The 72,089-nt window shown below is 41.3% G+C and overlaps 3 protein-coding genes and 1 gene segment (V, D, J or C); 1 reads left to right on the top strand and 3 right to left on the bottom strand.

Moving 5' to 3' along the window:
* Positions 1-296: 296 nt before the first annotated feature.
* LOC146368674 (uncharacterized) lies at positions 297-8,077 on the bottom strand. Of its 2 annotated transcripts, XM_084912264.1 has the most exons (3): positions 7,790-8,077; positions 4,894-5,262; positions 297-3,133 (listed from the first exon to the last, which is right to left on the bottom strand). In XM_084912264.1, exons 1-3 carry the CDS (start codon positions 7,959-7,961, stop codon positions 3,009-3,011), a joined length of 666 nt encoding a protein of 221 aa, XP_084768390.1. In that variant the 5' UTR covers positions 7,962-8,077; the 3' UTR covers positions 297-3,008. The 2 variants fall into 2 exon arrangements, with proteins under 2 accessions (XP_084768390.1, XP_084768389.1); XM_084912263.1 differs by lacking the exon at positions 297-3,133 and having other exon boundaries at positions 3,706-5,262; positions 7,790-8,076.
* Positions 8,078-14,033: 5,956 nt separating this feature from the next.
* On the bottom strand, positions 14,034-44,318 carry LOC146368673 (uncharacterized). Of its 2 annotated transcripts, XM_084912266.1 has the most exons (4): positions 44,003-44,318; positions 31,231-31,599; positions 22,241-22,553; positions 14,034-14,332 (listed from the first exon to the last, which is right to left on the bottom strand). In XM_084912266.1, exons 1-3 carry the CDS (start codon positions 44,172-44,174, stop codon positions 22,303-22,305), a joined length of 792 nt encoding a protein of 263 aa, XP_084768392.1. In that variant the 5' UTR covers positions 44,175-44,318; the 3' UTR covers positions 14,034-14,332; positions 22,241-22,302. The 2 variants fall into 2 exon arrangements, with proteins under 2 accessions (XP_084768392.1, XP_084768391.1); XM_084912265.1 differs by lacking the exons at positions 14,034-14,332; positions 22,241-22,553 and having other exon boundaries at positions 30,035-31,599.
* Positions 44,319-47,961: 3,643 nt separating this feature from the next.
* Positions 47,962-70,279, bottom strand: LOC146368672 (uncharacterized). The gene is made up of 3 exons (XM_084912352.1): positions 69,796-70,279; positions 63,404-63,793; positions 47,962-51,069 (listed from the first exon to the last, which is right to left on the bottom strand). The coding sequence occupies exons 1-3, from the start codon at positions 69,965-69,967 to the stop codon at positions 50,207-50,209; spliced, it is 1,425 nt and encodes a 474-aa protein (XP_084768478.1). The 5' UTR covers positions 69,968-70,279; the 3' UTR covers positions 47,962-50,206.
* Positions 70,280-70,507: 228 nt separating this feature from the next.
* Positions 70,508-71,222, top strand: LOC146368671 (T cell receptor alpha variable 19-like). The segment is given in 2 exon segments: positions 70,508-70,731; positions 70,817-71,222. Coding segments are annotated over 2 exon segments (435 nt in total).
* The last annotated feature ends 867 nt before the right edge of the window (positions 71,223-72,089 follow it).

Raw genomic sequence — 72,089 nt, 5'->3', positions numbered from 1 at the left:
GATTCATTAAAATCCTGAATCGATTTTTTAATATAAATTTATTTTGCCCAAAATGCCAGAATCTCAGGTTAAACCTCACAAAATTTCAACAACCACCAAACAGCTAAAACAGTAAATGAGAGCAGGAACACGGATTCTGCACAAAGACGTAAACACGAAGCGCGGACCCGCCGACGGATCAGAATCAGTGAGATGTCGCGTTTCTCACCCGACGGCACGGACACGGTCGGGGTTGAAATCCGACAGCTCGCTGATTCCGATGTTTCAGCAGGTCCGCGCTTTGTGTTTACGTCCTTTTTGCGCTGATTCTAAAGCTGTTAGTTTGATCTCTCTCCAGACAATATTGACTGAACCAGCAGCAAAAGAAGATCCAAACTTCCCATAAACATCGTCATGAATTCACTCTGACTTTTGCTGTTTTTCTTCCACCACGATAAAATCACACTTCATGCACAGCTCTCTCTCTCTCTCTCTCTCTGTACTTCAAGAACAGTTTCCTGTCTAAAAATCTGTTTTCTGCATTATTTGCTTGCTTGTTACGCACAAGTCTACCGTTGTTTACAGCGCTGTCGGCCGCTGTTTTTTTTTTCTTTTACTTCCGAAAATGAAACCGAATTTCTGCTGTTCAGTAGGCTTCTGAACAAATGTAAACTTTTAAAAATTATGCAAAATGTGTCTGTGTTTTATCTTCAGCTACTTTGACACAAAGGCCTCTGCTGTGATGCTCACACCTTTGATAAAGTCTTGCAAGTGTCAGCTTCCTTTTTATAGATACAAAAATATATAAATGTACTGATCTGAATAATAACATTTCTGACTGTCTGAGGCAAAATTTCCCAGATTCAAATCTAACCGAATCGTGGATTGAATCGATTCGGAACCTTGTGAATCGGAATCGATTCTAGAAATCAGTGACGATACCCAGCCCTAGTGTTCATTGTTACCTGTGTGGACTCTGAGCTGTGTATTTATATTCAGGACTTATTCTTTCAGATTTATTCCCAAATATCCCATGTGTCAGAAACACATCGACTCCCTATCTACATTGTCACACTGAATATGTAGGCAGGGAGGGTGATGTCTTCTTTTTGGCTTGGACACGTACAGCTCTACATTTGGAGTTGATCCTGAGTCTAATATTCACTTCCTATCTGATCTTGACTTTCAGCTTCAGCAGAGTTTTAACTGTGTTTCTATTAAAAAGTTTTGTCTTTGAGACTCTCAAAGTGCTGAACACTACAAGCCACACTCGCCCTTCACACACTGATGTGTTTAAGGATCACTGACTTTTCACTTTGTAGACTTCCTGCTGCCAAGGAAAGCAGAGCAGCAGAAAGACGTGCTGAGTGTAAAGCTGTCAGCAGGGGGAATAACACAGGGCTGTGAATGAGTCCTGTCACTGTGATCAGGCTCCTCCTTCTAATCCACCAACTTAGTGTTGATGAAGACTAAACAGAGAGATCACAGCTTCTTTATACTTGCTGTAGCTCACAGTTACTCTACACTGCAGATATGACGCCTCTGTTCATCTCAGTGCTGCTGGCTGCTATGTGCCTCGGTATGAACACAACTCTGTTTCTTTGATATCAACATTGACATGATTCTTTAACAGCACACTGATACTGTTTGTTGGTGTTTTACAGAATGCAGAGCACAAAAAGACAACGTGCTGCAAGCAAAAGGAGAAGAGACTGCTGCTGAAGGAGGCACAGTAACACTTGGCTGTCTCTATAACACCAGCAGTTTAACAGGTACTTCTCTCTTCTGGTACAAACAGGATGGAAACAACAGCCCCAAATTCATCCTGAGTCGTGTTAGCAGGGATGATGGAAACACAGCAGACGAGTTCAAGGAGAGATTTTCATCCACACTGGATTCCAGCATCAGATCAGTTCCTCTGAAGATCCAGAAGCTTCAGCTGTCTGACTCTGCTGTGTACTACTGTGCTCTGCAGCCCACAGTGACAGGAAACAGCAAAACTTTGTACAAAAACCTTTGGAGCAAAGACAACAGAATACTCCACAACATCCACTAGAGGGAGCCACACACTGTTAAACCTCTGCCCAGTTGGGTTTGTTGTAGTGACAATTTGAGTGAATAATGTTTATTGTGTAAAATAACAGAAATTATTCAAGATAATCAGTCATGTGACACAAGCTACTCACTGAAATACAATAACAGCTAGCTAATGTCATACTTCTATTATTTTGTGATGAATCTACTTCCTGCTTCTTCAAAATGTTTGTTCATACAGCAGCAGAGGTAAGGATGAAACAGAAAGACAGAATTGTGTCACATGACCACAGATGTTTCTGCAAAAGCTGCTGCCCACATTCTGCAAGAATACAATGAATCTAACCCACTAACTGCATGGAGGAAGCCAGAGAAAACCCAACCCAATAAATAAGGATGTGAGTTATTGTCTCTTCACTGAGGATAGACTGACAAGAAACTTTTTTCTCAAATACAGTAAGTACAGGAGATTTTAACAGGTGAAATGTTTAATTTAACGCTTGCAGAGGAACAGAAATCATCAATGAAAATGCTAACTACCTCTATATATGAGCGTCCCACCACGTCTTGAGTCTAAAAATCTACAAAAAAGCTAAAAGTAACAGAAAACTAGTGTCAATGAATTAAATGACCAAAAGAAAATGAGACAAATGAATGATATAAACATCAACATTAAAAAAATTATATCTAAATGAGCTTTCAAGTTATTCTTATTAAAAGAATTGGAAAAGCAGCATGATGGTGCAGTGGTTAGCACATTTTAAAAAAATCTCAAATTTATCACAGTGTAGTCTGACAGCTGGAGGTTCGACTGATCTCACAGGATTACACGCAACAAACTAGAACACAGGGTAAAGCTATACTCTGCGGAAACACAAATCTAAAATAAATATTTTATTTCCATTTATTTTATCACTCACTGGCCTTTCCATGCTGCTGTTTATTTTTAAAATGATGGATGCACGTTTGAAATTTTTATAAGACACCTTTAAACATCAAAGGTTACTGTCCAGAACCAGAGCACAAACAAACAACCTGAAATGAAATAAAATCAAAAAGAAATTAATTTCATTGATGAAGCAGGTATTCTTGGTGTGTGTCCTGTTCTGTGATGTAGTAGCTGCAATGACAGCAGTGCAAAAGAGATATAAGAGCAGAAACCAAACATTTGCACTTCATTCAGTTAGGAAACAGTTTAACAACTTCTACATAGAAAATGTATTCCTCAGTACTGTTGGGCAAGTTACTTTGAAAAAGTAATTATCTATAGTTAGTTAATAACTTACTTCTTGAAAAAAGTAAGCTATTAACTAAGTTACAATATTATAAAAGTAACTAAATACAAAGAAAAGTAACTATGGTGTTACTTTAGAAAAAAAGTTTAACCCTCTGAGGTCCAGGGTTGATTTGACCTCTACATTTCACCTTTCAAGAACTTTTTATCATGCCTTGCTTGGTATCATTCTTTTCAGCACAACCTCACATCTGAGTTTACAGTTATGTTTTCAATAATACAATTGATTAAAAAAAAATATGTAAATAACCAAAACAAACAACCCCCCACCCCCATGAAATCATTTTTTTTTTTGACTGTAACAACAACAACAAACATTTAACGCAAATAGACATTGTACATTTTAAAAACCTATGCAGGAGTTTTGCAAATAAAAAAGTTATATGCAACTATTTACCTAAAAATGCAGCAAAGACTTTTTTAATAACCATTTTAAACTATTTACAGAACACTCTGCATCAAATAAGATGCCACACAAATTATTTGTGCCACCACGTTATCTTAAATTGGTCATGTAATTGGTTTACCATGACTACTTTATTCTTCCTCAGCCAACCAGTGGGACTTGTGTGACTGTTTCGACCCCCTAGCTCCCGGCAAGATGAACACAGCTTCAACCATCTGTGTGTTGAGAAACTGTAACGTGCCTGCACCGCATTTTCTTCATAGTAACAGTAACAGCAACAACATTATAACGATAGAAATAGTAATTAGTTAGATTACTAATTACTGAAAAAAGCAATGGTGTTATCCCCATCACTGTTGCTTGGGTACAGAATTGATAATGCCCTTAAAACATTTTGTAAATAGAATAATTTGTAAAACTGTGCCACTTCCACCTGCTTTTAAAATGAAACTCTAACCATAACCTCCTCACTACCATGCTGTGTTTACCATTAGTTCCCATGCTAACTTATGTTTAACTTTGCACTCAACACAGCTTGCTAAACTGTTAATTTTGTTAAGAGTACACCTCTATATGTGTATTTTCATGTGACGCAACAAGTGAGCACGATATCTAAATGAATTCCCACAAGTTTTACAATGATATGGTTTCTCACCCGTGTGTATTCTTATGTGCTCTTTTAAATGACTGTTACGCTTGAACATTTTCCCACATGTTTTACAATGATATGGTTTCTCACCTGTGTGACGTTTTGTGTGTATCAAAAACAAGTTTCTAAGTGGAAATGTTTTCCCACATGTTTTACAATAATAAGGTTTCTCACTTGTGTGAACTTTTTTGTGCCTCAATAAGCCATTACTACGTGCAAACATTTTCCCACATATTTCACAGTGATGTCGCTTCTCACCTGTGTGCGTGATCATATGGACAGTCAAACCATTTGTCTGTCTAAAACTTTTCCCACACACTTTGCAAGAATATGGTTTCTCACCTGTGTGGATTCTCATGTGCTTCACTACAGAACCACTACGTACAAACATTTTCCCACATGTTTTACAGGAAAACGGCTTCTCCCCTGTATGGATTCTATAATGTCTTTCCATTTCATAATTATATTTGTAGGCTTTTCCACAAACATCACATTTTAAAGACTTTTTACTTTTGTCAGACTTGCACTCACTGTCTGGCGTAGGTTGGTGTTCTACATTATTGTGACCTTTTTTTTTATTTCTTCGTGATTGTGAATCTTTCTTCCTTCCTCCCTGATATTGTCTCACTGCTACAGCAGAGCTGACACAGTTGAGTTGGTCTCTTGTTGGTTCTGGTTCACTGTGGTCTCTTTCCTCAGCAGCAGTCACCATAAAGGTATGAGTCTCCTCCTTCAGTACCAGCTGCTCTCCTTCCTGACTGCTACAGAGTTGCTCCTGTTCCTCTTTAATCTGTGGAGCTTCTGGTTCCTCTTGGTCCAGATTGGAGCTCCTCTCCTGGTTCCAGAGCTGCTGGTCAGCGATAACTTCCTCCTCCTTACAGACATGCTGCTGTGGGACATCTGGAGGGGAAAAAGGAGACAATTAAAAGAAAGGTGATGTGAAAATAGAAAAAAAAATCATACTGAGCAAATATACTGCACAAAAAATAAAGGAAGACTTTGAACATGTATCAGATCAAAATGGAAAATTAAATTAAGCTTGATATCTATAGTGCCATGGACTGGGTATGTGTTGGGAATGAAAGGATGCCATGTGGCTGAATTCAAGGACTCCCTAAAAATTTTACTGCAACAACTCAAAATGGTACTCAGTAGTTCAATTGGCCCTATTTGCTTGTAGGGCAGGGGTGTCCAACTCCAGTCCTTGAGAGCTACTGTCCTGCAGCTTTTAGATGCAGCCTTGTTCCAACACAACTGAATCTAATGAATGACTTGTTACCAGGCCTTTGCCAAACTTGATGGCATGCTGAAGAGGTATTCCAACCATTTGATTAAGCTGTGCTGGGGTAGGGATGCATCTAAAAGCTGCAGGATAGTAGTCCTCGAGGACTGGAGTTGGACACCCCTGTTGTAGGGCATGAAATGACAGATGCATCCTGGGGGATCCCCCCCCTAGGTCTTGATCTGCTCATCACTGAGCTCCTGGACAGAGTTGTAACCTCGTAGTACCAGATGGAATGAAACATAACATCCCAGATATGAATGGAAATTGAGAAGAATTTAGTGATTCCAACTGATTATTGATAACGCTTAATGTTCCAATTTTGTATCAATTCTGTCTTCGATCCTTATTGCCTCTGCTTTGAGAGTCACCGCTATCATTAAGCAGCACATCAAAGACATTACTTCATACAAATTAATTTGTGCATGTTAGACGCATTTCCCCTCTGTTGTGATCAGTGCTGACAAAAAACCCAAAAACAAAACAAACGTTGCTACACATATTACATGGAGCACATAAAATTAATTTGAATTAGTACAGTACTGCAGTATTTACTCCTAGAAGAAAGTAACTCATTGTACTAGTCATTACAAAACTTTAATGTTAATGGGGTCAGCTCTCAACTGCAGCGTCACTCTGGGATCTTGGCTAGCTTAGCATTAGCATGCTGACTGCACAGGTGCTTGCAGAGCCATAGTTGTGTTAGCAGCTGATTTGTCCTGGATGCAGTTTCTACTTTACCATCATGTTCTCATCCTTTTGTGCAATAAAAATAAATGTAATGTCCATATCCATGTTGCAGAGTGTGCCGCTATTTCACTCCTCTCACACGCAAACTAAAATCAGCTGATTGTATTGCAAGAACAGTGGGATCAATAACCAGACAGACTAAGAATTGAATTACTTGAATTGGATTACCAGGAACCGGTTCTTTAGGACAGCCAGTGCCCAGCAGTCCAGGTCCTTGGATTCCCGTCCCTAACCCACTCTGCTACTTAACTGACCAGATCAATATGCCAGTAGTTTGACTGACCTGATGCTATACTCTGGTTAAAAAGCATTCCTTTAATTTTTCGAGCAGTGCATACTGTTAAAACAAGGCTTAAAAGTATGAATGTCAGTCAGAAATACACAGAAAGTTTACACCTCTTGTCAGTGCTGATGATGACTGACATCAGCTGTTGAAAATACGAGAGAAATGCAGAAATGTTGGCTGAATCCTCACAGGTAACAGATAAATCAACTCTCATTAAAAATCAGCTACAAGGAAAAAGGCCACAAATGAATACAGAGAGAATACAGACCCTACTCCACAAGTTAGCCCATGAACAGAGAAAGTCCTGTAAATTCACAGTAACTGCCGTCTCCTTACAAATGTTTATTAGATTGACCACACTTATACAGACTGTATATAACCACCAACTCTCCAGCCATGTTGATGGATTGCCTATATTGGCTGGAAATATTCATTTCCAGAGGAAAGACACAGACAGACTCTGCTTACAGGATGTGATGTGACAACACTAATGAACTATTGATGTGTCATATTTGTCCAAGGTGTATTTCATTGTTATGGAAAAAGAGAATATTAAAATCATGATGGACAGGGGTGGTGATTTCTATGACTTTGTGTATATAATTTGGAATTTTGTACAAATGTAGGCCAATAATAAATATATGATATCATTTCATTCTTCAAAGGTTTCTTTGCATGACGCACAAACAGACACAATTGAAAGGTACAAATGTGTTGTGCATGAAACGAATTCAAAAGTGGTGCAGATGTGTGTCACAAGTTGATCTGGCTGTAGGCTGCGGCACTTGGCCAGAGGTGGCGCTGGTTGACTCGAGTCCATGTTAGTGCACAAAGTAAACTGCTCGCTTTAGTTGTGAAGCAAAAACGCTGAAACCGGAGAAATAAACCGATAACGACGACAAGAGTCTCCCGATCGTTTACTCTTGCTGTCCTGTGAACAACATCGGCGTGGTGTTAATTGTTTGCTGTTTTCGCGATCGCGTCGCACATGAGGACATCACCAAGTGGTACATAAGTACATTTTGCTTACTCACATCTCCAAAAAGTCCTCACAATCAGAAACAGGGGGACGCAGAGCTGTGATCAGGATCCCTCAGAGGGACACTCACCTGTCCTGTGCAGCTTGATTTCGGGTTTCCAGGTGATATCCAGCAGTCTGCGCTGACGGTCGATCTCTTCCTCGTACTGGACGATCGTTTTTTCAAACTCCAAGAATATTTGTTCAGCAGCAGCAGTTAGTCGCTCGTTGATAAACTCTCTCAGATACTGAACTGAAGGCATTGTTGCTGCCGCAGCTCACACACAACAACAACAGTCTCTGTGCTCAGGCACACACACGTAGGACGATAATGGCGCCTTTCCTTTGTTTACTTCCGCCTGTGTCACGCGGTGAGGTTCCGGCAGTACACGAGTGTTGCCTTTAGTTCCTCTTTAACGTCTCGGTTTGTTGCAGTAAATGAATAAATGATTGTGAGCAGCAAGGCTGCAGTGAGAAGAGAAAACAGATCCATGAATGAATTAAACTCCATGCAGGCTGTGGAATAAAAATAAAGGACATTATTTTGACTGTTTAGCTTTCAGTGCTGACTTTCATTTAATTTTTGATACACAACTAAATAAATCCATCATACTCATACAAAAATATCAAAGACAAAAGAGCAGAAACTGCAGCAGCTTATTTTTCAGCTGCTGTATCAAATAAAAGGAGTAAAACCTCCTTCATCTGTGTCACTGTGTTAGTTTTCAGGTCTTTCAAATCTGACTCCAACAGTTTTCTCAGAGTTACACTTATTATTACACAAGCTGTAAATGTTTACTGGTTACAGATTTACATAAATGTAATATTTTACTTTCAAAGTGGAGCCCAGATGTGAGTGTTTAGTGGATGTTCTTTGGCTCAGACACCACAGAGAGAAGAATCAGATGCTCTGTGTGAACAAAGTTGAAGCAGGAAAACTTTAAAGAGCAGCACAAAGCACAAACTGTGCAGGACCTCCTGAAGACACACAAGCTGTCATCAGGATTCAACAGGACACATCACATGACAACAAAAGCAGCTCCTCCTCCTCCTGATTGCAGAAAACTGTCTGACTCCAGCTGTGAACATCAAACCACTCACAGCTCATAACCCCAAAGACATGTTGCTGCACCTCTTTTTGCTTCTATCTCACATTATAGGTGAGTTTAAGAACAGGGATTAAAGTTTAGTTGAAGCTGCTGCATTAAGCAGATATACAGACTGCATTTCACTACTTTTCTTCTTTCTTTTTCCAGGACTAACAGCTGGAGACTCAATCACTCCTCAACAACCTGAAGTCACTGAAACAGAAGGAGAATCTGTCAAACTCACATGTAGCTATGAGACAAGTGATAGTGTTGCTGTGCTTCACTGGTACAGACATGATTCTGACCTTCAGGCTCCTCAGTTTATACTCTGGAAAGGAGCAAGATCATGGAGTGGTGATGAATATATTCCTGATAATCGATATGACTCAGGAACATCTTCTACATCAACTAATCTGACCATAGCAGCCCTAACCCTGGCAGACACAGCTCTCTACTACTGTGCTCTACAAACACAGTGATACAAAGTGTAGAAGAGGCTGTACAAAAACCTGAACACAGATATCTGACTACTCTTCAAAGAGGAGGGAAGTGGTATTCAAAGCACAGCTTCATATCACATGGATTCTGCTAATTCCTGTTTTATCAGAGTCACTGTGGTTACAGCTGCTAATGAAACACTGTGGGAGGATTCACATGAGCAGCAAATCCACATCAACCACAAACCAACTGCAGGAACGTTTAAATGTGATGTTTGAAGTTTAGAGTTTTATTGTCATATGCAGATAAACAGTGTAGCCACATTTACCTATAAGGAAATTCTTTGGCTCATGCTCGTCAGCTTTACATGAACATATAGAAGTGTGCAGTTATATTAAAGGAGAAATTAACAATAACAATAATAATGATTAGAAGAAGAATAACAAAATACTAAAATATTAAATATTTAGAGAATTTAAGACAATTTTTGGTATTTAGAGTTTGCACCAAAATCTTTGCAATGAGCATTTAAATGTGTAATGTTGTGTCCAGAATGTCAGCAGTTCAAAAGCCTGATCGCTTGTGGGTAGAAACTCTGTCTGCTAGTGCGGGTCTGGATGCTCCTGAACCACCTGTCGGAAGGCAGGAGTGTGAAAAGTCTGTGGCTGGGATCAGAGAGGATCCGCTGCGTCTTCCTCATGCAGCGCTGTTTGTACAGATCCTGCATGGCTGGTGATGCACTGTGCTGATCTCACCACCCTCTGCAGATCTTTGGGGTCAGGAGTGTTACAGCTGCCGTACCAGGTGGTGGTACAAACAGTCAGAATACTTTCAATGGGGCTTCTGTAGAAGTTTGTAAGTATTCTGGGGTTCATGCTGAATCTTCTCAGGCGCCGCAGAGAGAAGAGCTGCTGTCTTGCTGCTTTTGTGATCAAATCAACATGATTTGATCAGCTCAGATCCTCGCTGATGTTGATGCTTAGGATGATGCCTTTTCATATTACCTTATTGTTCTTTCAAAATAAAGTTCTTCCAAAGAGTGCTGCACATCTTCACACAGATTTAAATTCCACCTTCAGTCGAGCTCCATCCTGGTTTGACCTGCTTTGGTCGAACTGTGCTGTGAAGAACTGAAACTGAACCTTCAGCAAACATTTCTCTGAGGCAGGAATAATCGCACTGACTGGCCTGAAAATGTTTCTGACTCCACCCACTGATGCTGAACTCAAACAATGAGATGATTTCTGTCTGCAGAAGCACAGCCAGCCTGACGTTGAGAAGAAGGACTGCAGCAGAAAGGCTGCTTAGTTTCTTCATTCTGCTGTCTGACTAACCCAACAACTAAAGACATGCTGCTTTACCTCATTTTACTTTTCTCTCATATCAGAGGTGAGTGTTAGACAAGAGAAGAAATTTGTTAGAATGGTCAGAAGATCGTTTCTGCTGCCATTTGTTAGCTTGTAAAATACCTGATATGGTTCAAAGTGACAAATATTCTACATGTAATTCTACTCTTTAAAGCTGCTGATTGTTCTCCTTTAATCAATCATGTTTATTGATCCATCTCTTCCTCTGCATGTTCTGTTCTTCCTCAGAGTGTAAAGGAGAAGACAAAGTGATCCAGGAACAAGGAGATGTCATTGCTGCTGAAGGAGACACAGTTACACTTGGATGTACATTTGAAACATCTGCTTCATAATCATATTTGTTCTGGTACAAACAAGAACTAAATGACTTTCCAAAGTATGTTTTACAGCGTGGAACTACTGGAACAGCAGATAACGCTCAGGAGTTCCCAAAGGACAGATTTGATGCCGAAGTCGACAAGAAAGAAAAGTCAGTTTCTCTGAAGATCCAGAAGCTTCAGCTGTCTGACTCTGCTGTGTACTACTGTGCTCTGCAGCCCACAGTGACAGGAAACAGCAAAACTCTGTACAAAAACCTTTGGAGCAAAGACAACAGAATACTCCACAACATCCACTAGAGGGAGTCACACACTGTTAAACCGCTCTGTATGAGTTCAGTGCCATGTGACCTCATAAACACGACTGTTGCTAACCTACAATGTAAACACCCAGAGGCTTTCGTCACTGCTTGCTTTTAACCAAATCAGTCTGGACTCTATTCTGCCAGCCGTCCAGCAGTAAGTGGCAAAACACAATGACACTCTGGACCTTCTGTATGCTGTCGATCTGCAGGGCGCACAACCCCTACAGATGAAGACCCTGTGAGTCTTACTCAGTAGATATGTAAAGGTCAACTGATGATAGTATTCAGGAAAAAAACCAAACATTGCAGATTTTGTTTTTTATCATAACTCTGGTTTTACGTGGCCGATCAACACAATTTAAAAACTGGTATAAAGTCCACACTTTTCCCGTCAGTTGTTCCGTCTGTCCTGCTCACATCTCCAATGGTTGTACACGTTGTCATTAACGTGGCTTCACTCCACATCAGCCGCTTTGCTAAAACACCGGTGTCGGCACATAAGGACGCTGTCATAGCCTGTCAACCACGTTGATTAGCTGCGTATATACGAATGTGAATCGCGTGATTGGCTGGACTATGGGGTAAGGTGGCATCCTTGTAATCCCATGCGGGAGCAGCCAGTCACTTACTAACTAACACTGCAGAACAGAATTGTTAAAGTATTCATTTTAATTTCAATTCAGGTTAGATTTTTTTTTGTGCGCAACGCAGATTTTCTGTGCGCAGAGACCTGCCAGCAGTGCGCAATTGCACACGTGCGCAGCTTAGAGGGAACATTGGTTGTCAGCTCTCAATAGTGGCACTTGTTAATTTGGGTTCATGTTAGAGGCTCAGCTGGTTCTAGACAGGCATATATGAGGGGGCAGACAGAGATGTAAAGGGGGCACATGGTGGCAACAGAGGCAGGAAAGGGGTGGTGGTAGTGGGGTCCTCTGGATAACTGTTTTTGTCACGTAATTGGACTGCACTTTGTCAGGGCTCGTACCTAAGACCTGACCAACTGAAGGTTAAGCTTCTTCTGGTCTAGCTCTCAGGGACACTGAGCCTAGCAAACCGCCCTGACCATGTTAAGGGGGAAAACTGAAAAATAAAATAACAAAAAATAAAATATTCCTCATCAGATTATAACAACTAAAAACATGATATTTACCCTAATTGGATGGCCTATATCAAATATATTCAAACCTAACAATAACACTTCTCACTATTGCCAATACTAACAAAACTAAAAATGGTTGGCATGTCTTTTCCTACGATTCTCAAATTAATTTGTAGAACACAACAGGTCTAGAACAGAACATTTGAACTTTTTCTTCTTTTTTGTCTTGTTTTAAGCTTGTATGAAGCAGGTAAACAAGTGGATTCCTTTTTTCTTTTATGTAACATGGTGCGTAGGACAAAGCATTAACTTTGCTTTTGTGCTGGAAGTTGGGGTGGAAAGTGAATAAGCTTTACTAAAATCGCTGTGATTACCAGTGATGGGAATAACGGCGTTACTAACGGCGTTACTTTTTTCAGTTACGAGTAATCTAACTAATTACTATTCCTATCGTTACAACGCCGTTACAGTTACTAACAAGAAAATGCGGTCAGTTACTATTTTTTAACAAACAGATGGTTGAAGCTGTGTTCAGCTTACAGCATCTTATATCAGCTGCAGGAAGTAGCTGTAAGTAATCTGGACGCTACAGCTTTAAGCAGCTGTGCGCTCAACAGCACAACACCTGGAGCTAAGGGGGCAAAACAATCGCATGAGTGCTGCTGTTTGACTGAGGAAGAATAAAGGAGTGGTGGTCAATCACATGACCACTTAAAGACAAAGCAACAAGGTGATATATACCAGTTTATAAATTGTGTTGATAGGCCACGTAAAACCAGTCATGATAAACAATATATACGGCTGTTTTCCCTCAATAGTTTCGTCACGTTTACTGTCTAAGGACAGCGCAGCGAGCACTCTCTGCTTATGAGCTAAAAACAACAACAACAACAACAAAAAAAAAAAACAGGGGAAGTTTTAGGAGTGACGGAGAGAGAGAGCAGAAAAAGAGAGAGAGCGAGTTTTGAGATGTGTGAGATTTGTGACGTTTAGCATGTTTGGAGTGTGTAGTTAATGTGTTGTCTTGTGTAGTTACTGTGTAGTGTTGTGGACAGTTTTGTGTTGTGTGTCAGAACAATGAGGCGACTGCTGTCTCCAGGTAGAAACAGGAGTGACACCCCTGCTGCTGTCAGACCTGCAGGTATCAGGCTGTGATGTTCTCCTTTATAGTGGACAGAAATATTTGGAGTGGCACAAATAATTTGTGGCATCTTATTGAAGAACAGCTGATTGTTCTGTAAATAGTTTGAAATGGTTATTTAAAAAATCGAGGTAAATGGTAAATGGACGCAAATAACTTTGTTTGCAAAACTTGTGCATATGATTTAAAAATTGACAATTTATATTTGCATTTAAAGTTATGAAATATGATTCATTAAACATGTTTGTGGTTGTTACAGTAAAAATAACTTTTTCTACTCTGATTTTATGTTTTTTGGCTGATTTTAGATCAATTGTGTTAATACAGTTTGTCACAATGAAAACATAACTGTAAATTCAGACACGTGAGGCTGTGCTGATGAGACCAAACAAGGCAAATAAATAGTTTTTAAAGGTAAAATGTGGAGGGAAAATCAAAAGTAGTTAAAAATTCCCAATTATACCCTGGACCCTAGAGGGTTAAACGTTTTTTTAAAGTAACGCAATAGTTACTTTTCAAGTAATTAATTACTTTTAGAATATTGTAACTCAGTTAACGAATCGAACCACCAACCTTCAGATCAGTAGATGATCAGCTCTATCTGCTGAGCTACAGCCACCCATTGGATAAAAACAAACAAAGAAAGAAAACAAACAGCTGTTGTGCATTTTTGGTTTATATAATAATTGTAAAATTCTAACTTTAATTCAACAACACAGTAGATTTCAGTTTTTTGATACACATGGAAAAGACAAAACAACAAAAGTTCAAACTTGATCACATCGCAGTCTGAAAGCTGAAGACATCAGGCAGATCTGACTGTTCAGGAAAATAATGCAGAGGCTTCCTGCGCCGTAACAGTGGGTGTACAACAAGTTTCTGTAAAAAAAAAACCGGTTGTGGTGGTGAGCAAAATGACCGTTACAGCAGGTATACTACTGCGTTAAGGTGGTTTAACTCTGAACCTTTAGAAACTCTCTACCTAGACACTGTTTTCTCTAAAAAGACTTCTAACCTGAGGGGTAGATTATGAAGATGATATTAAGGGAACAACTGCACATTAGAGACCTGAAACTTACAGCAGTAAAAAGTAAGAAAAGATTTGCTTTAGCTTGTTGCAAATTTAAATTAATTGTATTACTTTCTTGTGTTGTGTGTTCTAATTGCTACAATTTAATCAGTGGTTAAAGAGATTTAGCAGCAGATTAGAATGAGGTATAACAGCACAGTCACTTTTAAAGTGAAACTCTGAACACATTACCTGCTCCTGACCAGGTTATATATTCAGTGTAAGTTACCACAGCGAATTAGATAAAAACAGCTACTTTTGTGACACCTCTGACTTTTAGCTCAACACAGCTCACTGAGCAATTAACCTAATGTCAAAAGTACACCTCTCAGTGTGAGCTCTCATATTGCGCCACAACTGTGTTCTGGTTTTGAACCTTTTTTCACATCTTTGACAACAAGGCCACTGGCCAAGTGGACGGTGGAATTTCTTCTGAAGAAACTTCTCGGATGAGAGGTGAAACGTCTTCAGGCAACTTAAAGAAGTCCAGACGCTTTTCTTTACAAGCTCCTTTGACTACATTTGTAAAGGCATGGCCCCTGTTTATGTAGCTGAGAAGAACAGCTTTCGTGACCTCGTCTAAGTCCTTGATCTGGGGTACATTATGCGTGGTCGTAAGCACTTCAGTAAAGTCGAGTTGCCTCGCTTATGTGACGCATGCCGGGCCAAAGTAGAGAAGGATGTTTGCAGTGTCGTGCACTATGCCTTGATGACCGACCTATGGACGAGCAGAGTTACGCAGCCCTACATGAGCGTAACCATCCATTTCATTAACAAAGACTCTGCGCTCACTATTTACAGACTGCGTACTTTCCAGATGACCACAGGTCAGGTCGTAAATCATGATATAAAATAATTCATATCGTGATGAATATTTTTTCCATATCGCCCAGCACTAACTACGGTGGCTGGGAAGTGCAAATCGCAACAAATTAAAGAACCACAACAAATTACAAAAACCCCACAACAAATTACAAAAACCCACAACAAATTACAAAAACCCACAACAAATCAATAAACCCCACAACAAATTACAAAAACCCACAACAAATCACAAAAACCCACTACAAATTACAAAAACCCACAACAAATTAAAAAACCCCACTACAAATTACAAAACCCCACAACAAATCAATAAACCCCGCAACAAATTACAAAAACCCGCAACAAATTACAAAAACCCGCAACAAATTACAAAAACCCACTACAAATTACAAAAACCCACAATAAATCAATAAACCCCACAACAAATTACAAAAACCCACAACAAATTACAAAAACCCGCAACAAATTACAAAAACCCGCAACAAATTACAAAAACCCACAACAAATTACAAAACCCCACAACAAATCAATAAACCCCACAACAAATTACAAAAACCCGCAACAAATTACAAAAACCCACAACAAATTACAAAACCCCACAACAAATCAATAAACCCCACAACAAATTACAAAAACCCACAACAAATTAAAAAAACCCACAACAAATTAATAAACCCCACAACAAATTACAAAAACCCACAACAAATCAATAAACCCCACAACAAATTACAAAAACCCACAACAAATTAAAAAAACCCACAACAAATTACAAAACCCCCACAACAAATTAATAAACCCCACAACAAATTACAAAAACCCGCAACAAATTACAAAAACCCACAACAAATTACAAAAACCCACAACAAATTAAAAAACCCACTACAAATTACAAAAACCCACAACAAATTACAAAACCCCACAACAAATTACAAATCCTTGACGGAAAGGGATTGTCTGAAATACCGGAAATGACGCAACGATTAGCCTAATAGGGCTTTTGGAGCGTGATGTCATGAGAGGGGGCATGGCCATGATTTTTGGTTGAGGCGCCATGTTTCTGGGCCAAACAAAGCGCTAGCGAAAGAGGAGCGAAAGTACACGGATAACACCAGCTATGGTTCGTACTTGCTGTGCGGTTGGTTGTAAACTTAGATCGCACGACCAGCAAGGGAATAAGGTTGAAAATGGTTTATCTTTTCATTCTTTCCCCACCTGGAAACAACATGAGGCAGCTCTTGTATCGAATGTTACCAAAAGAAGGCGTCTAGTCTGGATAGCAGCTGTGAGACGAGCTGATATCCAGTTCTCTTCCATCTCCAAATATCTGTTGGTGTGCTCCAGACATTTTCATTCCGGTAAGTTATAGATATGTTCATATCACTCTTTATCCGGTCTTTAAGTCTGACATCACTAGCATGGGCTCAAACGCTGCTGCAGGTCCATAAATCACTGAGAGTTGAAAAACTATCTAAAGTCTTTCATCTGTAATAAAATGATCAGCGTTCTGCTCTACCGTGTGTAACAATTGAGTTTATCATCCAGGCAACCATGAAAACGAAACGGAATGTATGACATTTAACAGAGTTGGAAATTAGCAGGAAGTTAGCTCGCTAGCTTCCATCTAAATGAGGGATTTTGGAAACAAATTCAAACGTACAGCTCTGCTATCACTTCCAACATAAATGAAGACAGAAAACTAAACAGCAGTGACGTTTGTAGGGTACTGTGAGTAAAATGCGTTTGATTTTCTCTTGAACATTCAAATTAGTGCAATCATAAATTCCTTCATGAGGGGCAAATTACAGTGAGAACATGTGGAGGCTCTGGCTAAGTTCACACTGCACGCGAAAGCGCATCAAATCCGACTTTTTTTTTTTACCCTATGCGACCCATATCCAATCATGGTATGACAGTGTAAAAACAGCACAAATCCGATATTTTCAAATCCGATCTGGGTCCCTTTCGTATGTGGTACTGAATCCGATACATATCTGATGTTTTAGAAAGCAATTGCTGTTTTAATGGTCATGTCGCATTAAATCCGTCTTTTATGTCACTGACACAAAACATATGCCAATTATCAGCGCTGGAGAAGCGCTGGAGAAGACATTGAGAACACATGAGCGCTTCGTGTCCATCCCGTGTAGATGTTAGTGAAACTGTTGGGAAGATAATGTGAACATTTATTTGTACTGTATAATCTGCAGATTCTGACAGAAATCTGCAACTATCCTTTGAAGAACCGCTCCTCTCTAAAACAGCAATAAGGATAATTATTAGGCCATATATAAATAACAAAATAACCTAAAGCAAAATTGGAGAACGCAAAGTCTGAAACAAGTCTTTATATTAAGGCCATCAGTCAAACAATACTGTTTGGTCTGGGTCTGAACAGAGCGTGTTGTGTGTGACGTCTTCTTTTGTGCATGCGGCCACTTTGAGGGTTCACAAAGGAGCGCTTTTGCTGTCACATTTTATTTGTAGTGTGAACAAGCAGACACAAAAAATCAGATTTAAATATAAAAATCGGAATTCAGCATTAAGACCTGCAGTGTGAACGTAGCCATAGTGAGTTCAGTGCACTGATGTGACATTGTCCTGAAGGATTTAGTTATTCTCAATGGTTAAAGAAATTGCAATTATTTATTCATATTTATTATAAATAATCCTAATTATATATCTTGCTTCCATGTTTGTGTCCTGTGTCACAAAAATACATTTTTTACTATAATACATTGATTAATGACCTGCAGAATCTCCTTATCATATTACGTGTCCATAATTGTCACCTAAAGTCAAACTTTATGCTTTCTCCATCTTGAAAGTGATGACATCCTTGCAATACATACTTTAGTTTCATTTTCTGAAGGCAGGTTTCTGAAAGAGAACAGGCAGATTTGGAATATAACATGCAGCGTTCTATAGATGGATACATAAAAAAATGAAAAATTACATGTATGTGCTAAGTTTCTAAATACTTTGTTACATTTATGATAAATGGATTTGAAAGTAGATAAAACACATTTATGTCGGCCTTGGCTCATTAGAGTCCTTGTCTTTAAATTAACTTTGTGTGTTTCAGGTCCTGCACTCTCAAAGACTGAATGAACCAGCATTGCAGCCATGGGTCATTGTGAGCATCACAGGGAAGGTTAAAGCCGCCCACTGCACCTGTAAGGCCGGAGTCGTGGAGACCTGCAGCCATGTCACTGCTCTTCTGTTTAAAGTAGAAGTAGCAGTGCGGATCCGTGGCACAAGGACTGTTACAGATGAACCTGCATACTGGGTTTTGCTGGGTAATGTGACCAAGATACAGCCAGAGGTTGGCCATAAGATAGACTTCTCCTCTTCAGCTGCCCAAAAACGGCTCTGGATCAAAACATAAACAGACAATCCATAATGAAAGGTAAAAGGAGCCGTCCCCAAAAACAAAGAATACCACCTGCTAATGTGGAGAAGTTGTCACTGCTATTGGATACTTTGCTGGAACACAGTAAAGCTGTGGGTTGTGGGAATGACCCATAATGTTTTATATATGGGTCTAGATTTATGCCTGAAGTGCACTGCCATGTAAAGAATTTGCATTTACTGAATATGTACTGACTGAGTACCACTGTTCAAAAGTTCAATAAAGAAACAAACTAATTTTTGCCTCTTTTTTAAAAATTTTTTTTTATTAAAACCACTTTATAGAACATCACATCAGTTACAATGTAGAATCCATGTCATTTATAGTTTATAAAAGACAAAATGTTTACACAAAATCATGACAGCATTTACACGATATCACCCACTACTAACATTACTTTATTTACTATCAATTACTTCAATTTATCTTTTGAAAAATTACCGCTATCTATACAGCACAAGACTTAATATTTAACAGGAGCAAGTTTCATTTTTCCCTGGTTTTACTACCACACTGTTCACCAAAACAGCAGCAAACCTTCACCGTCTTATCCAGAAGGGTCACCTCTTCACCCTCACATGGAAGAAGTAATCTGATTGGCATGGTGGTATGTTTGAAGCAGGTCCCTTGTGTAGCGCTGGAACCCAGTCACGATGTTTCATCCATTTCATAAGGTTGGTTTGCCTGCAATAATGCCACACAATTAGCAAGTCTATAAATAGAACGTTTTTTTTCTAATTTGATATGACCTCAGAGTGCATCGAAAATAAAACTAATAGGCTATCTGGTCTTTAAGTGATGGCGTGACGAATCCTGCTTCCGGGCCAACACAAAACCCATATTAAACGCAGACTACTTTAAAGTAGTCTGCGTTTAATATGGGTTTTGTGTTGTTAACATGTTTAATGTTTTGTATTGTCTTCTCTTTAATCTCAAAAAGCTCCTAAAAGCAGTCAGTGATCACTGTTGGCCTCCCTCTGCTTTTATCACCACTAATCATTTGAAAGCTCAGTTTTTAAAACCTTACGCTGTAGCTACAGCCCAGCCCATGCAGCAGTATATGAATGACTAATCCTATTCATCCTTGTGGATGAATTATCTCAGTTGTTCTCCTGGCTGAAGTTTGGTCCGTTTACAGCAACCTGCCATGAGATTATATTTGTTCCAGACCACCGAGAATCCTCACGATAACTTTTATCAAGTGGAAAAAGTTAGCCTGTTTATATTATGCTAACATAGCTGTGTCGCTAGCGGTCACGTAGCACATCGTTATATACCAGCTAGCCAACCTTCAGTAACTCTAGAAAACGTCACTGCTGTTTAGTTTTCTGTCTTCATTTATGTTGGAAGTGATAGCAGAGCTGTACGTTTGAATTTGTTTCCAAAATCCCTCATTTAGATGGAAGCTAGCGAGCTAACTTCCTGCTAATTTCCAACTCTGTTAAATGTCATACATTCCGTTTCGTTTTCATGGTTGCCTGGATGATAAACTCAATTGTTACACACGGTAGAGCAGAACGCTGATCATTTTATTACAGATGAAAGACTTTAGATAGTTTTTCAACTCTCAGTGATTTATGGACCTGCAGCAGCGTTTGAGCCCATGCTAGTGACGTCAGACTTAAAGACCGGATAAAGAGTGATATGAACATATCTATAACTTACCAGAATGAAAATGTCTGGAGCACACCAACAGATATTTGAGATGGAAGAGAACTGGATATCAGCTCGTCTCACAGCTGCTATCCAGACTAGACGCCTTCTTTTGGTAACATCCGATACATGAGCTGCCTCATGTTGCTTCCAGGTGGGGAAAGAATGAAAAGATAAACCATTTTCAACCTTATTCTCTTGCCGGTTGTGCGATCTAAGTTTACAACCAACCGCACAGCAAGTACGAACCATAGCTGGTGTTATCCGTGTACTTTCGCTCCTCTTTCGCTAGCACTTTGTTTGGCCCAGAAACATGGCGCCTCAACCAAAAATCATGGCCACGCCCCCTCTCGTGACATCACGCTCCAAAAGCCCTATTAGGCTAATCGTTGCGTCACTTCCGGTATTTCAGACAATCCCTTTCCGTCAAGGATTTGTAATTTGTTGTGGGTTTTTGTAATTTGTTGTGAGGTTTTTTAATTTGTTGTGGGTTTTTGTAATTTGTTGCGGGTTTTTTTAATTTGTTGCGGGTTTTTAATTTGTTGTGGTTTTTTAATTTGTTGCGATTTGCACTTCCCAGCAACCGTAACTAACCCCCACGCACCCTGCAACATCATCATCAAATTTGCAAACGACAGCACTCTGATGGAGCTCATCACTGACGATGACTACACCACCTACAGAGATGAGGTCCAACGTCTGACAGAATGTGACTTCAATAACTTAATTCTCAACTGACACATCAGCCCTGGTGAAGAAAGCCCAGCAGTGCCTCCATTTCCTGAGGGTTCTGACATGACCTCCTAGTCTCCTTCTCCCATGAGTGTGCTGCTGCACACCGTCCCTGAGTGGTACGCCGGTTCCACAAGAGCCAATAAGAAGAGACTCCAGAGGGTCATCAGAACTGCAGAGAAGGTGAATGACTGTGCTCTCTCCACCCTGGACTCTATTGCCAGCACTAGATGTCTCTCCAGAGCTAGGGCAATCATAAATGACCGCCTCCATCCTAACCACCATCTATTCAACATCCTGCCCTCTGGAAAAAGGTTCATATCCATCAGGTGCAAAACCAATAGACTAAAGAACAGCTTCTTCCCGTGGGCTGTCAGGAAAATAAATGCAAACTGAGAGTTTCCTACAATCATTCTGGTGCTGCTACTTCCTATTTATTGTTATTATTATTATTGCTTTTTTGTGTGTGCGAGTTTCTTTTTGTTTCCATACAATATTCTGCTCCTGCTGTGCAATAGTTCGGCTATATGTGCAATCTCCATCCCTTAATGACCATAGCCCTTCCACCCTTATTTATTATTTACAATGTTTTATTATGACGTCTACATCATGTTTATAGTGTACATAGTGTTCTTATATTGTCTGTTCTTCTTCTTTCTTGTATATTGTTTTCTTTATTTTCACACTATGTGGTATTGCTTCCAAATTTCAGTACGCAAGCAACTGTACACTGACAATAAAAGAGTTCTAAGTTCTAAGTTCCTCACCTGTGTGAGTTCTTATGTGTTCTGTTAAATGACAGTTACGTTTGAACGTCTTCCCACATGTTTTACAATTATATGGTTACACACCTGTGTGCATTCTCATATGCGTCAATAAAGAACTACTATATCCAAACACTTTCCCACATGTTGCACAATGATATGGTTTCTCCCCAGTGTGTGATCTTGTGTGTTTCAGTAAATCACTGTTATATGCAAACCTTTTTCCACAAGTTGTGCAACAAAATGGCTTAACACCTGAGTGAGTGTGTGCTTCAACAAAGAACTAGCAGATATAAACGTTTTCCCACACATTATACAAGAGAACGGCCTCTCACCTGTGTGGATTCTGTAATGCTTTCTCATTAAATAATTATACTTAAAGGCTTTTCCACAAACATCACTGAGAGAGAAGCTGGTTACTCTTTTGTTCTGGTTCACTGTGGTCACTTTCCTCATAATCAGCAGTCACCATGAAGGTATCAGTCTCCTCCTTCAGTATAACCTCTCTTCTCTCCTGACTGTTGCAAAGTTGCTCCTGTTCCTTGTTAATATGAGGAAGCTCTGATTCCTTTTGGTTGAGACTCTCCCGGTTACAGAGCTGCTGGTTAGTGAGAAGCTCCTCCTTACAGACATGCTGCTGTGGGATATCTGGAGGGACAAAAGGAGACAAGACAAAGAAATGATACAAGAAAAACACATGGGAGGAAATATACTGTGAAAACCAGCAAAAGTACAGCAGTAAGAATAGACACACATTAAACTACAAAACGCTGTTGAAGATAGTTTGTTGCTTTATAAGAAAGCCCTCCGCAAAGCCAGAACATCTTACTATTCGTCACTGATTGAAGAAAATAAGAACAACCCCAGGTTTCTCTTCAGCACTGTAGCCAGGCTGACAAACAGAGCTCTGTTGAGCCAACCATCCCTTTAACGTTAACTAGTAATGACTTCATGAACTTCTTCACAAATAAAATTTTAATCATTAGAGAAAAAATTACTCAACCATCTCACAGATGTAATATTATCTACAGCTACTTTTAGTACCATTGATATTCATTTAGACTCTTTTTCTCCAATTGATCTTTCTGAGTTAACTTCAATAATTACTTCCTCCAAACCATCAACGTGTCTTTTAGACCCCATTCCTAAAAAACTGCTCAAAAAAGTCCTGCCATTAATTAATGCTTCAATATTAAATATGATCAACCTATCTCTAATAATCAGCTATGTACCACAGGTTTCAAGCCTACAGTAGTTAAACCTTTACTCAAAAAGCATCTCTAGACCCAGCAGTCTTAGCTAATTATAGGCCAATCTCCAACCTTCCTTTCCTTTGTACCAGTTCATTACTTTGATTTTTGACTAACCTTTGCTTCTTTTACTTCTTACCTGCCATGATACATAAACATATTAATTTCACAGTACTCGATACAATTATAGATCCAAAGGGCAGATTCTTAATCATTAAACTATCTATACTTGATAAAAAGCTATGTATTGTAAGTGTATATGATCCAAATGTTGATGATCCCTCATTCTTTCACGTTTTTTTCAGTGCACTCTCTGAACACTTAGATGGCACACTTGTTCTTGGAGGCGACCTCAACCTTGGACTAAATGAAGAAAGGGATAGGCTCAACACAGCAGGAACTCAGCGTAATTGGCAGTCCACAAATATAATCAAACAGTATATGAGCGACTTTGGTCTTTGCGATGCATGGCGCTCCCTTCACCCCACCAGTAAGGAATATACTTTTTTCTCAGAATCAGAATCAGAATCAGAAAGGGTTTTATAGCCAAATGTTGAGCAGGTTTACAACATTATGCAACACTGCAGGATGAAGTGTAGAGCCATGTTGATAGCGTCGTCTACAGACCTGTTGGCTCTGTATGCAAACTGCAGGGGGTCCAGGAGGGGGGCCGTGAGGGTCTTGAGGTAGGAGAGAACCAGGCGCTCAAATTACTTCATGACCACAGATATCAGAGCCACAGGTCTGAGGTCAATTAGGCCAGTGATCCTTGATTTCTTGGGGACAGGGATTATGGTGGAGGACTTGAAGCAGGCAGGCACATGACATGCCTGCAGTGAGGAGTTGAAAATGCCAGAAAACACTGGGGCCAGCTCATTTGCACAGTGTCTGAGGGTGGCAGGAGACACACCGTCTGGGCCAGGAGCTTTCAGAGCATTCAGACTCTTAAACTGCTTCCTCACATCTGCTTCATGAATATGAAGAGTTGTAGTGGGAGAAGGTGGTGTGAAATCCTCCTTGGTGTGGGGTGTGGAGGGAGGGGTTGTAGGTGAAGTGTTTGATGGTGGTGATGGCTCTATGGAGGGGGGAGAGGTGGGGGAATGAGTGTCCAAAGTGTCTCTATTGTTGGGGCCGTTGGAGGTGTGAAGGCTGCTTGATGGCTCGTCAAAACGGCAGTAAAAGTCGTTAAGGGTGTTGGCCAAGAGCAAGTCATCAGTGGAGTGGGGGGTTTTAGGCTTGTAGTTGGTGATATTCCTAAAACCTTTCCACACAGAGGCCGAGTCATTCTCTGAGATCTGTTTCTGCATCTTCTCAGAGTGCTGATGTTTAGCAATGTCCACTTCTTTAGTGAACCTGTACTTGGCCTCTCTGTAGCAGTCCCTGTCTCCGCTTCTGAACGCCTTTCTCTTTTCCAGCCACAGCTTTTTGAGTTTATGAGTAAACCAGGGTTTGTCATTGTTATAACTCACCCTGGTGCGTGATGGCACAATGCTGTCCTCACAGAAGTGGATATAGGAGGTAACGGTGTCCGTAAACTCGTCCAAGCTGTTAGAAGCAGCCCTCATTGTGTCCCAGTCTGTAGACTCCAAGTCTGTAGACTTTCTCACAATGTTCATCACTCCTACTCTCGTCTGGATTATTTCCTTGTCAGTAGCTCATTGCTGAGTGATATTTCAGACACTGAGATTCACCCTGTAGCTGTCTGCGATCATGCTCCTGTATCTTTAACACAGATACATAAGAAGAATACTACACCAAGTAAAAACTGGAGATTTAATACATCACTGCTCAAAGATGAAGAGTTTATTAAATATTTTAAAAAAAGAGTGGACTCTATATTTAGACTTTAATGACACTCCCGGAACATCAGCTTCTGTTCTATAGGAAGCAGGGAAAGCTGTGATTAGAGGTAAAATAATTTCTTTCTCGTCACATAAAAAGAAAGAAGACGACAAAAATATTCAAGAATTAGAAAAAAAAACTATCAAATCCCTAGAAGAAGCCTACGTGTCCCACCAAGATCAGGAAACATTGAACAAAATACGCAAAACAAAACTAGAATTAAAAGAAATCATTAATTTATAAAAAAAAAACCCGACATTCTTAGTACAAAGATCAAACTGGTTTCATAAAAGGTAGGCACTCATCAACAAATACACGTAGATTACTTGATTTCATAGACTACTCATGCAGTAAAAACATTGAAACTACAAAATTTTCTTTAGATGTAGAAAAAGCATTTGACAGAGTTAACTGGAAATTTCTATTTGCAACTTTTCACAAATTTGGTTTTGGAACCTCTTTCATTAACTGGTTAAAAATATTATACAATTCCCCAACAGCTTGTGTCAAAACAAGAGATCAAACATCCTCCAGCTTCTGTCTCCTGAGGGGCACCAGGCAGGTATGCCCACTCTCCCCTTCACTGTTTGCAATTTTTATTGAACCACTAGCAGCAGCAATTAGACAGAATTCAGTAATTAAGGGCACAAAATGCAAGAACGTGGAACATAAAATCAGCCTTTATGCGGATGATGTGTTACTTTTTCTCCAAAACTCACAAACCAATATCTCTGGGGTGATTGAATTGATAAACTCTTTTGCAAGAGTCTCAGATTATTCAATTATAGTCCTTCCAATTAATTGCTCCTTCCATAACTCTTCTTCTTCTACCCCTCTGCAATCTGCAATGTTTCTCCTACGCTTGCAGATTTTGCCAAGTTAAACCATATCCCACTTTTAAAAAAAGTAGAAGGCGAGCTGGCTAGATGGAAATGTTTACCTATATCACTCATGGGAAGGGTTGCCGCTATAAAAATGATGATCTTACCAAAAATAAATTATTTATTCTCAGTGATCCCAACTAAACCACCACAAGATTGGTTCAGATCTCTAGATTCATGTATGTCCAAATTCCTTTGGAAAAATAAACCCCCATGTATAAGCTTAAAAACACCACAAAAGACCAAGGATAAAGGAGGATTAGAACTACCTAACTTTCAGCACTACTTCTTAGCCGACAGGCTTCAATTTATCTCAGGATGGCTAAAACATACCTTCTTAGACGAACCTTGGCTAGATGTAGAACAAGGACTTTGCAATAATCTAGAGATTTCAGATCTACCATTTATCAGCTCAAACATCCAACAACATGAATGCTTCAAAAGCGTCAACATCAGCTCTTCTCTGACAGCATGGTGGGAGTTTCTAAAATTGACGGAGTCTTCATTAATGCAAACGTACACCTATCTGGAACAACCCTGACATATTACAAAACAATACTATAATAAACTTTCCAGATTGGAGTGGTAAAGGAATGAAGTACTTAGCACATATATTAGAAGGAACATAATTTATTCCATTTGACAGACTAGTAACACAATATGGGATCAACAAGAAAAGATTTTTTAGAATATCAACAAATTAAATCCATAGTAAAAAAGAAATTTAAACCGGGTCAAGTTGAACTACAAACACCACCAAGTGTGGTACAATTTCTTACTCTTAAAACCCCAAAATTACTTTCCAAAATTTACAGAATGCTTTCTAAAACAGATGAATCAATATCACTTCCTATTGCAAAATGGGAAGCGGATTTATCAGTTAACTTAGACCAAAACTTCTGGTCTCAGATTTGCTTAAAAACCTTTTATCTAATTAGAAATCCCAGTCTTCAATTAATTCAATACAAAATACTACATAGAGTGCACTATACAGGTCACCGGATGTTCAAGATGGGCTTTACATCTACCAACAACTGCTCACACTGCCAAACCAATTCACCGGACAATTATATCCACGCTCTTTGGTTCTGTCCACCAGTTCAGAAGTTTTGGCGTGAGATATGTGAAGACTTATCGAAGTGTCTGAAACGCAACGTTCCAACTTCCCCTTTAGTGTGTTTGTTGGGCAGCTTACACAGAGTTTCTCTCTGATTTCTCAGACGTTTTGATCTGATTTAGTGCTCAGCTCAGATAAAATAATTATTGTGGGTGATTTTAACATCCGTGTAGATGCTAAAAATGACAGCCTCAACATGGCATTTAATCTGTTATTAGACTCAATTGGCTTCTCTCAAAATGTAAAAGAACCCACCCACCACTTTAATCACACTCTAGATCTTGTTTTAACATATGGCATAGAAACTGAACATTTAACAGTGTTTCCGGAAAACCCTCTCCTGTCTGATAATTTCCTGATAACATTTACAATAATTGATTACACAGCAGTGGAGAGTAGACTTTATCACAGTAGATGTCTTTCTGAAAGCGCTGTAACTAAGTTTAGGAACATAATCCACCCACTGTTATCATCTTCAATGCCCTGTACCATGTTATGGAAATTTTCACAATAACCTGCAACACACCCAGTGAGCTTGATTTGAAGTGGGTTTAATAAACACATTGCAATGTGGAGAGAGCATCCCAGTGAAACACCAGGACCATCTCTGAATTGTGGCCACCGCCCTCACGTCTTATATACAGACACACAGACAAAGAACATTCCTCAAACTCTTACATGTTGGCCCCTCTCACAGGGGGGCTATATCTCCTCCCGCACAGAGAGAATTATGACCTTGTTTTCTGCTTAGCCATCACCTAAGGATTTACATCCCTGATAAGCAGAAGGAGTCTCACTATCTGTTTAATGTCTCCCATTACAACAGCCTCACTGTGTTAACCTTCCACATGCATGTAAAGTAGTGGCAGGAGTGCTCTTACTATGGTAAAGTGAGAAAGTGATATTACTATGACTAATGTGATATAATTAAATATGTGATTAATATATGAGAAAAGAAATCTGTCACCACAACCAACATAGAGCAGAGCAGCTATCTGAACGCTACCCCAACAGAGGTCGATTATCTTGTTAATAATTTCACCTCCTCACTACGTACGACTCTGGATACTGTAGCTCCTGTGAAAACTAAGGTCTCAAATCAGAAGTACCTGACTCCGTGGTATAATTCTCAAACATGTAGCCTAAAGCAGATAACTCGCTTGAGTCGAAAGGGCATGTCACAAATTTAGAGGATCATCATTTAGCCTGGAGAAATAGTTTCTTCAATCGTCACTGATTGAAGAAAATAAGAACAACCCCAGGTTTCTCTTCAGCTCTGTAGCCAGGCTGACAGAAAGTCAGAGCTCTTTTGAGCCAACCATCCCTTTAGCGTTAACTAGTAATGACTTCATGAACTTCTTCACAAATACAATTTTTGTCATTAGAGAAAAAATTACCAATAATCATCCCACAGATGTAATATTATCTACAGCTACTCTTAGTACCATTGATGTTAAGTTAGACTCTTTTTCTCCAATTGATCTTTCTGAGTTAACTTCAATAATTACTTCCTCCAAACTATCGTGTCTTTTAGACCCCATTCCTACAAAACTGCTCAAAGAAGTCCTGCCATTAATTAATGCTTCAATCTTAAATATGATCAACCTATCTCTAATAATCGGCTATGTACCACAGGCCTTCAAGCTGGCTGTAGTTACACCTTTACTCAAAAAGCCATCTCTAGACCCAGCAGTCTTAGCTAATTATAGGCCAATCTCCAACCTTCCTTTCATATCAAAAATCCTTGAAAGAGTAGTTGTCAAACAGCTAACAGATCATCTGCAGAGGAATGGTTTATTTGAAGAGTTTCAGTCAGGTTTCAGAGCTCATCACAGCACAGAAACAGCTTTAGTGAAGGTTACAAATGATCTTCTTATGGCCTCTGACAGTGGACTCATCTCTGTGCTTGTCCTGCTAGACCTCAGTGCAGCGTTCGATACTGTTGACCATGATATCCTATTAGAGCGATTAGAACATGCTGTAGGTATTACAGGTACTGTGCTGCAGTGGTTTGTATCATATCTATCTAATAGACTCCATTTTGTACATGTAAACGGAGAGTCCTCTTCACACACTGAGGTTAATTATGGAGTTCCACAGGGTTCGGTGCTAGGACCAATTCTGTTTACATTATACATGCTTCCCTTAGGCAGCATCATTAGAAGACATAGCATACATGTTCACTGCTATGCAGATGACACGCAGCTCTATCTGTCCATGAAGCCAGATAACACACACCAATGAGTTAAACTGCAGGAATGTCTTAAAGACATAAAGACCTGGATGGCCGCTAACTTTCTGCTTCTTAATTCAGATCAAACTGAGGTTATTGTACTCGGCCCTGAAAATCTTAGAAATATGGTATCTAACCAGATTCTTACTCTGGATGGCATTACCTTGGCCTCCAGTAATGCTGTGAAGAACGTTGGACTCATTTTTGACCAGGACATGTCCTTCAACAAATATAATAATATATATAAATATAATAATATCACACACTGGTGAGGGCAAGCTACGTTGTAGCCACAGCTGCCCTGGGGCGCACTGACAGAGGCGAGGCTGCCGGACACTGGCGCCACCAGGCCCTCTGACCACCACCAGTAGGCAACGGGTTTAGCGTCTTCCCTAAGGACACAACCAAGACTGTCCAAGCTGGGGCTCGAACCGGCAACCTTCCGATTACAAGGCGAACTCCCAACTCTTGAGCCAGGATCGCACAGAGTTGCAACATTATAAAAGTAACTAAATACAAGGAAAAGTAACTATTGTGTTACTTTAGAAAAAAGTTTAACCCTCTCAGGTCCAGGGTTGGTTTGACCTCTACATTTCACCTTTAGAAACTATTCATCTTACCTTGTTTGGTATCAAAACCTCACATCTGAGGTTATAGTTATGTTTTAATTAATACAACTGATCTAAAAAAAATTAAAAAAAACAAACATGAAATCATATATATGTATTTTTACTGTAACAACAACAAAAACAAACATTTAACAAATCATTTTCATAACATGAAATGCAAATAGAAATTGTGCATTTTAAAAACCTACGCAGGAGTTTTGCAAATAAAAATGTTTCATGCAACTATTTACCTAAAAATGACAGACTTTATTTAAAAAAAACAAAAAAACAATTCAAAGTACTTAGAGAACACTCAGGTTCTGTATGAAATAAGATGCCACACAAATTATTTGTGACACCATGTTATCTTAAATGGGTCGTGTTATTGGGTATCATGACTACTTTATTCTTCCTCAGCCAAACAGCAGGACTTGAGCAACAGTTTAGCCCCACTAGCTCCCGGCAAGATGAACACAGCTTCAACCATCTGTGTGTTGAGAAACCGTAACATGTCTACACCGCATTTTCTTCATAGTAACAGTAACAGCGTTGTAACGATAGAAATAGTAATTACTTAGGTTACTAATTACTGATAACGTACTTAAACCATGTTATAAATAGAATAATTTGTAAAAACGTGCCACTTCCACCTGCTTTTAAACTGAAACTCTAACCATAATCTCCTCGCTATCATTCTGTGTTGACCATTAGTTACCATGCTGACTTACGTTTAACTTTGCGCTCTACACAGCTTGATAAACTGTTAATCTTGTTAAGAGTACGCTTCTACATGTGTATTTTCATGTGGCACAAAAAATGAGCACGATATCTGAATGCCTTCCCACAAGTTTTGCAATGATATGGTTTCTCACCTGTGTGTATTCTTTTGTGCTCTGTTAAATGACTTTTACGGGTGAACATTTTCCCACATGTTTTACAATGATATGGTTTCTCACCTGTGTGACGTTTTATGTGCATCAATAACAAACTTCTAAGTTGAAATGTTTTCCCACATGTTTTACAGTAAGGTTTCTCACTTGTGTGAACTTTTTTGTGCCTCAGTAAGCAACTACTATATGCAAACATTTTCCCACATACTTCACAGTGATACCGCTTCTCACCTGTGTGCGTGGTCATGTGGATATTCACACTGTTTCTCTGTCTAAAACTTTTCCCACACACTTTGCAAGAATATGGTTTCTCACCTGTGTGGATTCTCATGTGCTTCCCTACAGAACCACTACGTGCAAACATTTTCCCACATGTTTTACAGGAAAACGGCTTCTCCCCTGTATGGATTCTATAATGCCTTGTCATTTCATAATTCTGCTTAAAGGCTTTTCCACAAAAATCACATTTAAAAGACTTTTTACTTTTGTCAGACTTGCACTCACTGTCTGGCGTAGGTTGGTGTTCTACATTATTGTGACCCTTTTTTTTATTTCTTGGTGATTGTGAATCTTTCTTCCTTCCTCCCTGATATTGTCTCACAGCTACAGCAGAGGTGAAACAGTTGAGTTGGTCAATTTTTGGTTCTGGTTCACTGTGGTCTCTTTCCTCAGCAGCAGTCACCATAATGGTATGAATCTCCTCCTTCAGTACCAGCTGCTCTCCCTCCTGACTGCTACAGAGTTGCTCCTGTTCCTCTTTAATCTGTGGAGCTTCTGATTCCTCCTGGTCCAGATTGGAGCTCCTCTCCTGGTTCCAGAGCTGCTGGTCAACGATAACTTCCTCCTCCTTACAGAAATGCTGCTGTGGGACGTCTGGAGGGGAAAAAGGAGACAATTAAAAGAAAGGTGATGTGAAAATAGAAAAAAATGAAAAAATAAAAATCACACTGAGCAAATATACTGTACAAAAAAATAAAGGTAGACTTTGAACATGTATCAGATCACAATGGAAAATTAAATTAAGCTTGATATCTATAGTGCCATGGACTGGGTATGTGTTGGGAATGAAAGGATGCCATTAGGCTGAATTCAAGGACTCCCTAAAAATTTTAATGCAACTCAAAATGGTACTCAGTAGTTTGGCCCTAAGTACTAAGGGCCCTATGTACTAGTAGGGCAGGGGTGTACAACTCCAGTCCTTGAGAGCTACTGTCCTGCAGCTTTTAGATGCATCCTTGTTCAGACAACTGAATCTAATGAATGGCTTGTTACCAGGCCTTTGCCAAACTTGAAGGCGTACTGAAGAGGTATTCCAACCATTTGATTAAGCAGTGCTGGGGTAGGGATAGGAATGGGTACCGGTATGGCACCGGTTCTGACAAACAGTAACAAGACCGAAAAGCAGCGCACATTTCGGTGCTTTTTTTCCTGAAATGTCATACACTTTGAATTCTAGCCGATCATTTTACCTTTGCAAGCGTAGTAGGCGGGCCCAGGTACGTACGTTCTTTTTGAGCAGAGCAACAGATTAAAAATGCCTAAGGCGAAGCGATCAAAGTCTGGCTGTACTTCACAGCAAAAGATGCAAACTCAGCAGCCTGCAACAAGTGCTTTAAGGTGATACTGTGAAAAGGAGGTAACTCCTCGAACATGGCGACGTATATCATTTTGTTAAAAGCCGAGAAATGCGCCGTATTTGATAGCTTGCTGCGAGACCTCACACCGAGCACATCTACTTTGGGTGGGTTGCCTGTTATCAGACCCAGAGTTAGCAACATCCCCCAAGAACCCGAAGAGGAGAGTCGTGGGCCCTAGCCCTGCCAATGTAGCAGAAATGATGAGGATGATGATGGCAGGAGCAGCCGTTCTTCTCTGCGTGAGTAGCTTAATGTTGTTCGTGTGTAGTTTACGTTGAGTACGCTAACCACGTTATTACATTAACGCATGTAAGGTGAACTAGCAAACACCGTCGTAGTTACATGCAGCTGTCTTCTTGTTTGATGGCAGATACTCCCTTCACCCTGGCCAAAAAGGCTAAAATGACCAAAGAAAAAGTGTAGAACAGTTAAACAGAGGTTTTTGGACAAAGTTTGTTTTGTTTTTTTTCCATTGATTAAGCACTGCTTCCAGCCAAGAGTGATACCATATATCCCTTGTATCTGCAGAAAAGGCTAACATTGTTGTCTTTTCACAAAAAAACCCAAAACAAAACAAAAAAAACAACAACAGCTGAACATGAGGTTTTTGGACAATTTTGTGTTCTCCATTCTTTAAGCACCGGTTTCAGCACAGGCACCGTTTCAAAAGTACCGGTTTGGTACTGGTATCGGATAAAACCTAAACGCTACCCATCCCTAGGTACGGATGCATCTAAAAGCTGCAGGACAGTGGCTCTCAAGAACTGGAGTTGGACACCCGTGTGGTCATGAAATGACAGAGGTGTCCTGGGGGATCCCCTCCTAGATCTTGATCTGCCCATCACTGAGCTCCTGGACAGAGTTGTAACCTCGTAGTACCAGATGGAATGAAACATAATGTCCCAGATATGGATGGAAATTGAGAAGAATTAAGTGATTCCAACTGATTATTGATAACGCTTAATGTTTCAATTTTGTATCTATTCTGTCTTCGATCCTTATTGCCTCTGCTTTGAAAGTCACCGCTACCATTAAGCAGCATATCAAAGACATTACATTTATGCAAATTAATTTGTGCATGTTAGAGGCATTTCCTCTCTGCTGTGATCAGTGCTGAGGTGGTTATTGCAAAAAACAAACAAACAAAAAACCCACAACAACAAAAACAACAACGAAAAAACATTGTTACACATATTACATAGAGCACTTAAAATTAATGCAGTATTTGCTCTGAAAAGAAAGTAACTTGTTGTACTAGTCGTTACAAAATTTTAATGTTAATGGGGTCAGCTCTCAACTGCAGCGTCACTCTGGGCTCTTGGCTAGCTTAGCGTTAGCATGCAGTATGCACAGAGCCATAGTTGTGTTAGCAGCTAGGGCTGTGCGATATGACCAAAATCTCATATCCCGATAACGATATAAATCACAAAAATTTAACATTCTCTGTAAATTCTGTGAATCTTGGACAGCTCGACTTGCGTGAAGTGTTTCCAGCTGGGCGTCGTGTACCTGGAGTCCAGTGTTTTAACCTATGCATGAAATGATAAATTTTTTAGACATAAGTTGTAACGGCCGCTGTTTTCTTTGTTAGTATATATATATATATTACACGGCGTGCTGCGGGGAAAAGCCTTTTCTAACGTTTCAGTCTAAGGTTTATTTTTTAGCACCAGACGGCTCTTTTTTGCTTCTCATCCGAAAATACTCTTTCATGTGATTTAGTTTATTTGAAAAGTCTCAACAGGATCTTGAACTTTATTGTGAAAGGTGTATGTGGAAAATAAGCAGACACGAGATGGTTTTACCGTCGTTGTTGGAGACTGGAGACTCTGTTGTCCTGCTGGGAGACTTCAATGCTCACGTGGGTAACGACAGCAAGACCTGGAGGGGCGTGATTGGGAGGAACGGCCTCCCTGATCTGAACCCGAGTGGTGTTTTGTTATTGGACTTCTGTGCAAATCACAGTTTGGCCATAACGAACACCTTGTTCGAACATAAGAGTGTCCATAAGTGCACGTGGCACCAGGACGCTCTAGGCCGTAGGTCGATGATCGATTTTGTAATCGTATCACCAGACCTGCGACCATATGTTCTGGACACTCTAGTAAAGAGAGGGACTGAGCTGTCAACTGATCACCACCTGGTGGTGAGTTGGATCAGGTGACGGGGGAGGACGCTGGACAGACCCGGTGCACCTATACGTGTAGTGAGGGTGTGCTGGGAACGTCTAGCAGAGGCCCCAGTCCGCGAGATCTTCAACGCACACGTCCGGCAGAGCTTCAACAGCATTCCGAGGGACACTGGGGACATTGAGTCCAAATGGACCATGTTCAGCGTCTCCATTGCCGAAGCTGCTGCATTGAGCTGTGGCCGCAAGGTGGTTGGTGCTCGCCGTGGCGGTAAATCCCCGAACCAAATGGTGGACACCAGAGGTGAAGGGAGCCACCAGGCTGAAGAAGGAGTCCTATTGGGCTTGGTTAGCCTGTGGGACTCCGGAGGCAGCCGACAGGTATCGACAGGCCAAGCGGAATGCGGCTCGGGCAGTGGCTGAAGCAAAAACTCGGGTGTGGGAGGAGTTCGGAGAGGCCATGGAAAAAGACTTTCGGACTGCCTCGAAGAGATTCTGGCAAAACGTCAGGCGTCTCAGGAGGGGAAAGCAGTGCTCTACCTGCACTGTGTATAGTGCTGGCCGAGCGCTGCTGATGTCGACTGAGAAAATTGTCAAGCGGTGGAAGGAATACTTCGAGGACCTCCTTAATCCCACTGACACGTCTTCCGAGGATGAAGCAGAGTCTGGGGATGAGGGGAATGACCCGCCAATTTCCGGGGGCGAGGTCACTGAGGCAGTTAAACAACTCCTTGGTGGCAGAGCCCCTGGTGTTGATGAGGTCCGCCCCGAGTTCCTGAAGGCTCTGGACGTTGTAGGGCTGTCCTGGTTGACACGCCTCTGCAATGTTGCGTGGAGACCAGTACCCCTGGACTGGCAGACCGGGGTGGTGGTCCCCATCTTTAAGAGGGGAGACCGGAGGGTGTGTTCCAACTACAGGGGGATCACTCCTCAGCCTCCCTGGGAAAGTCTATGCCAGGGTGCTGGAAACGAGAGTTCATCCGCTAGTCGAACCTCGGATACAGGAGGAACAATGCGGTTTTCGTCCTGGTCGCGGAACACTGGACCAGCTCTTTATCCTCTCAAGGATACTTGAGGGTGCATGCGAGTTTGCCCAACCAGTCTACATGTGTTTTGTGGACTTGGAGAAGGCATTCGACCGTGTCCCTCAGGGTGTCCTGTGGGAGGTGTTGTGGGAGTATGGGGTGTCTGGCCCATTGCTACGGGCCATTCGATCCCTATACAACCATTGCAAGAGCTTAGTTCGCATTGCCGGCAATAAGTCGAACTCGTTCCCGGTGGGTGATGGGCTGCCCTTTGTCACCGGTTCTGTTCATAATTTTAATGGACAGGATTTCTAGGCGCAGCCAAGTGGCGGAGGGCTTTCACTTTGGTGGCCTCAGAATCTCATCTCTGCTTTTTGCGGATGATGTGGTTCTGTTGGCTTCATCGGGTGGGGGCCTCCAGCTCGCACTGGAACGGTTCGCAGCCGAGTGTGAAGCAGCAGGAATGAGGATCAGCACCTCCAAATCTGAGGCCATGGTTCTCAGCCGGAAAAGGGTGGAGTGCCCACTCCGGGTCGGGGAGAGTTCCTGCCCCAAGTGGAGGAGTTCAAGTATCTCGGGGTCTTGTTCGCGAGTGATGGGAGAAGGGAGCCGGAGATCGACAGACGGATTGGGGCTGCAGCTGCAGTAATGCGGACGCTGCACCGGTCCGTTGTGGTGAAGAGGGAGCTGAGTGTAAAAGCGAAGCTCTCAATTTACCGGTCGATCTACGTCCCTACCCTCACCTATGGCCACGAGCTGTGGGTAGTGACCGAAAGAACAAGATCACGGATACAAGCGGCAGAAATGAGCTTCCTCCAAAGGGTGGCTGGCCTCTCCCTTAGACGTAGGGTGAGAAGTTCGGCCATCTGGGAGGGGCTCAGAGTAGAGCAGCTGCTGCTCCACATCGAAAGGAGCCAGCTGAGGTGGTTCGGGCATCTGACAAGGATGCCTCCTGACACATCAAACTTATTGGTAATGTCACAAGAAAAACAATGGTGTGCTTGGTTTCACCATAAGTTTATTATGCTGTATCCATATAAATAGCACACCCTGTATATCGTTATATCGAACAGCCATATTAGCAGCTGATTTGTCCTGGATGCAGTTTCTACTTTACCATCATGTTCTCATCCTTTTGTGCAATAACAATAAATGTAATGTCCATATCCATGTTGCAGAGTGTGCCGCTATTTTACTCCTCTCACACGCAAACTAAAATCACCTGATTGTAGTGCAAGAACAGTGGGATCAATAACCAGACAGACTAAGAATTTAATTATTTGAATGGGACTACTGGGAACCAGTTCTTGAGGATAGCCAGTGCCCAGCAGTCCAGGTCCTTGGATTCCCGTCCCTAACCCACTCTGCTAATTAACTGACCAGATCAATATGCCAGTAGTTTGACTGACCTGATGCTATACTCTGGTTAAAAAGCATTCCTTTAATTTTTCGAGCAGTGCATACTGTTAAAACAAGGCTTAAAAGTAGGAATGTCAGTCAGAAATACACAGAAAGTTTACACCTCTTGTCAGTGCTGATGATGACTGACATCAGCTGTTGAAAATACCACAGAAATGCAGAAATGTTGGATGAATCCTCACAGTTAACAAATAAATATATTCTCATTAAAAATTAGCTACAAGGAAAAAAGGCCACAAATGAATACAGAGAGAATACAGACCCTACTCCACAAGTTAGCCCATGAACAGAGGAAGTCCAGCAATAAGGACAGAGGAGGGTTTAACTACAAGCTGCAGTTGAAAAGCTGTAGATAATAAATATACTGTAGTGAGCTGAGGAATCACTAAACCAAGAACTCACACAGAGGAACTCAAGCTTCAGAGCCGCAAGCGGACGCTCTTTTATATAGCATTTACATACCTTCTAACTTAGATATTTAGCTTGACTCCAGTAACTGGTGAAAGTGAATTCAGTGCTAACTGACAGCATGGTAGTGGCAGTGTTGTCTTATAACAAGGAGGTTCCTAGTTGGAAACCAGTGATTCACCAAGTGCTTAGATGATTCAGGAGGGAGCTTTTTGACTTCAAGTACCTAAGACGTACTCAGCTGCTGCATTACTAGAGAAGAACAGGCTCCTGAAAGCACACACTGCACAAAGTTCTGTCTTCATGTCCTGCAGACTCACTCAAATGTGGGAGACATGATCGGTGTGTGGGTCGGCCTCCTCTGACACCACCTTGAACCCATAGCTCCACCCCTCTCCTGTAGCTGAACCACAAACCACACCCAACCACAGCCATGTAATTAAAAGAATGATGTTCTTTAAAGTTCTAAGATTCTGATTTCTAAAATAATTAAATTATTGCAGTTTTATTATCGTTTTATTTAAAAGACACTTTTAGAGCTGTACTGGATTTTTTAAAGATTAACTGTACCAGATATATTTCCTTTTACCCAAAGCCTCATTTATGAAACCACATGATCACAACTGTTCACATGGTGTATTTGAGTGGTGTAAACACCAAACAGGAAGTTAATCCTAAAAGTGTAAGCTGATGAAACAAATACATTACTCGTCAAAAGTTTTAGAACACCCTTATTTCAATAATTTCAGTTATTTATTGCAATTTAAGTTGTTCGAGTCCAAAGAATAGCTCAAAGTGGTACAAAGGTAAGTGGTGAACTGCTAGAGGTTTTTTTAAAGGTAAGGTAACCAAAACTGAAAAATAATGTACACAAAATTGGTTAACAATTTAAAGCTGTTCTGCGGCAATGGAGGTTGATCAAGTTGATCAGTATTGTACTGCAGAAAGTAGAGTGTTGGCAAGAAAAAGGCAATTAAGAATGGAAGAGAGGTTGTAACAATGAAAGTCAAAGTGTCAGTGAGTACAGTTTCCTTCACCATCAAAGGCTCAGAAACAAACTCTGACAGGAAGAGGTCTGCAGACTCAAAGACACGACTGCATCAGAGGACAAGTTTCTGAGAGTAAACAGCTTGTGTGATCAGCAGCTCACAGGACAGCAGCTTCAAGCACAGCTTAATAGTTGTCGTAGTAAGCAAGTCTCAGTTTCATCTGTGAAGAGAAGACTTCAAGCTGCAGGATGAGCTGCAGCAAGAAAGTCATCGCTAAGACGCCAGAATAAGACAAAGAGGCTTGCCTGGGCCATGAAACACCAACACTGGACTATTGAAGACTGGAAGAAAGTATCATGGACTGAAGAATCAAAATGTGAAATTTTCTGTTCATCATGCAGGATCTTTGTGGGCTGTTGATGAGAGGAAAGGACGGGTCCACAGTGTGTGGCATCAACTGTCAAACATGGAGGAGGAAGTGTGATGGTCTTGGGCTGTTTGCTGGATCCAGGGTCGGTGACTTGTACAGAGTGAGAAGCTCCCTGAACCAAAACAACTACCACAGCATTCTGCAGCACCATGCAGTACCCTCTGGTATGGACCTAGTTGGTCAGCAAGATAATGAGACAAAACATAAGTCCAAGCTGTCCCAGAACTACCTCAGGAAAAAAGAACAAGATGGTGAGCTTGAAAACACGGAGTGTCCAGCACAGTCTCCAGACTTAAACCCCATTGAGCTGGTTTGGGACGAACTGGACAGAAGAGTGAAATCAAAGCAACTACAAGGTCCACATTTATGGGAACTTCTGCAGCAGATATGGGAGAATATTTGATTTCTATTATAGAAAGGATGCCACGGCTGTGTTCAGCTGCTATAGCTGCCAAAGGGGCTACTTTGATGAGTCAAAAGCTTAGAATACATTTTGGTCTATAAACTGATTCCATGATTTCCTTTGTAGCTCCAAGTGCTTATTTGTACTCTGCTTTCATTTCAGAGTGCAAAGAGACATTGAACTAGGGATGTACGATATGACCAAAATCACATATCCCGATGTAAAACACCTCTTCTTTGCTTCTCATCCATCAACTCTCTCCTTACTCTGTCACGTGACTCTTGCGTAGGTGGTAGAAGAGGTTTGTCATGTTTGAGTCTGTGGTCTGGACCAGTTTGCACCAAAATTTGCCCCTTTTGCGAGTGTGGACGCTTCCTCTCTTTGCTCTTTAAATGCTTTGCTTCTTTTATTGATTTTTATTGATTTTCATGCTGATTTTTTCCCTTTTTTCCATATGAGTTTACCTGCGATAGCTTCTGGACACTTATAGATCATTCGGACTAAAGTGTTCTTAACAGAAACAGCAACATTTTTATAGTTACCTTATCCTCAACGCTCCGTGTGTCTGTGGCCTACACACAGCTGAAGCCTGATTACAGCGTCTGGGCACAGAACAGCCTCAATAGCCTGGAAAGGTGCTAACCGCTAGGCTAACTAGCAACATGATGCCTTCCCTCTCCACAGATGACTACCACAGCCTCCTGCAGAAGATGGCAGTACTGGAGACAATAATTCATCGCTTAAAAGTAAACGTGGAGGTAAATGGACTGTGTGGAAATGAAACAACCTTGCCTTTGATTCAAAACAATGGCGGAAAACAGAATAACTGCTATGATGCCTTCCAGTCTCTCAGTCACTCTGACTTCTGCTACAACTCTGAATTATGCCACATTCAGAAGTTTGCAGATGACACAGCCATCATGGGGTGTATCTGGGATGATCAGGAAGAGGAGTACAGAAGTCTGGTGAGGAACTTTGTCGCATGGAGTCACACAAACCACCTGCAGCTCAACACCTCAAAGACTAAGGAACTGGTTGTGGACTTCGGGAGGTCCAGAGAAGGTCCACTGCCGGTTCAGATGGGGGGGAGGAGGTGGAGGTGGTCAACAAGTACAAGTACCTCGGGCTGTGGGTGGACAATAAACTGGACTGGTCATGCAACACAGAGCACCTGTATAAAAAAGCCCAAAGCCGACTGTACTTCCTCAGGAGGCTGAGGTCTTTTAACATCTGCAGGAAGCTCCTGAGGATGTTTTACCAGTCGGTGGTTGCTGGAGTACTTTTCTATGCTGTGGTGTGCTGGGGGAGCAGCACAGCAAAGAAGGACTCATCCAGGCTGGAGAAACTGATCAGGAAGGCGGGCTCTGTGGTCGGCATGAAGCTGGACACTCTGGTGACAGTGGCAGAGAAAAGGACACTAAAGAAACTGCTGGACATTAGGAACAATGCTGGGCATCCTCTGCACACGGCCATTAACAACCAGAAGAGTCTGTTCAGTGACAGGTTGCTTCTCCCAAAGACAAGAACCAACAGACTTAAAAACTCCTTTGTCCCACACGCCATCAGACTGTTTAACTCCTCTCTGGAGGGGAGAGGGAGGGGAAACAGGAGGACAAAGGAGGGGGGGACAACTAAGCTGTAGTGCCTCTTCACCTCACTGTGCAATACCTTTTTGTGCAATACTTTTGTTAATAGTCAACGGTGCAATAGACTCCATACTTGAAATGTGCAATTCACTTGTATCTTTATTTTTATTCCTATTTATTCTATTTATCCCCTTCGTATATTTTATTTATATATGTCTCTGTATTTATATATGTGTGTGTGTGTGTGTGTGTGTGTGTGTGTGTGTGTGTGTGTGTGTGTGTATATAATATTCTGTAACTGTAACTTCTGTCGGTGCTGTGCTTTTGGAAACCGAATTTCCCAGAGGAACCCACCCGAGGGATTAATAAAGTTTTATCTCATCTCTCTCTCTCTCTCTCTCTCTCAGTCAGGTTTTAGACAGAACCACAGCACTGACACCGCTCTGAACAAAGTGTTTAATGACACATGTCTGAATACAGACAGTGGAACAATGTCAGTCTTAGTTTTACTGGATCTCAGTGCAGCATTTGATACAGCTGACCACAACATATTACTCAAACGACTGGAGAACTGGGCAGGTCTCTCAGGAACTGTACTAAACTGGTTCAAAACATACTTAGAAAAACAGGAAATACTTTGTATCACATCTGAGCAGACAAGTATCACATGTGGAGTTCCCCAAGGGTCCATCTTGGGACCCCTTCTGTTTAACATTTACATGATCCCACTGGCACAGATTATAAAGAACAACAAAATAAACTATCACAGCTATACAGATGACACACAAATATATATCACAATGTCACCAGGAGACCGAGGCCCTGTACAGGCTCTTGGTAAATGCATTGAGGAAATTAATGACTGGTTGTGCCACAATTTTCTCCAACTAAACAAAAACAAAACTGAAGTAATAGTCTTTGGAGCCAAAGAAAAACGATTACAGGTCACCAGAGAACTTCAATCTATACACCTAAAAACCACAAACCAGGCGAGAAATTTGGGTGTAGTGATGGATGCAGACCTAAACTTAGAAAAACACATTAAGACAATAACAAAGTCAGCTTACTATCACCTCAAGAATATTTCAAGGATAAAAGATCTTATGTCTCAACAGGACCTGGAAAAACTAGTCCATGCATTCATCTTTAGTAGGCTTGACTACTGTAACAGCATCTTTACAGGTCTACCTAAAAAAATCAGTCAGACAACTACAGCTCATTCAGAGCTCTGCTGCTCAAGTCCTCACTAAGACCAAAAAAAGTGGACCACATCAGTCCAGCTCTGAGGTCTTTACACTGGCTGCCTGTCCGTCAGAGGATAGACTTTAAAGTTCTGATGCTGGACTATAAAGCTCTGAATGGTTTAGGACCAAAATACATCAGTGACGTCCTGACCCAGTATGAACCTTCCAGATCCCAGAGTCAGAACCAGACACGGAGAAGCTGCATTCAGCTTTTATGCTCCATATATCTGGAACAAACTCCCAGAAAGCCTCAGATCAGCTGAAACACTCAGTTTATTTAAATCCAGGTTAAAGACTCACCTGTTCTCAGCTGCATTTGAATAAAACACCAAATCCACACTGTTAAGCTTAAATTTCAAAACTTACATTTTAACTACTGATTTTATCTACTGTTCTGATTTTATCTACTGTTTTTTTTTTTAAATGAATTTGAAATCATGCTTTTTATTTGTCTTTGTTTTGTAAATGTCTCTGTAAAGCACTTTGAATCACCTTGTTGTTGAATTGTGCTATATAAATAAACTTGCCTTGCCTAGTACAGTTTTCAGGTCCATGTCAGATGTTTCATAACCAAACCATGTCCCTGCTACAGAGGCAGCCCCTCGTTTAGGAATAAGGTCCTGGATTTGTTTAGACTGGTCCTTCTGTTTGAGCTACCTGGTTCTGCCTCATCTTTACTGGTCATGCTGGGATTCTTTGTCCCTTCATTCACGCAGTGACTGCAAGTACCATTTACAGTTACTTCATATTTTTATTTGAGGTAATTTGTTTAATGCATATTCTGAATTTTGATGTTTGAGAATAATGTGTTTTTTCATCATTTCAGTTTATTTGAAAAATCTCAACAGGATTTTTAGCTTTATTTTGAAAGGTTTATGTAGAAAACAAACAAGTGGACGGCAGAGCCACACGATTAGTGATGGTAAATTTGATTCTTTTTACTGAATCGAGTTTTAATGAGTCACTCACCAAAGTGAATCGGGTTTTTTGAGCCATTTGATTTACTGAGTCAGTAGACCAGAGAGTGCAAAAAATTTACATTTTCAATCAAACTTAATTTGTTTCTCTTTTCATGTAAATCCTACTGCTAAGACGAATGATTCTAAAAGAAAACAACTATTTTATAGAGAAAAAAAGAGCAAAAACATTTCAAAAATTAAGCAATTTCCTATCAAAATTTGCAACCAAGGGGTGAGTGAGTGATTCGTTCGCTCTATGATTCAGCACAGGAGGGAGGGGGAGAGCGAGTCCTGAGTGATTCGCTTACGCTTACGATTCAGCACAGGAGGGAGGGGGTGAGCGAGTCCTGAGTGATTTGCTTACGATTCAGCACAGGAAGGGGGGGTGAGTAGCTCAAATGTGCTGTTAGCATGTTAGCAGAGTGATGCTACTGTGAACCGAGGAGCTATTGTCTTGATGTGAGCTTCTACTCAGGGTTTTTTCTTCCAGTTCAGAGCAGAAATTCTTTTGTTAAGATACTGGATGTTGTTTTTCTCCACAATTTTAATTATAAGCTAGATACATTGCTGCTAACAGCAACAGGGATGAGTCAGTTGGGCATGTGAATCATGATTCATGAGTCAGTAAAGTGATTCTCGAGTATTGAACGATTCGTTCATGATTCCCGCATCACTACACACGATGGTTGTACTGTTGTTGTCGCTACAAACCGACGCGTAAAAAGTCCAAAGAGTAGTTATTTTAAATATAAGAGAAAGAGAGAATTTTAAGAAATTAATATAGGCACTACAGTGACCGTCAAAACGACGTAAAGTAAAGTAAACTGTGTGACACAGGAAACAAACAATAGCGTATAAGGTGAAACAACATTTGTTTTCATATCGTGATCCGATATATAACAGTCACATCTACCAGCTGTACATTAAACTGCATAATCTGTGAAAAGTGGTACATAAGTACATTTTGCTTACTTAAGTCTCCAAAAAGTCCTCACAATCATAAATGTCCCGCAGAGCTGTGATCAGGATCCCTCAGAGGGACACTCACCTGTCCTGTGCAGCTTGATTTCGGGTTTCCAGGTGATATCCAGCAGTCTGCGCTGACGGTCGATCTCTTCCTCGTACTGGACGATCGTTTTTTCAAACTCCAAGAATATTTGTTCAGCAGCAGCAGTTAGTCGCTCGTTGATAAACTCTCTCAGATGCTGAACTGAAGGCATTGTTACTGCCACAGCTCACACACTCTCTGTTCGGTCACACACGTGGGACGGTATTAGCTAGTGATGTGTCCTGTGTGTCGAAGCTTCGAGGCGTGCGTCGAGTAATCTCGGGGGAGTTTTTGTGAAGCGCGTATCGAGGCTTGCTTTGATTACGTATGCAGTGACGTTCGAGGCCTCGTGGGCAGTCAGTACCACGTGACTGATTCAGGAATTGGCTCGCCGGTTCGCGCCAGATTCAAAATAAAATGGGCAGCAAAACACAGCTGATTCCCCCATCACACTGTGTTGTGGAATTGGATTACGTACGTGCTACATAGTTACTTGAGCATTTCTTCTTCGATGGAACCAGCAAGGAAGAGATTTTTTTTCTCTTCTAATAAAGTATGCACACAGTAATAAATATCACAAATGATAAGTACCATAATATAAATAAACAACACTACAGATCCTATAACCTGACTTATGTCTTTTAGTTTATTAAAAAGTGAAGCGCCACACAGTTTGTGTCATTATCCAGATGTACATAAGCATGATTACACAGTTACTAGGGGCGGGTTTTGATTATCGATTAAAATCGATTCTAGCTTGGATAATGTGATATTGTTTCATTAAAATCCTGAATCGATTTTTAATATAAATTTTTTTTGCCCCAAACGCCAGAATCTCAGGTTAAACCTCACTAAATTCCAACAACCACCAAACAGCTAAACCAGTAAATGACAGCAGATACACGTAGGCTATTATGCACAAAGACGTAAACACAAAGCGCGGACCCGCCGACACATCAGAATCAGTGAGATGTCGCCTTTCTCACCCGACGGCACGGACACGGTCAGGGCCGAAAGCCGACAGCTGGCTGATTCTGATCCGTCGGCGGGCTTTGTGTTTACGCCCTTTTTGCGCTGATCCTGAAGCTGTAGGTTTTACCTCTCCAAACAATATTGACTGAACCAGCAGCAAAAGAAGAGCCAAACTACGCTTCACATAAACATAGCCATGAATTCCCTCTGACCTTTGCTGTTTTGCTTCCACCACGATAAAATCACACTTCATGCACAGCTCTCTCTCTCTGTGTACTTCAAGAACAGTGTCCCGTCTAAAAATCTGTTTTCTGCATTATTCGCTTGCTTGTTACGCACAAGTCTACCGTTGTTTACAGCGCTGTCGGTCGCTGTTTTTTTTCCTTTTACTTACTTCCGAAAAGAAAACCTCATTTCTGCTGTTCAGTAGGCTACTGAACAAATTTAAACTTTTTTAAAATTATGCAAAATTGTAAAACGCTCAGCTGTGTCTCTAAACCTCTGTAACCTTTCTCTGCTTCACTTCAGCAGCATCAGGTAATATTCATATGTTGATTAATGGTTTTCTTTCATTTTTGATCTACTGCAGAATATTTTTATAAAATCGTTTTTCTGTTTTAGCCTCAGCTACTTTGGTACAAAGGCATCTGCTGTGATGCTTACACCTTTGATAAAGTCTCGCAAATGTCATCTTTCTTTTTATAGATATAAAAATATGGAAATGTACTGATCCGTGATCTGAATTATAACATTTCTGACTGTCTGAGGCAAAATTTCCCCGGATCGGATCGAATCAAATCATGGATCGAATCGATTCGGGACCTTGTGAATCGCCATCGAATCGATTCTAGAAATCAGTGCCGATACCCAGCTCTAACAGTTACACAGTCATACCAAAACTCTGTCCTGATAGTTTCCTCTTTCTCTTTTGTATCAGACATACTGAGACAATATTCGGGATAAATAATCATGAAAACAATTTATTTATTCAGTTTAGAGATTTACACGTCACATCATTATAATCACAGAGCCTGTTTCACTTGAATCGTCCACTTGATGGCGCAGTAGAGCAAATGAATCATCACAATGCTTCGAACCATGAGTCGACCAGTTGGATGGAAAGCTTCAGTTCATCACGAGGCTTCATCTCACCATCACTAGTATTAGCGCCTTTCCTTCATTTACTTCCGCCTGTGTCACGCGGTGAGGTTCCGGCAGTACACGAGTGTTGCCTTTAGTTCCTTTAACGTCTCGGTTTGTTGCAGAAAATGAATAAATGATTGTGAGCAGCAAGGCTGCAGTGAGAAGAGAAAACAGATCCATGAATGAATTAAACTCCATGCAGGCTGTGGAATAAAAATAAAGGACATTATTTTGACTGTTTAGCTTTCAGTGCTGACTTTCATTTAAGTTTTAATACACAACTAAACAAATCCATCATACTCATACAAAAATATCAAAGACAAAAGAGCAGAAACTGCAGCAGCTTATTTTTTGGCTGCAGTATCAAATAAAAGGAGCAAAACCTCCTTCATCTGTGTCACTGTGTTAGTTTTCAGGTCTTTCAAATCTGACTCCAACAGTTTTCTCGGTGTTACATTTATTATTACACAAGCTGTAAATGTTCATTGGTTATAGATTTAATAACATTTAACATTTTATTTTCAAAGTGGAGCCCAGATGTGAGTGTTTAGTGGATGTTCTTTGGCTCAGACACCACAGAGAGAAGAACCAGATGCTCTGTGTGAACAAAGTTGAAGCAGGAAAACTTTAAAGAGCAACATCACATCACATGAGAACAAAAGCAGCTCCTCCTCCTGACTGTAGAAAACTGTCTGACTCCAGCTGTGAACATCAGACCACTCACAGCTCACAGCTAATAACTCCAAGACATGTTGCTGCACCTCTTTTTGCTTCTATCTCACATTATAGGTGAGTTTAAGAACAGGGATTAAAGTTTAGTTGAAGCTGCTGCATTAAGCAGATATACAGACTGCATTTCACTACTTTTCTTCTTTCTTTTTCCAGGACTAACAGCTGGAGACTCAATCACTCCTCAACAACCTGAAGTCACTGAAACAGAAGGAGAATCTGTCACACTCACATGTAGCTATGAGACAAGTGCAAGTTACCCACGCCTTCACTGGTACAGACATCATTCTGACCTTCAGGCTCCTCAGTTTATATTGTGGAAAAGAGCAAAAGAATCTGCAGTTCAATATATTCCTAATAGAAAATATGGATCAGAAACATCTTCTACATCAACTAATCTGACCATAACAGCCCTAACCCTGGCAGACACAGCTCTCTACTACTGTGCTCTACAAACACAGTGATACAAAGTGTAGAAGAGGCTGTACAAAAACCTGAACACAGATATCTGACTACTCTTCAAAGAGGAGGGAAGTGGTATTCAAAGCACAGCTTCATATCAGATGGATTCTGCTAATTCCTGTTTTATCAGAGTCACTGTGGTTACAGCTGCTAATGAAACACTGTGGGAGGATTCACATGAGCAGCAAATCCACATCAACCACAAACCAACTGTAGGCTGACCAACCTAAAACAACAGAAAATAATGTGTACATTAATTATTTCATTTTAAGGCTGGCTGGGTGTGGTCTTGCCCCTTGGCTGCAGAGGAGGGGTGGTGCAGCAGGTTCAGAGGCAGTGCCAGGGGAGGCAGCTATCATTAACTGCCTCATCATGCCTTCACTGTTTTTGCAATAGTCTGCTAGCAGTTAGGGAGAGAGCTGAGACTCTGCAAAGATTAAGTGGAAGCAGACAAACAAATCCACTGCAATGAATTGTATGTGTTGTACATATTGTAAATAAAATGATGCTCATCAACAGCATCGACTGTGTGCTGTGCTGAGAGTAACACACAATGAGTCGAGGAACCATTCAGACTGTTTCACTAACTTGGGAGTAACGAGAAAGACAATAACCAAGAAATTCATGAACAAATGTTCAAAAGGAAACAGAAATCAGTGACTCATCCTTGATTTTAATGCTTTTCAATCTACAGCGCACCGCCATTAGTAACAAAGCTTCCACTGTGGCTGACCTAAAACATTTAAACCCTACAGAGCTGGACAATAAAATCACATTGCTCCATCTTAGGAATCATAAAGTTTCTCAGTAATATTAAACCCGATTCTTTGATCCCCATGATAGAACAGAGAAAACCCGACTCAGAGTGGTCAAAACATTTATAATTCTTTATTCAATCATCTTCTGGAAGAGAGAGCCCTGCACAGCCCAAAGCCAGCTGCAGAATCTCTAACATTAGAAGCTCAAGATGAGTCTCATATACGTGTTATTTTAGTACTTCAGACGTCACACACAGTTTCAACACAAACAACTCCTACTTAGTTCCTTTGTGTCTTACTTCCTGTGCAGCTTGCAATAACTTCCTTTTTCTGAGGTCTGTTGCCAGGGCAACCTGTCACCCTTCATCTGAACTTAGATTCACTCGGTCTGCTCCTCATATACTGCAAAAACGTGCAGTTTCCTGTCAGCCTGTGACCTAGTCAAGTCTGGGCCTCTCATAAAACAATCTAATCAGCAAATGAGCATTAAGAATATATATTTATTTCTTAACAGTAACAATGAAAAAAGATGATCTGATTTTATGTTTGGCTCAGGATTCAAATGGAAATCCAGCTGAGTGGACTCCAGCAGCACATTTAAAAACATTCCTGTCATAAAAGTGAAAATGAGAAAGAGTTACAGGAGTCTAATGTGGCCTCGAGAAGAGAGAAACACGCTGAAGGGTTGGAAATGGCTCCGATTCTGGAAGTAGAATAGGCAGCAGGAAATCTGTGAGGACAAAAACATGTTTCCACTTTTTACGAGTTGATCCCATCATCACGCTGAGGACAAAGGAAGACAAAGTCTGCAGCCCATCAGACCTGTTCCGGTAACAAAGTCAGAAACCCCAACCCCTGCAGCTCCTGCCTTTGCCTTTTTAGTCCTTATTAAATCTCAGCGACAGGCCTGAAGTTCTGACTTTATAAGTCATATTTGTTTCAGTGTGCACATTTGTAATTTCAATATACAGCTGGAGAGGTCAGACTAATCTCACAGTGTAACAAACTGGAAGACCAGCCAAAGGTTGTTTGACTCTGAACCTTTGTAAAGTTGTACATGTTTTTTCAGCCTCGCCTTCCAGACACCGTTTTCTCTAGAAAGACCCCGACTTCTGACCTCAGGGGTAGACGATGAATGAAGATCAACACAGCCAGGCTCCCTTTGTGTAAACTGACTCAACAAAAACTAAAATCCCAGGCAGAGAAAACAGTTTTACGACAGTCGACGTGAACTTTTTATTTAAGCCGGGCTTTCTGCTTCAGACTCTGAGCCTGCTCACTTCTTCCAAAGTGTGAGTGTAACCTACTCCATCAGACATGAACAGATGACGATAAAGCGATTTTAAAAATCTATAAAGAACATAAAAATGTAAGTTAAACAGAACACGACGTAAAGATATGATAAAAGGTTAACGCAGCAGAAAACTAGTGCATTGAGCAGTAAAATAAACATTTTAATGTGATAATTATTTTCTCTTTGAGTGTGCGCTCAGGTCTCATTAGAGCTCTGAACTGGACCCATGTAAACATTAAAGCTTACAGTCCCAAAGCCTGACAAAAGATTTGCTTCAGTCTGTAGCAAAGTGAAATTCAATTTATTGTTTTTGTAATAGCTACAATTCAATCTGTGTAAAAGAGACTTAGCAGCAGATTAGAATCAAGTACAACAACATACTTTACAATTGCTGCATTATTAAATTACACATACGGGGTCACATTCTGGCCACTTTTAAACTGAACCTCCGAACATTAACCGCTTTCGACCAGTTTATTTATATGTTCAATGTAAGTTACCACGGTGATTTAGCCAGGTAAAAACTGGCCAGGTAAAGACTTTAGAGACACAAACATGTGGTTTCAGCTCAAAGCAGCTCACTAAGCCAATAATCTTGATTGAGGATACACTTCTCTCTGTGAGTTTTCATGTGGTGCAACAAATGTTCCCATGTTTTACAGCATGTGTGTTTTTGTGTTCCTGTCATGTTGGGGTCAAATCTGACAGATTTACAACTTAAAGCACTCATAAATATTGTGTTTTACATACAATTGCCTTATGCTAATTTAAGAGCTGTTAAAACAGACCGGTCAATTCTGACTGGGAACACTAAAGTAAAGGGGGCGGGACTCTGGAGGATTAAAGCTACTTCTGAATATTTTTCCATGTTTTATGAGATGGTTTCAAACCTGCATGAACTCTCATGTGCTTGAATAAAGAACTACTATATCCAAACACTTTCCCACATGTTTTACAATGATATGGTTTCTCACCTGTGTGACTTCTTGAGTGTTTTAGTAGATCCCTATTATATGCAAACATTTTCCCACATGTTGGACAAGAACAACACTTTTCACCTGTGTGAGTCATTATGTGCTCTGTTAAGTGAGAGCTACGTTTGAACATCTTCCCACATATTGTACAAGAAAATGGCTTACCACCTGTGTGGGTTCTTATGTGCTTTGACAAAGAATTATTACATCTGAACATTTTCCCACACATTTTACAAGCAAACGGCCTCTCACCTGTGTGGATTCTGTAATGGATTTTAATTTGATAATTAAACTCAAAGGTTTTTCCACAAACATCACATTTTAGAGACTTTTTACATTTAGCAGAGTTACACCGACTCCCTGATGCAGTGGGGCCTTCTTTATTTTTGTGACTTTTATTTCTTTTTCTACTTGATCTTGAATTCTTGCTTCCTTCCTGATCATGGTTCTCAGCTCCAGCAGAGCTGGGAGAGGGGAGCTGCTCCCCGTCTCCTCCTGGTTCACTGTGCTCTCCTTCCTCAGCAGCAGTCACCATAAAGGTATCCGTCTCCTCCTTCAGTCCCAGCTGCTCTCCCTCCTGACTGCTGCACAGTTCCTCCTCTTCCTCTTTAATCTGTGGAGGTTCTGGTTCCTCCTGGTCCAGACTGGAGCTCCTCTCCTGGTTCCAGAGCTGCTGCTCAGGGAGAACCTCCTCCTCCTCCTCCTCCTCCTTACAGACAGGCTGCTGTGGGACGTCTGGAGCAACTGAAGGAGACAAAAATAAAAAAGAAAAGTGATGTGACAACAGAAAAACATATCTGAGCAAATATACAGGGAGTGCAGAATTATTAGGCAAATGAGTATTTTGTCCACATCATCCTCTTCATGCATGTTGTCTTACTCCAAGCTGTATAGGCTCGAAAGCCTACTACCAATTAAGCATATTAGGTGATGTGCATCTCTGTAATGAGAAGGGGTGTGGTCTAATGACATCAACACCCTATATCAGGTGTGCATAATTATTAGGCAACGTCCTTTCCTTTGGCAAAATGGGTCAAAAGAAGGACTTGACAGGCTCAGAAAAGTCAAAAATAGTGAGATATCTTGCAGAGGGATGCAGCAGTCTCAAAATTGCAAAGCTTCTGAAGCGTGATCATCGAACAATCAAGCGTTTCATTCAAAATACTCAACAGGGTCGCAAGAAGCGTGTGGAAAAACCAAGGCGCAAAATAACTGCCCATGAACTGAAAAAGTCAAGCGTGCAGCTGCCAAGATGCCACTTGCCACCAGTTTGGCCATATTTCAGAGCTGCAACATCACTGGAGTGCCCACAAGCACAAGGTGTGCAATACTCAGAGACATGGCCAAGGTAAGAAAGGCTGAAAGACGACCACCACTGAACAAGACACACAAGCTGAAACGTCAAGACTGGGCCAAGAAATATCTCAAGACTGGTTTTTCTAAGGTTTTATGGACTGATGAAATGAGAGTGAGTCTTGATGGGCCAGATGGATGGGCCCGTGGCTGGATTGGTAAAGGGCAGAGAACTCCAGTCCGACTCAGACGCCAGCAAGGTGGAGGTGGAGTACTGGTTTGGGCTGGTATCATCAAAGATGAGCTTGTGGGGCCTTTTCGGGTTGAGGATGGAGTCAAGCTCAACTCCCAGTCCTACTGCCAGTTTCTGGAAGACACCTTCTTCAAGCAGTGGTACAGGAAGAAGTCTGCATCCTTCAAGAAAAACATGATTTTCATGCAGGACAATGCTCCATCACACGCGTCCAAGTACTCCACAGCGTGGCTGGCAAGAAAGGGTATAAAAGAAGAAAAACTAATGACATGGCCTCCTTGTTCACCTGATCTGAACCCCATTGAGAACCTGTGGTCCATCATCAAATGTGAGATTTACAAGGAGGGAAAACAGTACACCTCTCTGAACAGTGTCTGGGAGGCTGTGGTTGCTGCTGCACGCAATGTTGATGGTGAACAGATCAAAACACTGACAGAATCCATGGATGGCAGGCTTTTGAGTGTCCTTGCAAAGAAAGGTGGCTATATTGGTCGCTGATTTGTTTTTGTTTTGTTTTTGAATGTCAGAAATGTATATTTGTGAATGTGGAGATGTTATATTGGTTTCACTGGTAAAAATAAATAATTGAAATGGGTATATATTTGTTTTTTGTTAAGTTGCCTAATAATTCTGCACAGTAATAGTCACCTGCACACACAGATATCCCCCTAAAATAGCTAAAACTAAAAACAAACTAAAAACTACTTCCAAAAACATTCAGCTTTGATATTAATGAGTTTTTTGGGTTCATTGAGAACATGGTTGTTGTTCAATAATAAAATTATTCCTCAAAAATACAACTTGCCTAATAATTCTGCACTCCCTGTACCGTCAAAATAAGGCTCTACAGTGAGAACATGTTCCTCAGAAAGTTGCCACCTCTCGTCAGTGCTGACAATCACTCACGTCTGCTTTTGAAAACACTGGAGAAATGGATGCTGTTCGCACAATCCTCACAGTTAAAGAAAATTCAGCTACAAGGAGAAAGACCACAAATGAAGGCTGCAACAGAGAATACACATCCTACTGTAGAGTTAAGCTCACCATTAGACCAATAAGACCAATAAGGGTCAAGTGAGGTTAGGGAATACATTTACTGTAGTGAGCTGCTAAATCAAACCAAGAACTGACACACAGGCACTCAGATGTTGCGTGTACAGAGTTGAGAGACAGAGACAGAGGGAGGGGCGGGAAGCTTGCAGAGTATTAAGAGGCTGTGATTTGGAAATAACTGACTGTAAAGCGCTATACAAATGCAGGTCATTTTGTTCCTCCGGGAGACGATCATCCTGAACAAATGATTACAGCAAACAGTCACAGTTGGATTATAAAGTAAAAGGAGGACAGATTCTGATGTTTGTGACCTGTTAATACAGACTTTTGCTGATTTCAATTTTCTTTCTAAAAACTATTACTGATAACATATACAAGGAGAAATCTCTGTGAAGGTTCTCAGTCATCCAGGTCATCATAGTCAAAGGAGCTTGCAAAGAAAAGCGTCTGGACTTGTTTAAGTTGCTTGAAGACGTTTCACCTCTCATCCGAGAAGCTTCTTCAGTTCTAAGGTCAAATGGTGGAGAGTCCCAGATTTAAACCCAGTGGGAGTTTCCCCCCAAAGGGGGACAAAAGGACCCCCTGATGATCCTCTACTCACACGAGCCAAGGTGTGAAACTGGGTGTGGGTCCCAATCAGCCAGGGTCTTGGGTGAGCTCATTGTGAAACCTGGCCCCACCTTATCATGTGATTTCCTGAGGTCAGATGGCCCAGGATGTGAGTGGGCGTTAAGGTGTCTGGGGAGGGAACTCAAAACTGGATTATAGATGGCAGAGTCGTAAACCACCGCCTCTGTTCAAAGATGGTCACTCACAGTGGACATAGATGGCTTCTTTCACTCCTCTTTCAAACCATCTGTCCTCTCTGTCCAAAATGTGAACATTGGCATCCTTGAAAGAGTGTCCTTTATCCTTAAGATGCAGATGGACTGCTGAGTCTTGTCCTGTGGAGGTGGCTCTTCTATGTTGTGCCATGCGCTTGTGAATTGGCTGTTTGGTCTCTCCGATGTAGAGGTCTGGGCATTCCTCGCTGCACTGTACAGCACAATACATTGTTAAGACAATGTGGTGTATTGTCAAAAACTGGTTCACCCAAAAGACAAAACTCCTAAACACAGACTTAACAATGTGGTGTATGCTGTACAGTGCAGCGAGGAATGCCCAGAAATTGAACTTGCAAATTTGAATGTCACATAGCTGCAGACCACAAGATAAACTAGATCTACGCTCATGGGTGGGACGATTGACTGACTGGACAAGATTAAAAGAGTCAATAAGATTCAGGAAGTCTCTAACCAGAGGTTTTTGGTAGCAGCAAACATGAATATTAAAATCCCCAAGGATTAAAACGCTGTCAAATCTTGGTAAGATCCCCGATAAAAATACAAAGTCTTGAATAAAATCTTCGTTAAACTTCGGAGTACGATAAGCAAGTGCACACAGCACAGGCGAATGCAGATCCAACAGAAATAATTGTTGTTCAAAGCTGCCATAAATATGAGCGGTGAGCTGTCATCATTTAAAAGTTTTTTAAAAACAGTTGCATAAAACCTCCGCCACGACCAGTTTCCCGCAGGGAATTGAAAAACTGGCAGTTAGAGGGAATGAGTTCAGAGAAAGCGCTTAACTCACCTGTCATGGTCCTGTCACATCACATCATCACCGTGGTGAAAAAGGCCTGACAGCATCTCTACCACCTCAGACGCTTGAGAGACTTCTGACTGCCCTCCAAGGTGCTCAGGAACTTCTACTCCTGCACCATAGAGAGCATCCTGACGGGAAACATCTCAACCTGATTCGGGAACAGCACCATGCAGGAGCTCTACAGAGGGTTGTGCGATCAGCTGAGCGCACCATCCGCTCCGAGCTCCCTGACCTGCACTCAATCTACAGCAGGCGGTGCTGGACCAAGACCAGGAAGATCGTGAAGGACCTCAGCCATCCCAACAACAGACTGTTCTCTCGGCACAAGAGACCCTGTGCCGAGGGTCTCTTGACCCTCGGCACAGGTCAGGAAAGTGATTCTGCTTTCTGAAGACCAACACAGAGACTCTGAGGAGGAGCTTCTTCCCGCAGGCGATACGGTCTCTCAATCACACCACCACACTGTACTGATCCACACATATAGTTCTTACACACACTCTGGACATTCTGGACATTTGTTTACACTAGTGGCCACTGCACAACTACACTGCCTGGTCATCTAATCAAATCACTCACTTAGTCACAAGTCACTTAAATAAATCACTTTTAAGCATATTTAGGGGCGACAGTGGCTCAGGGGGTTGGGAAGCGTATCTGTAACAGGAAGGTCGCCGGTTTGCTCCCCGGGTTCTCTGTCCTGGTCGTTGTGTCCTTGGCCAAGACGCTTCACCTACCGCCTACTGGTGTTGGCCAGAGGGGCCGATGGCGCGATATGGCAGCCTCGCTTCTGTCAGTTTTCCCCAGGGCAGCTGTGGCTACAACCGTAGCTGCCTCCACCAGTGTGTGAATGTGAGAGTGAATGAGTAGTGGTATTGTAAAGCGCTTTGGGTGCCTTGAAAAGCGCCATATAAATCCAATCCATTATTATTATTATATTTGCACTGCACAAGACACTTAAATATGTGGATTGCACAACCCTGGACATTACATTTCTTTCATTACCATTTATTACTCGTACTGCTGCTCTTATTGTTCTATTTATTTTATTCTTTCCTAGTTAAATTTACCCTTCATTTTAATTTTCATATTTATTTCCTATCCTATTCAGTCTTTTAATTTAGGTCACGAGCAGATGTCTAAGCATTTCACTGCATATCGTACTGTGTATGTGACAAATAAAATTTGAATTTATTTATAGAAATACAAACAAACTACAGGTACTTCCATTATTTTACAGCATGTGTATAATGTCAGTTAAAATAACAGGACACACCGAGGCTGCCGGCTCTGAGCTCTGGCTAGCTTTAGCTTTAGCTTTAGCCACTTTGCCTTTGTTAGATTCTTTAAAATGTCCATATTTTGCTGATTAATGGAGATTTAAGCATCAGATCAAGTTTGTTGATACCAATTTCCTTTAGGTCCTCACGTGGTTTACTTTGGCGATGGTTGTGTCTTCACTCACAGTGAAGAGCTTCCATGGTACCAGCATGAAATTATCCGAAATGTCTTGGTATGTTGAAGAAATAAAAGTTCCTTTGACTGGAACTAAAGGGCAAAACCCAACTCCTGAAAAACAACCTCCTTCACCAGAGTTACACAATGCAGTTAGGTGAGTCCAGTTTCCCTGCCAACCCTGGAAACGCCTCATCAAGCCCAAAGGGGGAGGGGACACACACACACACACACACACACACACACACACACAAACAAACAACTCTGATAGCGTGAGCTAATAATTGTCAGGTGGTGTAATCAAATAAAATATTAATTAAAATCACAAAATAATAGTTTTTTTGTACTCTACAATAATTTATGCATTTATATTTGTATTTTTCTGTGTTTAAATACTACATTGAAGAATAAAAACAGAAATATTTACGTTAGAACACAATTATTACAATTTCCAAAAAACAATCAAACAGAAAATAATGTGATCTGCACTGTAGACAATCAAAGGGACGTTATTTATTTTAATTCGGCTGAACCACCTGACAGTTTTGTGGTGCTGAATAGAAAAATGGGTACGACATAGTAAACTGAAGAAAGTTCTAAACATGTTAAAAGAGAAACAGCCTGCAGATAAATCGCCGAACACATTTTATTATTGCAGCTCATAATATGTTTCCAACACTTTCCAATTAAACACTGTTTTACTTCTTCTTCATCATCATCATCATCACCATCATCTCTAGCTTTCTCAATCATTGGTCGTTATTATCATCATTATGATTATTATTACAACAACTACTAATTATTAATCTCTGGCTCTCTTCCACAGCTGTCTTTGTCCTGTTTTCCTCCCCTCACTCCCACATGGCTGCCCCTCCCTGAGCCTGGTTCTGCTGGAGGTCTCTTCCTGTTAAAAGGTTGGTTTTCCGTCCCACTGTCACCAAAGCACTTGCTCAAATTGCGTCATATGATTGCTGGGGTTTCCTTGTATTACTGCAGGACCTATACTTTACAATATAAAGTGGCTTGAGGCGGCTATTTTGATTTGGTGCTATATAAATCAGGTTGAAAAAAAATGCTTAAATCCGGCCTGATTTCAAACAGGAAGAGAGGGACTGAGCGGGGAGGAAACGGCCCAGGGTGGACTCCAACCACAACTCTTCCGGGAGCTTTTCGGCACATGGGTCCCCCTCTGAACCAGACTCACAAATCTCCTAATCCTAACTTTGTTTCACTAAATAATCAAGAGGGAAATCCAGGCTGATTTCAGCGCCTGCTGTTTGAATGGAGCGCAGTCCTGTCCTCTGTTTGCTCTTTGTTAGCTCACATCTCCAAAAAGTCCTCACGGTCAGAAACGTCCCGCAGAGCTGTGATCAGGATCCTCCCTCAGAGGGACACTCACCTGTCCTGTGCAGCTTGATTTGGGGTTTCCAGGTGATATCCAGCAGTCTGCGCTGACGGTCGATCTCTTCCTCGTACTGGACGATCGTTTTTTCAAACTCCAAGAATATTTGTTCAGCAGCAGCAGTTAGTCGCTCGTTGATAAACTCTCTCAGATACTGAACTGAAGGCATTGTTGCTGCCACACCTCACACACTCAGCTCACACACTCAGCTCACACACAACACGACACGACAAACTCTCTGTTCGGTCACACACGTGGAAAGCTAACGGTATTAGCGCCTTTCCTTTGTTTTCTTCCGCCTGGTGTCACGTGGTGAGCTTCCGGCAGAGCACACGTGTTGCCTTTAGTTCCTATGTGTACATTTTTAAACTCACCGATGCAGTAAATGAACAGCTTCTAAGCAGCAAGGCTACAGTGCGAAGAGAAAACAGAGCCATCAAAAACAAATTAAAGTGCTCAAATTAAACTAAGTATCCTTTTGCCATAACCATTGTTGCATGTGTGAAACTAAAACCGGTGAGCATTAGTTTGGTGATGAGAGAGCTCAGAGGAGAACAATCAGACAGGTTGGAGCTGACAGAAAGAACAGCTGTGAACATCAGTCTTATCCAGGGACTCTTCAACATGTGCATTGAAGGAGCAGTAGATCAAACTACCAACGGATAGATTTCAGTTTATAGACTTCCTGCTACAAGATCTCCAAGCAAAGCAGAGCAGCAGAAAGACGTGCTGAGTGTAAAGCTGTCAGCAGGGGGAATAACACAGGGCTGTGAATGAGTCCTGTCACTGTGATCAGGCTCCTCCTTCTAATCCACCAACTTAGTGTTGATGAAGACTAAACAGAGAGATCACAGCTTCTTTATACTTGCTGTAGCTCACAGTTACTCTACACTGCAGATATGACGCCTCTGTTCATCTCAGTGCTGCTGGCTGCTATGTGCCTCGGTATGAACACAACTCTGTTTCTTTGATATCAACATTGACGTGATTCTTTAACAGCACACTGATACTGTTTGTTGGTGTTTTACAGAATGCAGAGCACAAAAAGACAACGTGCTGCAAGCAAAAGGAGAAGAGACTGCTGCTGAAGGAGGCACAGTAACACTTCACTGTCTCTATAACAGCAGTACAACAAGTAATTATCTCTTCTGGTACAAACAGGATGGAAACAACAGCCCCAAATTCATCCTGAGTCGTGTTAGCAGGGATGATGGAAACACAGCAGACGAGTTCAAGGAGAGATTTTCCTCCACACTGGATTCCAGCAACAGATCAGTTCATCTGAAGATCCAGAAGCTTCAGCTGTCTGACTCTGCTGTGTACTACTGTGCTCTGCAGCCCACAGTGACAGGAAACAGCAAAACTCTGTACAAAAACCTTTGGAGCAAAGACAACAGAATACTCCACAACATCCACTAGAGGGAGCCACACACTGTTAAACCTCTGATTCTTGTGTCATTGGACTGATGACAAAGACAACAGAGAAATGAAGCAGTAAAGATCAGAGACAAAGACAGAGCTGCTGTGGAAGCACAAAACTATTTGATTGGCTCAGCTATTAAACTGGCCCCGCCCACTGAGGTTGAGCTCACCCAATGACATTATTTGTTGGTCATTGTGCTGCAGTGGAAGAACATTGTTCATGTGCTGTCTGTCTGGCTTTAATAACTCCAAAGACATGTTGCTGCACCTCTTTTTGCTTCTATCTCACATTATAGGTGAGTTTAAGAACAGGGATTAAAGTTTAGTTGAAGCTGCTGCATTAAGCAGATATACAGACTGCATTTCACTACTTTTCTTCTTTCTTTTTCCAGGACTAACAGCTGGAGACTCAATCACTCCTCAACAACCTGAAGTCACTAAAACAGAAGGAGAATCTGTCACACTCACATGTAGCTATGAGACAACATCAGAGTATGTACGCCTTCACTGGTACAGACATGATTCTGACCTTCAGGCTCCTCAGTTTATACTCTGGAAAGGAGCAAAGGACAGCAGTGGTGATGAATATATTCCTATTAAACGTTATGAATCAGAAACATCTTCTACATCAACTAATCTGACCATAACAGCCCTAACCCTGGCAGACACAGCTCTCTACTACTGTGCTCTACAAACACAGTGATACAAAGTGTAGAAGAGGCTGTACAAAAACCTGAACACAGATATCTGGGAGGGAGGGAGGCAGGGAGGCAGGCAAGTGAGTGCAGCCGTGAAGCAGCTCAACAAACCAGCGACTTAATAGAGGTTAGTTATGGCAGGATGGAGAATTACTGTGAGCAGAGAGGGAAACAGGTGAGAACGAGCAATACTGTGATACATTAATTGACGTCCAACACTAACCATGGTTAGCAGGCGAGCTGGCGAGGAGTGATTGTGAGCGCTGGTCTTAAAAGCCGGCGTTGTGCCAAAAAAGTGTTCGCCTGCCAAAACTGATTTCCAATGTTTCCGTGTGTAATATCTTTATGTATGTTGGTAAATAGACGTCGGTGAACATGGTTTACAGAGGGGTTTTATATATACAATAATTACCTGTTGTTCAAGTATCTTTATAACTGGTTATAATGTAGGTACAGTTGATACATTTGTTGTGCTGTCTGCTGTCCTCTTGGCCAGATTACACTTAAAAAATAAATTTGTAATGTCAACAAGATTGTTTGTGACCTGGATAAATAAAGGATATATAAAAGTCACTGCCAAAAACTGATTGCAGCTTCTACCTTGTTACAGGAATGTTGCTGGTGGCTCAAAGTGACTTGATATCATTAATGAGGGAAACATTTGACATGTTTCACGTATTATAGACCAAAAAGTTATTTATAGCAGGTTAAATACGAGCAATCAGTTTAGGGCAAAAACCGGAAATCAGTTTTTGGCAGACGATCATTTTTTGGCACACATCGGTCATTCTTACACATGTACTGTATCATATAAAATATATAAACTAAATATCTTTGCACACCACCCTGTGTGATTCTCCACTCGCCGACCAGAAAAGACAAACCGCAGGTCTCAGTTGCAGCAGCCCATCCACGTCTGATCTTGCTCGGGCAGATTCAGCAACACTGCCAGAGACTTCCTGTAATCTATTACAGTTGTTAAAGAAACGGTCCAGGAACAGGTCACTCAGGTTAATCCTGAGTGAACAACTAAAAATATTGTTTTTTCATCTTTACTGTGTATTTGAAATATTCTTGTTTAATCTGTTTAATCTTGTAATATACAAATATTTCAGTCTGTATTGCCCGATTGGGCGATAGTGGCTCAAGAGTTGGGAGTTCGCCTTGTAATCGGAAGGTTGCCGGATTGGACAGTCTCGTTCGTTGTGTCCTTGGGCAAGACACTTCACCCGTTGCCTACTGGTGGTGGTCAGAGGGCCCGGTGGCGCCAGTGTCCGGCAGCCTCGCCTCTGTCAGTGTGCCCCAGGGTGGCTGTGGCTACAATGTAGCCGCAGCCTTGCCTCTGTCAGTGTGCCCCAGGGTGGCTGTGGCTACAATGTAGCTGCCATCACCAGTGTGTGAATGTGTGCGTGAATGGGTGAATGACTGAATGTAGTGTAAAGCGCTTTGTAAATAGTAAATGCAGGCCATTTACTATTTTTAACGGGCGCTCAAAAGTTTGAGTACATTTCCCCTGTTTTAGCTTCACTTCACTGGCTGCCCATTTCTTTTAGGATTCATTTTAAACTTCCTTTATTTGCTTTTAAAGCGCTCCATGGCCTAGCCCCATCTTATCTCTCTGAGCTGCTACAGCCTTATACACCTACCCGCTCTCTCAGGTAAGCTGATCAGCTCCTCCTGAATGTACCCAGGACTGGGTGTAAACTTACAGGAGATTGTGCTTTTGCTGTATCAGCTCCCAAACTGTGGAACGATCTCCCTTTAGAGATTAGACAGGCCACTTCCCTACCCGTTTTTAAGTCACTCCAGAAAACCCACCTCTTTACCCTGGCCTTTGACACCACGTGAGATGTTGGTTTTTATTTTTTTGTTTTATTTTAGTTGTTTTAGTTGATTCTATGCCGTTTTATCTTGTTTTCTTTTTTAATATAGGGCTGTTTTAATTTTTATGTATTATGTGTTTTATTTATTTACTTTTGCTGTTTTCTGTTATTCTATTGTTTTTAACTTATTTTATGTACAGAACTTTACAAGTGAAGAATAGTACAGGAGAGTATAAATACAGGTTTAATGCTTTATTTAATACTTGCAGAACAACAAATGAAAATTGTACACTTATACCTGCCTACCAAACCTGAGGTTCTCACAGCAAGTCTAGATTCTTAAACAACTTAAAAATACCAGTAAATTAATGTAAATGCACTAAATGAGCTAAATAAAGAAAACAAATATCAATATAAAAGACCATCTCAATTAAAACAAAACAAACATCTTCTATATATTCAAAATGAATCTAGCAGCACGGTGGTGCAGTGGTTAGCACCATCCCCTCACAGTAAGAACGTCCTGCTTGGCTCAGGCCTCCCTGTGTGGAGTCTGCATGTTCTGTCTGGGTACTCCAGCTTCCTCCCACAGTCCAAAGACATGGATGTTGTTCTAAATAGTGATTATATTGACCACAGGTGAAAGTGTAACTGGTTGACTCTGATAGACTGTCAACCACATCATCACCACAGTGGACAGCATCATGTTTAAGCTGTAGATGGAAAAACACAGAAACAGCTCCTAGATTTCAGTTTGCCGAAACAGAGCACCCCCCCTCCTCAGAAAAAGAAAGCATATACTATCAATGGAGATTAACACGACCAGACTTCCTTTATATAAACTAAATTAACAAAACTAAAATCCCAGTCAGAATAAACGCAGCCATTATCAGATGACAATAAAATTTTTTAGAGAACATAAAAAATAATATACCAATAAAACACTTGCTGAAAGTATGACAAAAGAGTGTGCGGTTGGCTGTCTCTAGAGCTCTGATACTTTAAACTGGACCCATTTAAACGTTAAAGCTTATAGTTCCAAAGCCTAAGAAAATATTTTCTTTACTTTGTTCCAAACTAAATTCATTGTATTGTTTTTGTGATCCATCTTCTAATAGCTAAAATTAAATTAGTGCAAAAGATTTAGCAGCAGATTAGAATCAAGTATAACAACACTTGTATGTTTTCTGCATACTAAATGAATACATGCACATTCCAGTTAAACCTCTCAACTTTACCTGCTCTTTAACAAGTTATGTGTTCAGTCTAAGTTACCATGACCTTTAAATTAATATTTATATTCATAGCTCTTTCAATTATTCATTCCTGAACAGGGTAATTAAAGCCAGATTTAAAAAAGCAAGTTTTGTGACACAAACCTCTGACTTTTAGCTCAATGCAGCTCACTGAGGCAATAATCTTGTATCGATAGTGCACCGCTTAGCGTGAGTTTTCATGTGGCGCAACAAATGAGTTCTAGAGTTAAACATTTTCCCACATGTTTTACATCCATACGGTTTCTCACCTGTGTGTGTTCTTATGTGCTCTGTCAACATAGAGTCACGGCTGAACGATTTCCCACATGTTTTACAATGATATTGTTTAACACCTGTATGCATTCTCATGTGTTTCAATAAGGAACTACTATATCCAAATACTTTCCCACATGTTTTACAGTGATATGGTCTCTCACCTGTATGCATTCTCATGTGCTTAATTAAAGAACTACTATATCCAAACATTTTCCCACATGTTTTACAATGATATGGTTTCTCACCAGTGTGCGTCTTCAGGTGCATCAGTAAATCACTGTTATAAGCAAACATTTTCCCACATGTTGTACAAGGATAAGGCTTCTCACCTGTGTGAGCTCTTCTGTGCTTCCCCAAAGAGCCAGTACATACAAAACCTTTACCACAAATAGTGCATGCAAACGGTTTCTCGCCTGTGTGGATTCTATAATGTCTTGTCATTTCACAATTATACCGGAATACCTTTCCACAAACATCACATTTTAAATACTTTTTACTTTTATCAGAGTTACACCTACTCCCTGATGCTGTCGAGTCTTCTTCATTCTTGTGACTTTTGTTCGTAAATCGAATTGATTCTGAATCGAGTGTCTCGCTTCGTCTCTGGTCTTGGTTCTCAGCTAAAGCAGAGCTAAGAAACAGGAGCCGCTGCCCATCTGTTTCATTTTGGTCACTTTTGACACAAGTAGCAGTCACCATAAAGGTATCCGTCTCCTCCTTCAGTACAAGCTGCTCTCCCTCCTGACTGCTGCAGAGTTCCTCCGGTTCCTCCTTAACCTGCGGAGATTCTGGTTTCCCCTGTTCCAGATTGGAGTTGTTCTCCTGATTACAGACCTGCTGCTTAGTCGGTACCTCCTTCTTCTTAAGAACATGTTGCTGTAAGACATCTGGAGAGACAAAAGGAGACAACACAAAGAAACTGATATGATACCAGAAAAACAGAAGCAAATTTGCTGTCAAATCAACTAAAGAACAGCAATAAGGGTAAACCAACATTAAACTACAAGCTGATGTTGGAAAAAAAATGTTTCCCCTCTTTAAAAAAGCACTCCATGAAGCTAGAACATCGTATTATTTACCTGAGAATAAAATGAACGGTTTCTCTTTAGCACTGTAGCCAGCCTGACAAAAAGTCCAAGCACTGTTGAGCCAATGATTCCTTTCGCTCTTTTTTTAAAAACTGAGTTTTACATGTATCAATGGCCTTGTCCCAGACTTAATGAGCAGAATGATTTTAATAGCAGCACAGGAGTCACAAAAAGAAGAGCAGCTCCTGGACACTGCTAACTACCAAAACACCAAACATTATTTGGTTAATTCTTGTTTTCCTAATCCTAAATGTCAACAGATCAGCGCTTTTTAATTCCCAGGTGAAACAATGGCTGAAACAAAAACAAATCTGTGGACACTAATGTAAACCAGCCTACTTTATTGTGGGCTGTTTACATCAACCAGCAAAGAGGATAAAGTGCATCTCCATGTATCTCCTGTTATTAGTTACAGTAACTCTGTGTGTGTGTGTGTGTGTGTGTGTGTGTGTGTGTGTGTGTGTGTGTGTGTGTGTGTGTGTGTGTGTGTGTGTGTGTGTGTGTGTGTGACCTCCTGATCACCAAAAGGATCATAAAAGCAGGAAGCTTACAACACAAGAAACAGATCTTTCAGATAGAATGTATCTGCAATAAAACCTCCCCCAGCACAGAGTGGCTGGAGAGGTGGTCAGAGACAAAGGAATGTCTTTGATCCTATAGTTTGAACTTAGACTTTACAAATTTAAGAAACACAATGACAACATTCAACAATTTGACGTAACAGTCGTGTTTACGAGTGCCTGTGAGGAGTCGGGCTGCAGCAACCTGAACTAGCTGCAGATGAGACAGCAGAGCTGATACCAGAATAAAGACTGTTACAGCCGTCAAGCCTGGATGAAATGCATGCTTGGATCACTTTCTCAAAGTCAGCTGATGACATAATGTTCATAATTTTTCCAAAGGCCCTGAGCTGGAAGAGCTGGCTCTTACAACAGAATTTATTTATTTGTCAAATGAAAAACTGCCATCAAAGAGTTCTGGACTTTTCCAGAGCGCCAAGGTCAACCTTAAGAGAAGAACGAGGGTCAGAAGGTCCAAATAGTACGATCTCAGTTTTTTGATCGTTTACATTCAAAATATGTAATGCCAACTATGATTTCATGTCATCAAGGCAGTCCAGCAAAACTTTAAAGAGTCTGTAGATTTTTTTTTAAAAGGAAAGTAGATTTGAGATTCATCGGCATAACAGTGAAACGACAGTCAGTCAGTCGGTGCTCTGTCTTTGTGTCGTCACAGTTCACGGTGCTAATGTGGGCTACACGTCTGTGCTTCATGCCTCAGATGGAACTATCACAGTGTAAGAGAGAGATTCTCCGTGCAGTAAATGTAACACATGACTGAAGTGGAGCTCTGACAGACGACACAGCGTTTAGTTCAAAGGTCATTTTTGCTTGTTATGAAGAAAATTAAAAACTGACGGGCTGTGCGGAGTCTGAGTCTGTCTTTGCTCCCCAGAACAAATGCACCCACTGTTTATGATGGAGGTGACAGGTGCTGTCAGCCCAGCTCCATCAGCTGTGTAACTCACTGTAACACTGGGTGTGGTCTGTGGCTGCAGAGGAGGGTGGTGCAGTGAGTTCAGGGGTGTGAGTCAAGCTGGGTCCATGACACAACTGTGTTACAGAAGTCGAATGTTAACTTTAACTGGAAACCAGCCTGGAGACCTGAGACCTGCTGTCAGTCTGCTACAAACAGAGTGAACTGAAGACGCTGAGTCACATCAAACATCAGAACGAAGTCAGAGAAACCACATCACTGACTCGTGTGTACAGCTCACACTGACACACACTTCAATGCTACAAACACTTTAGAATCAAAGAAATCACATGAAAGTCATCGATGTTGGTGGCAACATGACGGCTGTGTGGTCTGCACTGACCTCGATAAAAGAAAACTATGAGTATGTAAAACATTTATATTCTACACTTTAATAAATAATATATATATATATATTTATAGTTATAAAGCGAGCTTTGTTTTAATGACACTGGCAAAAGCGCTCGTCCAGGATACAGTGAGCGAGGAGGCCGTCACACTGGACCTGCTGCAGCCCCTCAGCTCATCCTGAAACATGATGTTTTAGCTCCTTTATCCTTTAATCCAACTTCACTGTGATTGGCCGCCTTTTGAAAACAGCAGGTCTGAAGCGCAGGTGGGGCTGCTGTGCACTTTAGACGACCATATCAGGGATATCTGCTCGCTCTGATATCATGCTGTTCTGATCTGTTCATGCGGAGTTCATTCAAACCAGCAGAGAATCACACACTGCTGCTGCATGCTGGGCGATACCTGTGTGTTCATCGTTGGTGCTGCACTCAAACTCCATAAAGGTATCCGTCTCCTCCTTCAGTCCCAGCTGCTCTCCCTCCTGACTGCTGCACAGTTCCTCTTTAATCTGTGGAGGTTCTGGTTCCTCCTGCTCCACACTGGAGCTCCTCTCCTGGTTCCAGAGCTGCTGCTCAGGGAGAACCTCCTCCTCCTCCGCACAGACACGCTGCTGACAGAAGTACTTATTTTTATTTGAAATAAGTACCACGTGGAACCTTCAGAGGCTCACACACACTCCGTGCCTTTAAATGTGTGTATTGAGCAGCTGCTCAGTCTGTTTGTGTGTACTGATTAATTTTATTTTTGCTATATTTAAAAATTTAAAATTTAAAAAAAAAATTCCAACTGAGGACTGGGTTTGCAAAATATCCTTTGGTTCGAAAACCTTTGTTAAAACCGTTGTTTTGTACAATTAGAGAAAAATGTTTATAACTGTCCATTATTAAATTCAGTTCTTTGTATTCTTCAACGGCCAAGAAAGACACACTCAAAGTGGTCTAACTCAAAAGATGATCTTTAATTTTACATTTTCCGGAAAACGAAGACTTAGCACAGAAACGCCAGCTCAAGTCTGGGGCATCAGCGGCCCGTCTCGCTATATATTTTTGCAGCACGTCAGACCCAGTTTTGATACAAACAACTCCTTATATGGTACAAGTTCTGGTGCAGCTTTGCACTTCCTCTTTCTAAAGTCTGTTGCCAAGGCAACCTGTCACCTAGGGCTGCACGATTTTGCATAAAATGAGAATCACGATTTTTTGGCTTAGAATTGAGATCACGATTCTCTCATGATTTTCTTTTCCAGTATAAATATTTATTGCACTTATTAACTGCACATCAACTTCGTAACAGTTGAGACTGAACATAAAAACAATAAATAAACATAAAAACAACAAATGTCTCACGTTTTGTTGTTGCCGCAAAATGTACTGCTTGAAATTCCGTCTCCACCGTTGCTCGACGCTGCGTGTATAGAGCAGGTAGTGCAACAATAGAAAAATAGTTGCGGGACGGCACTGTGTAGCGTTTGTCTAGGGTGTTGATTATTTTCCTAAATCCCTCGTTTTGCACAGTGTTGATGGGAGCCATATCTTTGGTCAGGTGATAAGTGATAGCCTCCGTAATTTCTTTGTGCCTGCGGGAGTTCGACGTGTATAGGGAAGCGCTGTATGAGGTTCCCGTTATTGATGTTTGGGTGGTTGACCGGAACGGATTTTCTCCTGTCACTTTCTCGTCATCCCTGACGTGCTCTCCGTTGTTTTTTCCCTGCCAATTTTAGCATCACACGGCACAGCTTCTGTATCACGTGGTATAAGGCTCCGCCCTTGTCATTTGTTGAGCAGGAAGAGTGAGCGCTTGTTTTCATGCAGAGTACGTCCCGGATCAAAATGCGGTACAATCGTCGTCGTCTTTTTTTTTTTTTTTTTAAATCGTTGTCATTTGGAAATGAGATCGCACATAAGTATGAATCGAGATCGCGATTTTCTAACGATTAATCGTGCAGCCCTACTGTCACCCTTAACATAGTTCTCGTGTGGGTCTGGCATACATAAAACAATATAAGCAGACAATAAGTTGGACAATATATTAAAATCCCAACAGACCCCCTCTTGACCTTTCTGGTCAAGAGGGGGTTTTGATTGTAGACAATCAAAGGGACGTTATTTATTTTAATTCGGCTGAACCACCTGACAGTTTTGTGGTGCTGAATAGAAAAATGGGTACGACATAGTAAACTGAAGAAAATTCTAAACATGTTAAAAGAGAAACAGCCTGCAGATAAATCGCCAAACACATTTTATTATTGCAGCTCATATTGTGTTTCCAACACTTTCCAATTAAACACTGTTTTACTTCTTCTTCATCATCATCATCATCTCTAGCTTTCTCAATCATTGGTCGTTATTATCATCATCCATCTCCATCCATCTTCATCCGCTTTATCCGAGGCCGGGTCGCGGGGGCAGCAGCCTAAGCAAAGAGGCCCAGACCTCCCTCTCCCCAGCCACCTCCTCCAGCTTATCCGGGGGAACACCAAGGCGTTCCCAGGCCAGCCGAGAGATATAATCTCTCCAGCGTGTCCTGGGTTTGCCCCGGGGCCTCCTCCCGGTGGGACATGCCTGGAACACCTCACCCAGGAGGCGCCCAGGGGGCATCCTTGTCAGATGCCCGAACCACCTCAGCTGGCTCCTTTCGATGTGGAGCAGCAGCTGCTCTACTCTGAGCCCCTCCCGGATGGCCGAACTTCTCACCCTATCTCTAAGGGAGAGGCCAGCCACCCTTCGGAGGAAGCTCATTTCTGCCGCTTGTATCCGCGATCTCGTTCTTTCGGTCACTACCCACAGCTCGTGGCCATAGGTGAGGGTAGGGACGTAGATCGACCGGTAAATTGAGAGCTTCGCTTTTACACTCAGCTCCCTCTTCACCACGACGGACCGGTGCAGCGTCTGCATTACTGCAGCTGCAGCCCCAATCCGTCTGTCGATCTCCGGCTCCCTTCTCCCATCACTCGCGAACAAGACCCCGAGATACTTGAACTCCTCCACTTGGGGCAGGAACTCATCCCCGACCCGGAGTGGGCACTCCACCCTTTTCCGGCTGAGAACCATGGCCTCAGATTTGGAGGTGCTGATCCTCATTCCCGCTGCTTCACACTCGGCTGCGAACCGTTCCAGTGCGAGCTGGAGGCCATCACCCGATGAAGCCAACAGAACCACATCATCCGCAAAAATCAGAGATGAGATTCTGAGGCCACCAAAGCGAAAGCCCTCCGCCACTTGGCTGCGCCTAGAAATCCTGTCCATAAAGGATATTATCATCATTATGATTATTATTACAACAACTACTAATTATTAATCTCTGGCTCTCTTCCACAGCTGTCTTTGTCCTGTTTTCCTCCCCTCACTCCCACATGGCTGCCCCTCCCTGAGCCTGGTTCTGCTGGAGGTCTCTTCCTGTTAAAAGGTTGGTTTTCCGTCCCACTGTCACCAAAGCACTTGCTCAAATTGCGTCATATGATTGCTGGGGTTTCCTTGTATTACTGCAGGACCTATACTTTACAGTATAAATTGGCTTGAGGCGGCTGTTTTGATTTGGTGCTATATAAATCAGGTTGAATAAAATGCTTAAATCCGGCCTGATTTCAAACAGGAAGAGAGGGACTGAGCGGGGAGGAAACGGCCCAGGACGGAGTCCAACCCTGAGTCTTCTGGGAGCTTTTCGGCACATGGGTCCCCCTCTGAACCAGACTCACAAATCTCCTAATCCTAACTTTGTTTCACTAAATAATCAAGAGAGAAAGTTCTGATTAAAGGCTCAAATCCAGGCTGATTTCAGCGCCTGCTGTTTGAATGGAGCACAGTGCAGTCCTGTCCTCTGTTTGCTCTTTGTTAGCTCACATCTCCAAAAAGTCCTCACAGTCAGAAACGTCCCGCAGAGCTGTGATCAGGATCCTCCCTCAGAGGGACACTCACCTGTCCTGTGCAGCTTGATTTGGGGTTTCCAGGTGATATCCAGCAGTCTGCGCTGACGGTCGATCTCTTCCTCGTACTGGACGATCGTTTTTTCAAACTCCAAGAATATTTGTTCAGCAGCAGCAGTTAGTCGCTCGTTGATAAACTCTCTCAGATACTGAACTGAAGGCATTGTTGCTGCCACACCTCACACACTCAGCTCACACACAACACGACACGACAAACTCTCTGTTCGGTCACACACGTGGAAAGCTAACGGTATTAGCGCCTTTCCTTTGTTTTCTTCCGCCTGGTGTCACGTGGTGAGCTTCCGGCAGAGCACACGTGTTGCCTTTAGTTCCTATGTGTACATTTTTAAACTCACCGTTGCAGTAAATGAACAGATTCTAAGCAGCAAGGCTACAGTGCGAAGAGAAAACAGAGCCATCAAAAACAAATTAAAGTGCTCAAATTAAACTTAGTATCCTTTTGCCATAACCATTGTTGCATTGTGTGAAACTAAAACCGGTGAGCATTAATTTGGTGATGAGAGAGCTCAGAGGAGAACAATCAGACAGGTTGGAGCTGACAGAAAGAACAGCTGTGAACATCAGTCTTATCCAGGGACTCTTCAACATGTGCATTGAAGGAGCAGTAGATCAAACTACCAATGGATAGATTTCAGTTTATAGACTTCCTGCTACAAGATCTCCAAGCAAAGCAGAGCAGCAGAAAGACGTGCTGAGTGTAAAGCTGTCAGCAGGGGGAATAACACAGGGCTGTGAATGAGTCCTGTCACTGTGATCAGGCTCCTCCTTCTAATCCACCAACTTAGTGTTGATGAAGACTAAACAGAGAGATCACAGCTTCTTTATACTTGCTGTAGCTCACAGTTACTCTACACTGCAGATATGACGCCTCTGTTCATCTCAGTGCTGCTGGCTGCTATGTGCCTCGGTATGAACACAACTCTGTTTCTTTGATATCAACATTGACATGATTCTTTAACAGCACACTGATACTGTTTGTTGGTGCTTTACAGAATGCAGAGCACAAAAAGACAACGTGCTGCAAGCAAAAGGAGAAGAGACTGCTGCTGAAGGAGGCACAGTAACACTTGGCTGTCAGTATGAGAGCAGTGGAACAACTAATTATCTCTTCTGGTACAAACAGGATGGAAACAACAGCCCCAAATTCATCCTGATGCGCTATAGTGGGGATCAAGGAAACACAGCAGACGAGTTCAAGGAGAGATTTTCCTCCACACTGGATTCCAGCAACAGATCAGTTCCTCTGAAGATCCAGAAGCTTCAGCTTTCTGACTCTGCTGTGTACTACTGTGCTCTGCAGCCCACAGTGACAGGAAACAGCAAAACTCTGTACAAAAACCTTTGGAGCAAAGACAACAGAATACTCCACAACATCCACTAGAGGGAGCCACACACTGTTAAACTTCTCTCCAGTCAGAATTACAGTCTATATTGTTTTTACTTGTTTGATCACCTTGATGGAAAGCGTTAAGGCCTATTATTTTCTCTCTTCTTTCTACATTTTTCATTTCAGTGTCTGATCGATGCACTCCTCCACTTTTCATCAGGACCAAATTCTGTGGGTCCTTCCAATATTTGCCAGTGAAATATAGAACAGTGGTCCCTCAGAACATGGGGAACAGAGCCTTCAGTTGCTCTCTTCCTCCAGCCATAAGAAATATAAACTCTCTTCCTGTATTTAAGTCACAGCTCAAAACATCTGTTCAAACTGGTTTATTCACTTTAGTGCTGATTTTATCTGTTGTCAAGTTCTGTTTTGCAATTTTAACTTATTTTATGTATTTTATGACTATTGCTCCTTTTATTAATTTTGTTCTTTTGTAAGGTGACCTTGGGTTTTTGAAAGGCGCCCACAAATAAAATGTATTATTATTATTATTATTATTACTTCTGTACCGCGGTGATGGGATTTCCGGCTCTTTTTAGAGAGCCGGCTCTTTCAGTTCCCAACCGGCTCTTCAGGTTGTTTTGTTGCTTTAAATAATTTATTATTAACAACAATATAAAATTATGCACTAAAGGAATTACTAATGTAAAAAAAAAAGTGGTTTTATTTAGAGACAGAACAGGTAGAAACTCCAAAACACATTTCTAGCATGAACTGAACTTCCAAAACAGAGCTACCTAGATCACTTAAATTACACAATTGAAAGCATGAAAGCATATGTGTATTGTTATATTCAAATAATTAAAGAAAAAATGTTCATTTACCTGTTACTACCACACACCTAATCCGGTCATTGGTACTTTCTGGCTTGTGTAGCC

The sequence above is a fragment of the Perissodus microlepis genome, chromosome 18 (assembly GCF_051167445.1).
Source record: "Perissodus microlepis isolate ML-2025 ecotype Zambia chromosome 18, ASM5116744v1, whole genome shotgun sequence".
In the NCBI taxonomy this organism is placed as follows: domain Eukaryota; kingdom Metazoa; phylum Chordata; class Actinopteri; order Cichliformes; family Cichlidae; genus Perissodus; species Perissodus microlepis.
This window is presented reverse-complemented; position numbering and strand designations above follow the sequence as displayed.

Excerpts from the sequence above, each read along its gene's own strand:
- LOC146368672 (XM_084912352.1), bottom strand. The coding sequence starts at position 69,967 with ATGCCTTCAGTTCAGTATCTGAGAGAGTTTATCAACGAGCGACTAACT. Across the intron at positions 63,794-69,795 it reads AATCAAGCTGCACAGGACAG|ATGTCTTACAGCAACATGTT; the intron begins GTGAGTGTCCCT and ends TTGTCTCTCCAG. Across the intron at positions 51,070-63,403 it reads TAGGTGTAACTCTGATAAAA|ACGTCCCACAGCAGCCTGTC; the intron begins GTAAAAAGTATT and ends CAGTTGCTCCAG.
- LOC146368673 (XM_084912265.1), bottom strand. The coding sequence starts at position 44,174 with ATGCCTTCAGTTCAGCATCTGAGAGAGTTTATCAACGAGCGACTAACT. Across the intron at positions 31,600-44,002 it reads AATCAAGCTGCACAGGACAG|ACGTCCCACAGCAGCATTTC; the intron begins GTGAGTGTCCCT and ends TTTCCCCTCCAG.
- LOC146368674 (XM_084912263.1), bottom strand. The coding sequence starts at position 7,961 with ATGCCTTCAGTTCAGTATCTGAGAGAGTTTATCAACGAGCGACTAACT. Across the intron at positions 5,263-7,789 it reads AATCAAGCTGCACAGGACAG|ATGTCCCACAGCAGCATGTC; the intron begins GTGAGTGTCCCT and ends TTTCCCCTCCAG.